Source organism: Magnolia sinica, chromosome 5, assembly GCF_029962835.1.
Source record: "Magnolia sinica isolate HGM2019 chromosome 5, MsV1, whole genome shotgun sequence".
Taxonomy (NCBI): domain Eukaryota; kingdom Viridiplantae; phylum Streptophyta; class Magnoliopsida; order Magnoliales; family Magnoliaceae; genus Magnolia; species Magnolia sinica.
Genome location: NC_080577.1, coordinates 56587894 through 56659982, shown reverse-complemented (window position 1 = coordinate 56659982; position 72089 = coordinate 56587894). Strand labels below are relative to the sequence as shown.

The 72089-nt window shown below is 41.6% G+C and overlaps 1 protein-coding gene across 1 annotated transcript; it reads right to left on the bottom strand.

Moving 5' to 3' along the window:
• Window positions 1-13134: 13134 nt before the first annotated feature.
• Window positions 13135-69728, bottom strand: LOC131246058 (uncharacterized). The gene is made up of 5 exons (XM_058245919.1): window positions 69336-69728; window positions 62216-62301; window positions 61780-62085; window positions 61568-61651; window positions 13135-13839 (listed from the first exon to the last, which is right to left on the bottom strand). Exons 1-5 carry the CDS (start codon window positions 69711-69713, stop codon window positions 13446-13448), a joined length of 1248 nt encoding a protein of 415 aa, XP_058101902.1. The 5' UTR covers window positions 69714-69728; the 3' UTR covers window positions 13135-13445.
• Window positions 69729-72089: the final 2361 nt, after the last annotated feature.

Below are 72089 nucleotides of genomic sequence, written 5' to 3'. Positions count from 1 at the left end.
GAGGATGAAATACATATAGCATGGTGGCCCACATCTAGCCCAACTAGACAGATGGCCGGATATACAAACATACACCAAGGTGGACCCCACCCCCACACGTGCAACACCTGTGGGGTGGGCCGCACTGGCTGCCAAATGGATGTACAGTGAGGATTAAACCCATACATCGTCGTGTGCGCCACACAACAGGGATGAAACACATATATCATGCACACCCTACTCGGCACACCGTCCAGATGGACGGTGTGGATACAAATTACATAGATCAAGGTGGGTCCCACTTGCCCACACGTATCACACATGTGGGGTGGGCCCAACCTCAAAATAGGTGGACGGGGTGTATAAAACACATAGATCAAAGAGGGGCCCACCGTCCTGCCCAATGGACAGTGGGTATGGAATTCGTACATACATGTGGGGTCCACGCGGGTAGCCCACTAAGCTTAGAATCAAGCTGATCTTTGCGTTTTTCCTTCATTCGGGCCTGCCCAAAACGGGTAGCAGGTGGACAGCAAGGTGGCTGCCACTGATGGACGGTGTGGATCTACTCCATTCTCCAAGGTGAGTCACAATAATGATAAAAAATAGAGAGAGAGAGAGATAGAGAGATGGCGTAGTGAAGGGACCCCATCACTATGGGTCCCTCTAGGATCTATAACACATACATCAAAACAGTTCCCATCACAAGTAGGCCTTACATCAAAATCAAGATCTAACGCTATGAACACCCACCGATTTCGCTTCTTCTAGGCTCCTAGGCTTCGATTTTGATGGATGATGATGAAGATTGAAGGGCTAGGATGAAAGATGGGGGGGGGGTGGGGGGGGCCACACTCTTAGCTGTCTCTCTTGGAGCTTGGACGGTCACCTCTCCTTAGGTTGCTTGGAATAATGGTGGAGAAAATGAGAGAGAGAGGAGATGTAAGGAGAGAGGGATGGGTTGTTGTAAGGAAGGTTGACTTTGGGGATGGGAGAGAGAGGGGTGTCCTGCTTTGTTGGTAAGAGAGGCACGGGTGTTGTACTTGATTGATTGATGGGATTTATTTGATAGATTGTAGAGATTCTTTTCTTGGGATTTGCAACGTGCGGCGTTTCTTCGAAATATATGTGGGCCCACATCTCCTGACCTGGGTATCGCATCAGTGCGCAAGTCACGGTGACGACGCGGTTTCAAGGGTAGAGGTCTCGGGCCGAGCCGACTCAAATCGACAGGATACAACTAAGGGTCGCGCGCAAATATTATCTACACATCGCGGGTCGTCGGAGATCCCAACCATTAATACAGTTTTGATACCAAACTATCTAAATATTTATAGAAATCCCTTGGATGTAGTTATCCAATTGTGATACATAAAAAATCCTATTTATTTTCTTTTGTTCAGTGAAAAATGAATCTTTTTTCATTTCCGATCCATGATATTAGATAAATGAGAGATGAATCATCAAAAAATGATATAAAAAAGGGACAATTCTTAGTTCTAGACCTCAACTGAGGACATAACCATCTAGTTCCAACTGTTCCAGAAGAACTTATACTACGTGAAAGCCTGTTGTTAAAAATGACACCATACCGGGATACTAAGGATTATTGAAGTTCAAATATTCATTTGAACGAGTCTTTATTTATCGATTCTAACGTTTCCTAAAATATATTGCATTGAATCTTTCAATCTCGACGATTGAACATCGTAGTCTAGGATACAGGTCTTACACCACATGTCGACACTATGTACAAACAATGGGTGCAATCTCACTCGTGCCCCAAGAATATTTCCCAATCCACTTCCTTTGATAGCACGTAGCCTGCCAAAATCAGAATGGCTCGAAGCCATATGCACGTTCATAGTCGAGAAAAGAGAGACTTTGAGAAGGATACATGACCATCGCACGAGTGGCACATGTGATCGAGAAGCATACATCCAGCTACATAAATCATTGTCGATACCGGAAATCTTGTAATCCAAGATACACATGGCAAGGCCATCTTGCACAACCATGCCGAAAAGGAAGTTTTCCAAAGATGAACGATGTTTTCATGGAGACTGCAGAGGATTAAGTAACATGTTCTTCTGGAATTAAAAGGAAATCAAGACATAATGATGTAAAGAATCTGAATCCACAATGCAAGGGAAAGGGTTTTAATCAAAGGATCTTCTTAGACCATTACTTAACGGTTTTGGATCTTCTTAGACCATCCAAAACTGTTAAGTAATGGTCTAAGGACATGTCTGATTTAATAATTAATTAAAATTTTTTTAAAAAAAATCCTATCATATTAAGAAATAATGTTTCCATTCCCTCAGTTTCTTTTCCTCGGAAATACTCTTTTCCCATAAACGTGGTTTCCTTTCCCATCTTATCCCACGAATCAAAAGCCTTACAGACAGAGTCTTCCATCACATAAGGCTGGGATGCCCGTTACCCTGGTAGGTATAGGTAGAGCTAGGCATCGGACTGAGTCGAATCGGATTGGGTCCAACTCGACTCGGTCCGGATTCTACATGGCCCAACCCGAACTCGGACCGATTCGGGACCAAGCCCAGTCATCTGACTCGGACTGATCCGAACCCCTGCTGGCCTGAACTGATTTGAGTCCGACTCGGTCAGGAAAACCGAGTCGAATCAGATTGGGCAAGGTTCAGATCAGTCTTTTTTTTTAAATGAAAATTTTAAGAAGGTTGCGAATTAGGGTTGAGGGAGGCTGCCGAGCAATGTCGATGATGCGGTTAGGATCAGATTCGGATTTGAGGAGTGCTACGGTGGCACGGGACTTCTATTTCCTGGTGAGGATCGAACTGGGATTTTCTTTCTTCGAGTTGGGATTGTCGGGGGTTGGGATGGGTGTGGCGACTGGCAAGGATCGAACTGGGATTTTCATTCTTCGAGCTGGGATTATCGGGAGTTAGGATGGGTGTGGCGAGAATCGAGCTGGGGTTTTCAGCCGTTGGGATGGATGATGCAAATAAGTGGCGTTCGAAGAGGTATAAAGACCGGAGGCGGGAACGGATGATGGAAGCCATGGATTGTTGGACGTAGGCCAGTGGGGCCCACTGGTGAGCAATCACTAGTGGGTGGGTCCCACATATTTAGGCTTTCTCCGGCCTTTTCCATTCGGTTGAGATTTCAAATTCAACTTTGAATTTGAAATATGATAAGAGATAGGGATTTTACCGGATAATATGGTTTCACCCTATCTCATCCGATCTCTCCCTCCTTTCCTATAAAAAGGGATGCGCTCTCTCTCGCATTCATGATATACGATAAACCAAGAGTATACAGAGAGATACAGTGAGCACTATAGTCTGTCCATTTTAGCTTCTCCTTGAGACGATCTGATCCATAGATCGCAATCCGGGGCCACTATATACCATAGGATCAGAGGTGTGAATCGTTCCATCTGCTCCAGTAGTAGATAGGCGGGCCGTTGAAGCACCGTTCTTCTGCTTTGTGAGGGTTCCAAACTTCGTGTAGACCGTCAGATCTTGAGGGCTCACCTTCCGCGCTTCCCATCAGTGGTATCAGACCAAAAAAAAACTTGGTCAATGTGCAAGTGTACACATGTGTTAACATGTCGTATGATATACACGTGTATATCACATATGTTACCAGTGCCTCTCAAATTCAAATGCCTAGATGCTGTGTGAAGCAGATTGGCTCATGTACATCTCACATGTTGGCTGATAGTATAATGTACATCTGTAAAGCTGCAGTGCACGTGTTGGTTGCACATGTTGGTTGATGTACACGTGATTGGCTGATGTACATGTGCAGCAACTATATTTTTAGTTTTGCTAATTTCACATGTGTAGATCTGTTGAAGGATGATGGACTCATATCAAAAATATAGTTTCCTTTATAATATCTTCTTCATTGTTGATCTATTGCTCATTAGTGAACGAAACGATCATCAACCATGATGATCAATGTTGATGAAAGGATCCATCATCAACAATGATCATTATTGGTAATGATCGGATCCATCACTAATAGTCATGATCACAGGTGAAGATTGTACTCTTTTTATATCTAAGCACTTAATTTTTTCCTTTCTGATGATGATGTTAATATGCATGAAAATATTCGGCTTGATGTGTTTAGATCTAAGCCCCCTTATTTTTCATTGAAAAATATAGAAAAACTTAGTACTTAGATACTCCCTATACACAAATAAAGGTTGTGCATAACCTAAGTGGGAGTTTATTCTCCTCCACCAAATGATGCATGCAACCATTAATGGAAGGTTGCACGTTATATAAATTTATTCTTATAAAAGCATTAAATCTCATCTTAATTAGAGAACTTGATTGTTTTACACCACCCATTCGGGTATGTGGACTTTCAGATCTCATTAAGATGTGTAAACTGCTTTTATACTTTGAAATTTTATATAACACATAGAAATGCCGATGATTAGTGTCAATACCTTAGATCATAGCTAAGTAGTGATACTCATGCAATGTAGAGATGGTCACTAAAGCGTTAATCGCTGAACAACTGAAAGGACAACATTTCGACGGCAACAACTACGAAGACTGGTCCCGCGCGGTGCGATGCCTTCTGGATGAGGACAACATATCTCACACACTCGATGTAGTTCAAGAGGAACCCATCCTAGCTGAAAACGAGAATTTACAAGAACATAGGGTTGCGATGACTCGCTATAATAAGTGGCGAAAATAAAATCGTTCAGCCCGTAATGTCCTTCTTAGCACTATGCACAAAGAACTCATACCTACGTATGAAGTGCATGAAACCGCTAAGGGAATCTGAGAAGCACTAATAGATACCTACGCGCAGAAGTCAGATGAGAGAGTTAGGGCAATGAAATTAGAATTCCAAGAGTACAGGATGCCTGTCGGCTGCCCCATCAAAGATCATATTCGTAAGATGGAGCAAATGATAGGTGCCCTTAGGAATGTTGGGTGCAAATTGACTGAAAATTAGAAAATTATACCCATGCACCGTTCCTTGCCTGAATCTTGGGCCCAAATCAAAAGAATTCTGAACCATACTGATTCTATCACTACGTTCAGAGACTTTTGTGGCCACTTAGTACGTGAGGTTGAAATGAATGCAATTCAGCCAGGTTCGGCCAAGGCCTTTGTAGCAGAGACCCATAAGCGAAAAGCTAACAATAAACGGTTCAAAGCTCGCAAGAAGGCGAAGAAGAATAATCAAGAACAGAAGACCACAACACCTCTTCCAAATCTCAAGAAGAGGAATGGAAAGAAGAAGCAGAAAAAGATAAAAATAATCTACTTTGTCTGTGAAAATTCCGGCCATTATGCTCTGCAGTGTGCCCACAAAAAGACGGTAATTTCTCAGTCACAAGATACTTTGTATGTAGGCGTTTGTTCTGAAATCCTTTCCGTTGATACTATATCTAACGAGTGGATTTTGGATTCAGGCGCAACAAAGCACTGGACACAGAGTCGTTAAGGACTCAAAGAATTCCAACCTGTAGCCAAAGGAAGTTACAAGCTAGCTGTACATGGGCAATAACGCTGTTGAAAACGTACTAAGAATTGGCATTTTCCATCTCCGTACGTGCATAGGGCAAACAATAATCCTTTGTGATACTCTTTTTGCACCGGGGATGTGTCGGAATTTAATTTCTGTTTCTAGGTTATTATTTGATGGTTTTGATAACCGATTTTCCAGTACTAGAGTTTCTTTGAGACAGAATAACCTCATCTTTGCATGGAGAAATTTAATTTCAGATTTATTTATTCTAGACGTAGATTGTGATAATGCCCCTCTTGCTTTATCTGCTATGTCGAATAAAAATATAGTATCTGAATCTCAAAAATGGCACGCGAGGTTAGGTCACATCGGAAAGGATCATATGACAAGACTAATATGTTTTGGTCTGTTAGACTCCTTATCCAAAGTGAATTTGCCATTTTGTGAACATTGTGTGTCCGGGAAGACATCGAAGAAACCATTTCCCAAAGCGGCTAGGTCTAAGGGCACACTAGAGATAATCCATTCAGATATCTGTGGACCCTTTAATGTACATGTCAGAAACGGATGTCAATACTTTGTCACTTTCATTGACAATTACTCGCGCTATGGATATGTGTATCTCATCTCAATCAAATCTGAGGCTTTTGATTGTTTTCTTAAATATAAAGCTGAAGTGGAAAATCAGCTTGAGAAAAAGATTAAAATCCTTCGATCTGATAGAGGTGGCGAGTATACATCTGAAACGTTTAAATCATATTGTGAAAACATTGGAATTGTTCGGCAGTACACAATGGCTTACACTCCACAACAAAATGGTGTTGCAGAGAGAAGGAATAGGACACTATTGGACATGATTAGATTGATGATGGCACAAGCCAATCTCTCTACCATATTCTGGGGAGACGCACTGTTAACAGCCGTCTACGTCCTTAATAGAGTCTCATCCAAATCCATTCCTAAGACTCCATATGAGATGTAGTCTGGGAAGCCTCCTTCTTAGCCAACCTACGCCCTTGGGGATCTTTGGGATATGTTTTGCTACCTACTCAACATAGAGGTAAACTTGATAGTAAAACCATTGAATGCGTATTCATTAGATACCATATGCATTCAAAAGGATACGTTCTAGTTTATGAGGACCATGGACGATAGATTGAGATAGAATCCCGAGACGTGACCTTCGTTGAAGATAGATACCCAAGCCAAATGAAGCAAAAGGTTCCAATAAAACTTTTTGAAATACCCGATGTATCTCAGGAGAGTGAGAGTTCTGCTCCTCAAGATGAAGATGCTCCTATAGTTCACCAGGACAGTGGGGGACATCTCAGCAGGCTCCTGAGTTACGTCGAAGCGAAAGAGGATTGATTCCCCGAAGATACTTCGATATTGAGGGGTAAACATTCTCTTGCGTTGCAGTTGATGATGATGAACCTGATTCATATCAGGATACATTATTATCTTCTAACTCAGCCGATTGGGTAAATGCTATGGATGAAGAGATCGCTTCCATGGAGAAGAATAAAGTCTGGGAACTTGTTGATCTGCCTTCCAATCGCAAAGCGATAGGTAATAAATGAGTACTTAATATCAAAAGAAAGGCAGATGGTACAGTAGAAAAGTATAAAGCACGATTAGTTGTTAAAGGTTTTACACAACAAGAAGGCATTGATTACGAGGAGACCTTTTCACCTGTTGCAAAGTTCTCCTCAATCCGCATGATCTTATCCATTGTCGCAAGTTTAAACTTAGAGTTATATCATATGGATGTAAAGACCGCATTCTTAAATGTTGACTTGGATGAAGAGATATACATGCAACAGCCCATGGGTTATATGGACAAAAAGCATCCAAAGAAAGTCTGCAAGTTATTAAAATCAATCTATGGGCTGAAGTAATCTTCAAGACAGTGGTACATGAGATTCCACTTGGCCATCACCACTTTTGGATTCACCATGAGTGAAGAAGATCATTGTGTATACATGAAACGGTCTGGAAGATCTTTTCTGATACTATCTCTATATGTAGACGATATCCTATTAGCTGGTAATGACATGCAATTGTTGATATTGACTAAAGATTAGCTATTCTCGAACTTTGAGATGAAAGACCTTGGTGAAGCCAACTTTATTCTTGGGGTAAAAATCATCAGGGATCGCCCTAAGAAATTAATAGGCTTGTCTCAAGCAACCTATATACAAAAGATCTTAGAGCGGTTCAGGATGGAAAATTCAAAAGCCGTTGAAACCCCTATGGATAAAGCTACCAAGCTAGACAGGAAATCGTGTCCCCAGACTGAAGCCGAGAAATTGGCTATGTCCTTAGTACCTTATGCAAGCGCAGTAGGGAGCTTAATGTATGCTATGCTTTGCACCAGACCGGATATTAGCTATGCAGTTGGCATAGTCAGTCGTTATCAGAGTAACCCGGGACAGTCTCATTGGCAAGCCGTCAAACGTATATTCCGCTATCTCAAAGAAACAAAAGACCTAATGTTGTGTTATGAAGGAACAAGCCTCGAGCTCAAAGGATATTCTGATGCTGTTTGGGGTAATGACGCCGACGAGGGAAAGTCTACTTCAGGGTATGTATTCTTACTCGGAGGAGGAGCTATCTCATGGTCGAGTAAGAAACAGACATCCACAGCTCTTTCATCTATGGAGGCCGAGTACATTGCATGTTGTGCTGCAGTTCAGGAGTGTGTATGGGTTCGCAGATTTCTATTGAGTCTGGGTGTTGTACCAAGTGTTAGTCAGCCTATATCGCTGAAGATAGACAATACTTCTGTCATTGACTTGGCAAAGGACCCTAAACACCACCAGAAATCTAAGCACATTGAGATCAAGTATCATTACGTCCGTGATCAAGTGAGAGATAAGAAGGTCGCTCTCAGCTACATTCCTACTAAGAAGATGATGGCTGATCCCATGACGAAACATATAACTAGAGATCTATTTCAGGTTCACGTCAGGCAGATGAGATTGAGGAAAGCTTGACTGATGTACTTGTTTTGTAGTACCTTTGATCTTTCATTAATGAATATTCCTTTTTATTCAGTATTGAACACTAATATAACTAGGTATGAAGATCATCAGCATTTACCTTGAAATCATGTAGGATTTCTATTTTTCTATTTTTTTTGTCGGTAGGGCGGCCACCCACTCGCACGGGTTGACCAACCTTGAATATACAAGAGAGGTACATTTGAGGCTATGTTTATACATTGAGGTATGAACTTCTCTTTATTGTGAATAATAAAGGATGAGGATATGAGTGAGTCGTATCCGCCTACAATCTTATAAAGATTGAAGATGAGATTGATAAAGTCGAATAACATAATCGCACCATTCCGTTACATGCGATCAATGTTATGGCCTGAAATTAAAGCCAGGTTATGAGGTTATGAGATGAGTCGTACCTTATGTAGAATGACCTGCGTATTGTAGCCCGACATTCACCTAGTATTGTCTACTTTACGACGTGGATTGTAGCCACGTGCTGGGACCTATTACCTACAAATTGCTTTGATTAGATCTAATCATTGCAACGTGCGAGTAGCCAGTCCCGTAGGTGACTCTTTGTGTCCTTAGCTACCCTCTTCTTGTGTATATGAGGATGAGATTGAGTGTTGCTACTTTAGTGTACTATGACGAAAGGTCCTTGATTGGCCAGACTCAGTTACGTTAGGAAAGCAGCTTGATTAATTCCAAATTACACATCTGCGTGGGGAAGATCCCGTGATAGTTACACAAGTTTCTAGAACTATAAATACGCACTTGAAGACTTATCCACCGGCAGTATCGAGTTGTTTTTATTAGACTTTTACAAACAGTATTTTTCTTGAAAAACATATATATATATATAAGTATTGCTTTGAATTGGTTTTAGTCGAAGTTTGTGAAAAATCAAGTTTTCAGAATAACTCGATAAGTTGGATAAGTGCGTATGTTGGCCGAGTACTCCAGGTCGGGAGTTAACTCCATCCAGTGTGGTCATGCGGACTAGGACAGGCATTGCAAAGCTTGGGTTATTGAGTACTAGTCAGGTGGTCACTTAGTACTTAAGCACCTGTGAGAAGATTATGGTGATCCAGCTGGTCCCACGCCTCTGATTCTTTTGATCGCGATGTATGATTTTTGATTGTTATTAGGCAAGTTAAATGGACAAATTTTTTGTGCCTACCCCACAGTGTGATTGAGTGAGAGATGTTGGACGTAGGCCAGTGGGGCCCACTGGTGAGCAGTCACTAGTGGGTGGGTCTCACATATTTAGGCTTTCTCCGGCCTTTTCCATTCGGTTGAGATTTCAAATTCAACTTTGAATTTGAAATATGATAAGAGATAGGGATTTGACCGGATAATATGGTTTCATCCTATCTCATCCGATCTCTCCCTCCTATCCTATAAAAAGGGATGCGCTCTCTCTCGCATTCATGATAATAAACCTAGAGTATATAGAGAGATACAGTGAGCACTATAGTCTGTCCATTTTAGCTTCTCCTTGAGATAATCTGATCCATAGATCGCAATCCGAGACCATTATATACCATAGGATCAGAGGTGTGAATAGTTCCATCTGCTCCAGTAGTAGATAGGCGGGCCGTTGAAGCATCGTTTTTCTGCTTTGTGAGGGTTCCAAACTTCATGTAGACCGTCAGATCTTGAGGGCTCACCTTCCGCGCTTCCCATCATGGATTCTCAGACGGAGAGAAAGAGGTTTTAGGCTCTGCAGTTCCTCGCCTCCCTATGTTCTTCCTTTCAGGGTTTTAGCTAGCCGACGCACCTATAATAAACTCATAAATGTAAGGACACGTGTCGCCATCTTAGTACTCCCTGTGACAGAATGATAGCTGAGGCAATGCTGGGGCGACCAGCCTTTTCTCCGCCAGTTCCTGCCGCCAATAGCCATCTCCGTCAGTCTTTGTCGGTCTTCTCTCTCTTGCAAGTTGGAATCCCTGACGCCGTCCGTCACAAATCGTCACCTTAGCCTTGGTCTTGTAGTCCACGGGCTACTGAGTGAACTTGTTGTCCGCTCGCTGGGAAATGTATGGATGATGATCGGAGTCGTTCAATATGTACGCCCTTTGCACAGGGAAAGATTTTGGACATGATAGAGCTAGAGAGAGTTCTGCCATTCCTTAGTTGGACAGATTAGATCGTAGGATGATGAACGGTTCAGATTCAAGTCTATTTCATGTCATCGGTACATCCAATGTGGACCGCCAGTCGACTACCCACGGGAAGTGGCTTCAGTGGATCCTCGTATACAAAAAGTTAAGTAGATCTCTGACTGTGGGGCCAACCATGATGTATTTTTCTCATATCCACACTCCATCCGTTTCCCCATCACATTATATGGTACGAAACCAAAACTTCAATAGATCAAAATCTCAGGTGGACCACACCATAGGAAAAAGTGGTGATTGAACACAACGTTAAAAACTTCTTGGGAGCCACCGGAATGTTTATTTGCCATCCAACCAGTTGACAAGGACAAAGAGACCTAGATGAAGGGACTACACAAATGTCAACTTGATCCAAAACTTTCGTGGCCCCTAAAAAGTTTTAATGATCATTCACTACTTTTTCCTGTGTTATGATACCACCTGAGATTTATACATTCTGCATTTTCGTTTTTGCCCTAAAAATGACATGTTGAAACGGATTGACGGTGTGGATATAAGAAAAATACATGAAAGTGGGCCTCACAGTCAGGGATAAGCTGGGGATCCACCGAAGCCGCATCCACTTTGAAGATACCTTTGCAGATAAAACATTGATACTCTGGAAGAACGTGACCATCTGCAAACAGGCACTCAGCGACTGTATCCGAAGCGAACACTTCCAAAAACACAAACCGTTCAAATAGTGGGACTGAAAGTAGATGTCTCATGGATGTATAAAAGACATTGGCCAATCATTATCAACTTGCTATTTGTGGTAAGCAAGTAGTCGGTTTTGATGAAAAGTTATTAAAACGAAAATACAGAAATAAAAGGTCAGGAACATAAGATCCACCAATCAATGAGATTCTGTAAGATGCCAGCTCTACAGTGTCCCAAAATTTGGACTGTTTGGATTGGAGCCATGCATGCCACGTCGACAGTGGAAACATGCACGCGTATGAATGGTCATACTCTGCCACCTTATCATGCCTCTTCACTTTTAGCTTCTGGTTCAGAAATGGTGAAGCTAGTGATGCAGAAAGTTGTGTATTATCAACGAGAGAAAACTAGGGTTTTAGAGAAAGAGAGAGGGGGGGGGGGGGTTTAGCTTCTCGGTGCAGAAATGACGGAATCCTGGAAGCCATGGTATTTCAATGCAACAGAGGTGGGGATGACCTTCATCCAAACCCATTTGTTTAATACATCCAATCTGGTCCAAATCAGATTGGATCCAACCAGATCAAATTTCGGATCGGTCCGGTCCGAATTGACAATGGCCCGAACATAATCTGATTAACGGTCAGATCTGCCTGATCCTGCTTGAACCTGACCGATCCAGGCCGTCGGTTCGGATCAGGTCAGATCCACCGGATCGGGTCCTAGATGCCCAGCTCTAGGTACAGGTGCACGGAGTATGAAGATCAAAAATCAAAAAATGGAATCTCCCCTATACCAACTTACGGGAAGACGTATTGGAGTATTGGGAGTCGGTTCTAATCCTATTCACGAGTGATGGTTACTACAAGTTATTTCAGGATTTGATTAATGGTATCACATATGAAACATGAATATTGTTAGACCATTCGGAAAGTGGATGGCCATGTTCACATCGGGTGTAAGTTTCTTTCTAGGTCGCTTTGGGTGTTGAATTGGAAATCGGATTGCGTACTGAGTTACTCAGTACGCTCTTATCGTACTGAGTAAACTCAGCTGGGCCCACCGTGAATGTATTTGTCTTATCCACTCCGTCCATCCATTTTTTCAGACAATTTTAGTGGTTGAGCCCGAAATTGAGGTATATCTAAAGATCAAGTGGACCATACCACAGGAAACCGTGGGAATAATGATTTCCACTGTTGAAACCTTTCTATGGCCCACAGTGATGTTTATTTGTCATCCAACCTATTCATAATATTACAAATACATGGATGAAGTGAACAAACAAATATCAGATTGATCTAAAACTTCTGTGGTCCCCACGAAAATTTCAATGGTAGATGTTTAATTCACACTGTTTCCATTGGCGTGGTCCATTTGAGCTTGGATATGCTGCAATTTTTTGGATAAATATCTAAACTTATCTGCTAAAGTGTATGGACGGGGTGGATAAAATGCATGAATTCTTGCGGGACACAGAGTTTACTCAGTACGCTAAGCCTACTGAGTTAGTACGCAATCCGCGTTCGTTGAATTGTTGAGGTCACCATCATAACAGCCAACAGATTTGACTGCCTCCCGTCGCACCATCAATGTAGTAGACCTTTTCCATTTTCAAACCACATGGAAGGGGAGCATACCTTCGCCCCAACACAAATTTCATCGTCCCATGAATTTTCTTTAGCTCAACTTATTCAGTAGTGGCTCAGCTTGTCATGCATGTGGCAACAGCGTGCAATATCCAAACCAATTATCACCATGTCGGCCATATTGAAAAATTCACACTATTATATCAACTCAAACCCCCTTGGATCGGAAGATTATTCAGCAAACTGATTGCATAATCAAAATAAAAAATAAATCTATAACCATACATTTCCTTCTTTTCCCAAATGTCGGTAATCCAATCCAAAGCTACATATGGGTCAAACAAATTCCCCCCCTTTCCGGTAAACCGGTTGTTATCATTAATAAACCAAGAAAAGAAAATGTCATGATTTCCAGTGGAGAATCATGAAGAAAGCTATATCTGTAGATAGGTAGGTATGCAAGGATCCATCCAACTAATTGTCTCATGAAAATCTATATTAGGATTGGAAAATGCAGTACACAACAAATAGAAAAGCCTGTGTGCAAAACCACAAACGGCACAATAGGAATGTCAGCCTGACCTTCTGTAAATGGAATAGGCCACAGCAACTGATGCCACTGCACCAACAACAGCGAGGGCTGCAAAAGTGTCGGCCTGCTCCCATGTTTTAAACCATGATGCCACCATGCATGTGCCTTTCTTGCTCAAGCTCTTACCCCCATTTCCCCCAATACCCTTGCTGCTGCTATCTTCATCCACCCTTTTTTCATCCCTGCAACAAGAAAGCCCATTTGCCCCCTGACAACAGCTTGTCCCATCCTTGTTGCTGTTGCTGCTGCCATCTTCTGCTTCTTCCTCCCTTTTTTTGGTGTTGATGCATTCGGAATAAATTTCTTCTCCATCTTTCTCAAGCCTTTGCTCAAGCGCTTTCTTCTGTTCAGCATCAGATAAACCCATTTGGCCCCTGCATAAATATTCAAACGATCTCACTTCAGTGTTTCTCAACTATCACATGGTCCAAGCTGTTTTTTTTTTTTTTTAGTGATTAAATAAATATATTTTAGGATATGCCAATAACATGGCAATGACCATGAATGTAGTGCCATTATTTAATTTCAATCCTATTCTGATTGACAGATTTCCAGGAGAAAAGATGGGAGAATATAGAAATTTATTAACAGAAAAAAAAAAAAAAAAAAAAAAAAAAAAAAAAAGGCCGCCATGGGTTCAAAAGTTAATATTGGATGTATGCATGAGAGAGAGTGAGGAGAAAGGCAAAAGGTAAGGTGGAACTACCATTCGAATATGTTTTTCGGTGTAATCATATAATTTAAAGAACAGTTAGAGGTTAGACATCATATAAGAGATAGATGTTATTGAAAGAAAAAAAGAAGAAGATGCAAAAAAGTATAATACCTAAGTTTTCTTGGATTTGATTAGGAATTGGTGTTTTTCCCCTAAAACCCTAACCTTAGAGGTGTTAAGTCGGGCGAATCATTACAAAGGTGTAGACCATTATTCATACGTCCGTTTATCGACCCTTGAGGGTCTCAATTAATGATTTATTGTTTGCAGATAACTTTGTGTATGCTAACATGTTCCTATTTCGATTTGATCATAATATGTGTTATTACTAGTTTATGGATGCTCACATGTTTGATAAAATGCCTAAATGATTAAACGTGTTGTTCTATTGATGCTCACATGTTTGATGAAATGCCTAGGTGAATGTGTAGTTTTATTGATGCTCACATATCCGATGACATGCTCAAGTGAGTGTGTTGTTTCTATTGATGCTCACGTTTGATGAAAATGCCTAAGTGGTAGTTGTAACATCTCGGAAAAAAAAACCGTACAAAGACCCGAGTTCCACCTCAGGCAGAAATCGCTCAGGACCAAATCCTTTAGAAATTAGACAAAAATTAATCAAGTGTTAAACTAAATTATCAGTGAAATTAGCTTGAACCACTTTAAATACGAACTGCAAGACCCAAAACTAGCAGAATCGTTAACACTACATTACTTAAAAACGTAGGATCAATCTCAAAACCCATTTACTCTCGGAAGCATCACGAAACTCCATATCGAACCTCGATCGCGCGTCGAAAGTCCGATTACCGCAAAACTATACGGTTATGACCGCCTTAATGGGCTCGACAACCATCTCGGAAATCAAGCCCTAATAGTATCAAAAAACGTACAACTTTAGCCCGGAGCGAAGTGTGTGAAAAACGTGAATATCTTTAGAAAATGTACTCAAATTTAAGTAAACTAGGCCGTTCGCTTACGGGCCAATTCTAAGGTTTCAGACTGTCAGAATTTGACCCAAATACACCCTTAGATTAGGAAAAATTTCATACGCAGGTCAGTGTACTTGTGGCCCTGATCGAGTGGCAGTGACCGTTGAACTGAAACTAGTCCTCTGCGGTCGTTCCGTAAATCCAATTGGACCGAAAACTTAACCTGACCTAGATCCAATGTCAGGGAACTTTCCCCAAATCGTATGCAGAAAAGGGGCCTCCAGATGTGCTCCGTTGGACCGAAACAGCCACTCTTTGGCTATAACCTAAGTATACCATGGCCCTGGGGCCATTCCTTTCAGTTCTCTAGGCCTATATAAGGGCCTTTACCCACCCCTCTCATTCCATAAGAATTCTAAACCCTAAGAGAGAAAAGAGAGAGAGTGAAGGAGAAAGTGGAGAAGTGAGAGAGCAAGTGTGAGAAGTTTCTGGGAGTCTATCCCACTACTCCATGTACGTAACTACCGCTTCCGTGTCGCTATACCGGAGATTCTGATTCCATTCTTCGGTAAGAAACCCTAACCCAAACCTGTTTTAGGAATCCAAATACGTAGATCAGTGAAATAGCTAACCCGTTTTATTGATTAGGTATTCAAAGTCTAGTTTACAAGGCGAGAGTGTTCAAACTAAATCCGTTACGAGTTTACCGGCGAAAGGTGCGAACTATAAACATTTAGGTTATGGTTTTCAAGGCTGTCAATGTCGGTTAATGATTTATAATTGACTTGGTTGCCATTTTTCATGCTAGATACAATGTTTCCCTCGCTTTACAGATATATATGAACTATGTTGAATATAGTGTAATTTATGTGTTTGTAAAAATGTTTGAATGGGTACGGAATTTGGATTCATGCTTGCCATGATTATCTGTCGTGGATATATGATTGTTGTATATGTGACAACTCCTTGGTGAAAGGATTTGCCCTAATACATATTATGACCAACATACGTCATGTTTGTTGAAGTGTGTAGTCTAAGTGTTTGTAAAAATGTTTGAATAGGTATGGAATTTGGATTCGTGCTTGCCATGATTATCCGTCGTGGATATATGATTGTTGTATATGTGACAACTCCTTGGTGAAAGGATTTGCCCTAATACATGTTATGACCAACATATGCCATGTATGTTGAAGTGTGTAGTCTAATTGTTTGTAAAAAATGTTTGATTGGGTATGGAATTTGGATTCATGCTTGCCATGATTATCTGTCATGGATATATGATTGTTGTATATGTGACAACTCCTTGGTGAAAGGATTTGCCCTAATACATGTTATGACCAACATACGCCATGTATGTTGAAGTGTGTAGTCTAAGTGTTTGTAAAAATGTTTGAATGAGTATGGAATTATGATTTGTGCTTGCTATGATTATTGATCGCTAATACATGATCGTTGTATACGCGGCTACTCCTTGTGAAAGGACTAGCTATAGTATGTGTTTTTAACGAATTTATTACCTGTATACAATATGTGTGGTCTAAGTGTTTGATAAAATGCCTGAATGAGAAAATGCTTGATGTAATGTACTTACTGAAGGTGTTGAGATAGGATTCTCAATTCCCTTATATATAGTTACAGTTTCCTTTATGCAACCTATCTTACTACTATGTGATTTATAGATGAATGCCTATGTATGATGCCATGTATGGCATGTGTTTGTTGAAATGTTCGAATGGGATTTATGTTTAGATTTGGTTGTCACATGCTGTCTTGGAATATCACATGTGGATGCTATTGGTTGGAGTATGATTGGGGCTACGATGTAGTCCAGGCAATCGGTAATGGTCTACGATCGGTGGTCGTACTGCTTAGCCACAACGGATACGCCTGATGAATCCGAGTCTTACGTTGTTTGTCGACAGTGGTTAGGCTACGCGGAATGCTTATGCACTCCATGTTGATCAAGTCAACGTACGCTCGTACCAATCGAGCTTATCAAGTAACCCGATTGGCCCAATATATGTTCACCATGTATGGACGCTACTGCTTGAATCTAAGGTACCAAACTTACCAGCGAAAGGCCCGTTTAACCTTGGTACCTCGATCCGCTAAGACTCATGAGCCGGGCATGGTGGTATGGGACACCGTGGTCGAGCTGTCGGTCTACGCTAGGGCGACGAGCCTCCCCGTAGTGTCCAATGAGCAACCCAGACTCGTGAGCCGAATACGGTGGTACAAGACACTGTATTCGAGTTATCGACCTACGATCAGGTGACGAGCCCGTAGTGACCTCGAGTATACTCTAAGACTACGTTAAGGCGACGAGCTTTTCCGTAGTGACCTCGAGTATAAATCAGGCCTGCGCTAAGGTAACGAGCCGCTCCGTAGCTACCTGGAACTATTCTTCATATGTGATTAACTAGGATTGACGACCCTAGATGGATCAATGTTTGGTAAATGATATGAAGGGAGGTACATTAGCTTCCCAATCCTGCTGTATAAATAAACTTAATTAAGTATTGGCTAACACGATCATGCACCGCATTGCATGTGCTTTGGCAAGGAAGCCCACGTTTCGGGAGGATGTCATGCGCGAACGTGAGATGAAGTCGCTGAGGGAGTGTAGGCAAGGGCATGCATCATTATCGCATACCATTCTTGCATTAACAAGAGTAATCTAGGAGATGATTGTTGTACTGCTTTATCATTACTGCTTGACTGAATTGATGACATGTTAACCTTTGCTTTATAGTTCCACTGAGTTGATCACTCACTCCCACTCTGGGACGGTGTTTTAAAACACCAACCAAACTCTATCTTAGTTGCAGATGATGGCATAGCCTATGAAGCAGAGCCTGATTTTTATGACGACGAGGAGGAGTTCTCGTATATGCAGTATTCTGGCGGGTTCATGTAGGCCGCATTCTGATCGTCGGGGCTATAGGGATTTCATGATGTAGACGGACCTACACATTTTGATATTTTGTATTTTGAAACGATACATGTAATTGTTTAACCTGGAACATGATTATACTCTGGAGACACACCACCACTTATATGTTTTATACATACCTATCATGGTCTTCCGCTTGCGTAATTTAACTGTCTATAGGGTATGATATGCTGATTTGGTATAATTCCACTCATGTTTAGTGCACTAACACGGACAACATTTAATCATCATTATCCATGTCGTATAGGTGATGCGTTGGAACTCATGAGTTGAACTTCTGCTCAACCCCCAATTTTTAGGGCGTTACAGTAGTGTCATTGAATTTATGCTTCATATGAAATCTTGTTATGATTGTCTGATGAATTGTTAGTCCTTAGCAATTTTTAAGATTACTTATGATGTTGGGTCAGTCGGTAAATCGCATGAACCAAGGGGTGGCCCGTATTAGGCTAGCCACCCTAGGCTTATTCGATTAACCCGAGTTGAACAAGGACGGCCGACAGTAGCTGGATTACACAAAATGTTTGCACCCAATGCCGGTTGTGTTGAAGTTCTCCCAGGTCAATCAAATTAGCCTAACAGCTTATTGATCATGTATGTTCACAATGTATGACACGACCAATTTGAATCTAGGATACCACGTTCCCAATGGATGAGTTCATTCATAACCATTAGTGCAATACGATCCCACAGACTCGTGAGCCAGGCATAATGGTATGAGACACTGAATCCATGTTATCGGCTTATGATGGGGTCATGTGCCTACCACATAGGTAAAACATTAGGTAATGAGCCCACTATGTTGGTAAAACATTGGGTGATGAGCCTCCCTGTAGTGACTAGTGAGCACTGATGACGGTGATAGATTATTGTTCGAACGGCCGCCATCAAATACCAGGCCGATGGTTCCGTGCCAGAGTACCGTTCAAACAACCCAGGTGTGAATGGAATTGGGTGACGAGTCCTCTCCTTTGTGGTGATTTGGTTGTATATGATAAGCACACGCCTTTGAACTAAGTGATCATACTCGGTGTCTAAGTGACGACCCATCCCGGGTTGATCCTCATACCTTTGGAATGATTGATTTGTGAGATATAACGGGTGATACTTAAATTTGAATCAAGGGACACTGGTGAGAAGCAACTACGTGCTTCAACGAGCCACGTGATCCGGATAAGGATTTATGATATAACGTTGGTATCTCATCTTCGCCAACCTGCTGTTTGAACCAGGAATTATAACAACTTGACTAATCATGCATAACATCATGACAATACTGGTGGTTGTGCTTCAGGCCAACCATTGTGCATATCATCATAGAAATTATTGGTGGTTTATGTTGTGGGCCAACCATTGCGCATAACATTGCATCATGCATTAAATAGCCAACTTAAGAATTGCTTGTTTTGTGTTATTTATCATTACCTGCACTGATTGAGTCAATAACATGTGTAACTTAGAACTAATGGAACCATTGAGTTAACTACTCACTCCCACCTAGGACGGTGTTTTAAAACACCAACCAAGCGATATTATCAATGCAGGTACTATCAAAATCTTAGACCCGTAGGCTTAGATCAGCTAATACCACCGCCGTTAGATTTTGGAGGTTTGAGCCAAAACTGAAAAATTTACACTTTAATCATTTTGGGTATATATATTGTAATACAGGGGCATTTCACACCGAACTCGAGTGGGGTAGCCCGTGGGATGCGGGGACACACTCGGGGTGGGCAGCCCATGTGATTTGGGGCCCACGAGCCCACGAGGGGGGTTCGGCCGAGGTCCTAACCCATGAGATGTAGGGCCTGGGCTATGAGATAAAGGGATTAATTCGTCATACTCTAACAATTCGAGCCTTTAGAGCAAGTGGTTAATTGTCCTGCATCAAATTGGTATTAGAGTAGGAGATCTCGTGTCGAGACTCCTCATCAAGCTCAAGTGGGGTAACCCATGGGATGCAGGGACACACTCGGGGTGGGTGACCCATATGATTTGGGGCCCATGGGGGAGGTCTCGTGTTCGAGACTCCTCATCGAGGGTGATTAATGCAGAGGCATTTCACACCGGGCTCAAGTGGGGTAGCCAGTGGGATGTGGGGACACACTCGGGGTGGGCGGCCCATGTGATTTGGGGCCCACGAGCCCACGAGGGGGGTTCGGCCGAGGTCGTAACCCATGAGATGTAGGGTCTGGGCTATGAGATAAAAGGGATTAATTCGCCATACTCACAGTTCGAGCTTTTAAAGCAAGTGGTTAATTGTCCAGCATCATATTGTGCCTTGTATAATTCTCATTTGGGCAAACACCACTCTTGAATTGTACAATTTAAATATTATCCATCTATTTCTAGGCTTAGTTATCTCTGCTAAACTTTTGATGCCGCTGATTTAAAACTACTCTGATTTGTGAGCATTAACCGGACTGCGCAAACAAGTGGGAACTCGCCCATGTGCATTTTTGTTAGGTTCACACCCGGTAACTTGGGATTAGAGTCTCCATGCTCGGGTGCCGATTTCCGGGGTGTGACAGATTGTCAAGTGGTTAAATTTGCAAGGCGGAAAGAAGGGAAGATGGAACAGATTTTGTAGCTTGATTAGATTATTGATAACGATGAAAATGACGATACTACTAAATGAAGAGACAAGAAATTTGAGAACAGAAATTCTCATTCCTATAGACAAAGTAGGATTTCGTATTAGGCTGCTATGGGCCACATGGCGCAATAAGTACCAGGCACTCATCGAGGGGTGAGTTTGATTGAAGGCCCAATAGTAGATGCCGAGGGACCTAGTTGCACTTGTTGGAGGTGGGATGGATCCTATGGACACATTTTTAGTTAGAATGCAGGGTGCAAGACAACTGACAATTTAATCAGCTGTGAATAAGAAGTCACTACAAAGGCATTGATGCATCCAATGCCAATAACCATCACAATTAATGCCATAGCTGCTGCAAGACCAAGAACTAACAGATCCATGACATATGAAAACTCAAAGGCAAACTGGTGAGCGCAACGACCGTGCGTGCTGGGTGGACTGGGTTCACAAAGAAAAAAAAAAAAATCAATTTCGCAGCATATTGACAAACCTTTTAATGCATATGGATATGTCAAAGATGCCAACACGTACATGTTCTCCTCAATCAGGTTGTGGATGAGACTGGAGAGCATCTAGTGATTCAAGTCACTGCAGATCATGTAGCCAGTCATAAAACAGCTGCAGCATGTTAATGGAAAAGAGGCAACACCCCTGGTAAACTCTTTGGAGCAGCACATTAATAGACCTCATTCTAGAGAGCATTGGAAAGATGAATGAGGTCTAAGTAGTTGAGACAGCAACTGAACTTGATGAACAGTTTTTCAGAAAATCACGAGTTGCTTGGACAGGGGATCACCTGATTTCTTACTATCGACATTTATTAGAGGGTACATGCAGACAGATATTGAACCTTAATGCTTTTTTTTAAGGTAGCCTTGGGCAGATGTTCATTTGTGTAGATTGGCTAGACTCAAATTGGCAAAGGCAAGGGGATAGGTAGATTTCTGCTTTAGACAATTTTGTGAAGGAGATTTTACCATATTTGAAACCCTCGTTTTTTTTTTTTTTTAAGGTAACAATTTTATTAATCAAAGTAGGCTAGAACGACCAAAAGAATTACGAAGCATGCCAAGAAGCAAAAGGAACAAGCTCCCAAAACTAAACAGTTTGAAGCTCAATCAATTACAACTGAGTTTTCCAGCCTAAAGACTGCTACCTTTCTTTCCAACCCAGCCCCCATGCCAAGAGAGAAGGAAAACCTCAATCGACTTCGGCATTACCCAAGACATGCCAAAGATACCCAAGAATCTCTCCCAAAACTCTTTAGCGAAGGGTCGACGAATGAAGAGGTGGCCAATTGACAAAACATTGATGATAATCATCTTCCTCTTTCGAAGATTATCAACTATCACCTTCTTTCTTCCCAGCAACCATGCCAGCGCTGCAACCTTAGGATGAGCCCCCAGTACCAAAGGAAACAAGTGTTCACTTTTTCCTTGCTTGATGAAGACCCTCAAACCAAACCATAAAAAGATCAGACTGAGAATTGCCCATATTGTAGTCAAGGCAGGGGGCTGATGCCTAGAAGCTGCTTTGACAAGCTAATAAACTCGTCCTCTTCCTCTTCCAAAAGCTTCCTTCGCCAGGTATGGGTCTGAACCACCCCATTACCCCAAATCGAGCAACGAAGAGGTCCTAAGCCTAAGCCTTCCAATCTACCCAAAACATCCTTCAAACGCCTAAAGAGGGATAAGAAGTACAATGAATGGTTCGATAACGCCACTTTAATTAGCATCAACCTGCCTCACAAAGAGGGATGCCGGCACTTTCATGAGGACAACTTCATTTCCACTGTATCAATCAATCTGTCCGGCAAATGCTTTGCAGGCTTTCCAATCCACAAAGGAAGCCCTAGATACAACAAAGGGAACATCTTGCCCCGCAACCAAACACCTCCGCAAGCTACTCTTACCTCCTTTGAGAGGCCAATGGCTAACATTTCACTTTCAAGAATATTCACCCTTGAGCCTAACAGAACCTTGAAACACCGATTGATCTTCCTCAAGTTGTCCACCTTAGATGAGGATTATCATCACCAAACTGGAGGTGGGAGACTTGAAACTCTCTTTTATCCACCTTAAGCCCACTTGTAAGGCCTGTCGCTAACCCCTCGTCCAACATCTTGCTTAGGGCTTCTGCTACCACTACAAAGAAGAAAGGCAACAACAGATCTCCTTGCCTATAACCTCTCGAGGATTTAAGAACCCTTTGGGCGACACATTGACTAGGACCGAGAAACTAGCCAACCTGATACACACCTAGATCCATTCCCTCCACCTCACTTTGCAGCCAATTCGACCTAGCATGTAATCTAGAAAGTCTAACTCAACATGATTGCATTCCTTGTATGCCTTCTCTATGTCGAGCTTACTAACAATACCTTTTTTGCCTTTCCTCATAATGAGAATCAATATACTCATGGGCAATCAACCCGCTATCCAAAATTTGGCTTCCTTCTATAAATGCACCTTGGACCTTGAAAATGACATGCCCAAGAAATTAATGGAACCTGGTAGCCATGATTTTTCGAGGATTTTATAAGGAGCTCATATAAAGCTTAATGGGCCTGAAATCCCTCGAATATTCTGCTCACTCTTTCTTTGGAACTAGAACGAGGCACCCAACTTGGAAGGAAGCAAGCCACTTTTGAAGAATTTGACAATGAAGCCTATCACATCCGCTTTTAGCAGCTCTCAAAAAACATAGAAAAACACCCAGGGAAAACAATCCAGCCCTCACGCCTTGTCCCTCCCCAAAGTGTCCCACTGCTACCTTAACCTCCTTGGAAACCGTCTTCTCGAGGGCTTTCGCCTCTACTTCAACGATCATCGGAAAAGCTAGATTATTAAATCTCAGTCTATCCCACATCTCCCTAAAAGGAAGTCTTTATAGAATTGAACTATCACATCGCATACTTTTGATTTCTCCTCCAACCTTACCCCTACACCCAAGGTGTTCCATAACAATAATGGTGGCTGTAATGACCACTGCCATTATCATTTAGACACAAGCCATAACAGCTATTACGGCCTCTTTTTTTGTTGAAATGTGTTTGTGCGTGTGTGTGTGTGTGTGTGTGTTTTAGGACCATTACGACGCATTTTTTCTGTAACAGCCATTAAGGCCGTTAAGGCCCCTTGACGTTACCACCATTACCATTACATAACAGCCATAGTGGCTGTTATGTAACCATTTTGGCATAACATGCCTCCACCATCACATTGTGAATCTTGATGTTCCTCACCTCAGCCAATGCAAGGGCATTTTCACACCAGGCTCAAGTGAGGTGGTCTATGTGAAGCGGGGGCACACTCGGGGTGGGCGGCCCGTGTGAGGCGGGTGACTCGTTTGAGGTGGGACCCATGTGAAGTAGGGCCCATGAGCGGGGTTCAGCCGAGGGCTTGAGCTGGGCTATGAGGTAAAGGGATTGATTCGCCACGCTCTATCAGTTCGAGCTTTTACAGCAAGTGATTAGTTGTCCTGCGTCAAAAGTGGTACCAAAGCGAGAGGTCTCATGTTTAAGACTCCTCACCAGGGGTGATTAATGTAGGGCATTTTCACACCGAGCTCGAGTAGGGTGACCCGTGTGAAGCGGGGGCACACTCGCGGTGGGCGGAGAGTGTGGGGCGGGACCCATGTGATAAAGGTAAAGGGAGTTTAGTCGGGGGTCTGACTTAGGCTATGAGATAAAGGGATTGATTCACCGCGCTCTATCAGTTCGAGCTTTTAAAGCAAGTGGTTAGTTGTCATGCATCACTAGTGTTAGTTATCCCGTGAAAGAACATCATATTCTTATCTCTATCCTTGAGCCACGTAGCTCTAGACCACTGAATTCCAGCAAGTGTAGCTTGGGCAGCTCGAAGGAGTGGCACAAGAGGACACCTTCATTGTCCGGTTCTAGTCAATCCCATGCTTCGCCACACCAATGCAGGATAAGAGAAAAGTATCCTAAGCCAAGCAATCTAAGTTCTAACATAGGCTGACCAGGAGTTCGTCAAAAGCTCAGGTCAATCGCTACCTTCGTTACTACTGGTGTTTCTTGCTTTTGATATCTTTCTTCAGACGATTTTTGTAATAAAGAGAAAGAGAACCCCTCTTAACCTTCTCTTCCGCTGACAACTCCATCCCCTCTTCCTTGACATTGAGCAATTGAATCCCACTGAGAATAGCTCCCATTGCTAGCTCCCAGCTCCTATGCATGTCCTTTTTTCATCAGTTGAGCTTGCCTTTGAGCAACTTCAATTTTTGGAAGAATTTAAAAAAAAAAAAACTGGAGTGGCCTTCCACCAAGAACAATGACCACCCCTCGCTGTTACATCAACAAATCCACCCACCTCAAGCCACAACAACTCGAATCTAAACAACTAAGGGCCCTAGTTCTCCTCCACCTCCAACAAAATCAGACAATGGTCAGAGATGGGCCTCAGAAATCCGACCTCACAAGAGGGAACCTTTCTACCCACTCTGGAGAAACCAAGAACTAGTTTAGCTTTGACCTACTAACATCCCTATCTTGCCCATTAGACCAAGTAAACTTAACATCACCCATCAGCAAATCAACGAGTTCGTTCAAGAAGTCCCACATGCCACGAGCAATGTTTTCCATATCGTTATCAACAGATGTATCATGTAATATATCGTTGGTTTTGGGAAATATGGGGCCCCATTTGGAACTCGTCTTCCATCTACAAAGAAAGTTGCGCTGATGTAGGTGGTTGCCTCTGTCTCTAGTACACCCGAGTAGATCTTTTGATGTCCTCATCATTTTCCCTCTTCTTTTTTTTATTTTTTCCCCTCTTGGGGATGTTGGTTTGTAGAATAAGCTTGTTTGACAAGCATTTGTTGCATATAGCCACCGTTTTAGTGTTTTGCATGAAAATGACCCACCTGTAGACCTATTTTGCATGAAAATGGCCCAATAATAGACCTGTTTTGCATAGAAATTTGGAAATGGCCTGTTTTAGTGGTGTTTACAGCCATTATTTTAGGATTGACCTCATGGGCGTTCTCTGCTACCGTAAATAAAATATCGGTAATATATCTGTCTGATGCGGTTAGCAATGATTGATAGTCGGCAATATAATTGATGCAGCAATAATGTCAACATGGTGACAGGAGACGATAATGTTGTTTTAGCGATGGCCAATAATAACAATAGTTTGACGATGATGTCTTTTTTGCCGAAGTAATAATATCAGTTCCATTGATAATAACATCGGCGATGATATTGTTCAGCCTGATTGACGGCAATAATGTCGCTTTGGCGATAGCCAATGATAATAACAGTTTAGCGATGACAATAATGTCTTTTTGCCGAAGTCATAAACGATAATATTAGTAGTAATCCGTAATATTACTTTGTAATAGACAATTTAATGCTTTATAACGATACTTCCGTGATCAATAATGATTAATGACGACGTTGATCAGTGATAATTGATAATAATGGCAATGATCAATGAATGATAACGGCGATCACCGGTGATATTTCCATAATTGACGACATTTCGTAAATAACGCCGATAACCTTTTGGCATTTTTGCAAATTGTCTGTTGACCATTAATGTTTATATCGTCGTCGTCATTATCGGAGATCCTTTCCATCATCGCTTGATCATCAATTGTTGACTGAAAAGGCCTTTATAGATCTTTTAAAGCAATAGTATATCTGTGAATATATTCTTTATTCAGAATAACGACCGGAGAGTACATATGTTTTTATAAAGAGCTTCTTACAGTCGTGAAGCTATACTTGTCTTGCCCCCTTTTTTATTGGGACAAATTTCCCTTGTAATCTTTCACAATCAAAACTTCTGTTTGCTTTATAAAGAATCTTTATCTCACTATATCATCTATTTCTCTTCCTTTCATCATAGGGGGATGCCCCCGGTCCACGAAATTTTTCCCGTATACCTTCGTTTACGCCAATCGGGATTTGAATACCTTTGCCATTTCCTAATCCCGTGGGTTCGTCGCAGTCAAACCTCATATTTCGCATAATTCTTATGTTGGTGACGTTGTATCTTTTCAGATCTTCTGGTGAGATCTTATCATTTGTCATTACTTCTTCATTTATCCCTTCCCATGTTTTTTCTTTTGATGGAGTATAGAACTCAATTGGTTCAGGATTACTTAGATTTGGCTGCACATAGAATCTTTTTGGCATTACAAGGAATGGCTTACTCCTTTCAGCCCGTGGTATTGGCACCGTGAAATTTGAATGCAGCGTCTTTAGCTGCTCTGGCGAAAACAGTGTCAGAGGAGATTGACCGGGTTGCCTTAGATGTTTAGGCACGACATAAAAGTTCTTTTTATCTGTCTTTTCATTCAGTCTCATCTTTAGAACTCCCTTTTCTATCACCGATGGTTTTTCGTCTTTCAACATTATATTACTTTTATCTCTTTCTCCACTTTCTTCTATTGCAAATTCATTATATAGCCTGCGTCTGCGAAGAAAGATTATGCTTTTGTATATGGTTTTGGGTCGGCTTCTATTTTATATTGAAGCTCATTCTAGCAGTATTTGAAACATTGATGTAGAGAAGATGGCACCATACCATACTGATGTATCCACGGTCTTCTCAAAAGGAGATTATATGTTGTTAAAGCATCAATTACGTGGCATACAACATTTGTAGTTAGATCTTTCATCTCTATCATTAGTGCAATTTTTCCCAAAGCATCTTGGCCATATTGATTGAATCCTTGAATCATCATTCGACTAGGGCGAAAATGCGAACGACGATATCCCAGCTTATTGAGCATGTTTAGTGGTAAGATTTAATGCGGAGCCATTGTCTAACATTATTCGCTTTACTTGTTTTTCGCGGATGACCATTAATGGTTTATTGTGTTCTCTATCGTTCATCATGTCGTCTTCGGAGAAGGTGATGACAGACGTGCAGTTATATACTTCCACCATATCAGGTACACCGATCTGTGAAAGATCATTTTCTTTACCTTCTTCTATATTTTCTATTTCAACAAGCAATGCTTTCCTAATGCCATCATCTAACAGGGCTTGAATCAGTGTTTGACGGAAATTCTCTGACAGTCGTAGTGAGTCATATATGCTCAATTGCACAGGGATGCTTTTCAAATGACTTACAACATGATCACCTTCTTTGTTAATGCGGCCTCTTTATTCAACGGTTCATTTGCATTCTGCTTTTCATGATTTCGTGACGTTCCTAGTACTTTACTTTGTTCTGCTATGAATTGTTGACTTTGAAGTGGGCTTGCCACCGTCTTTCCGGAGCGCAATGTGATTACTGCTGCTTTACGCACAATTGTCGATGATGACTGAACTGTTTCATCGGCGGGCTTGATGAGAGTCAATCTACAATTCTCGCTCTTATGTTCACCACGTCGCTGGTTTTCTTGCATGGTTCCCTCCCACTCCTTTTCTTCATATGAAACTTTATGATTTGACGTCATGTTCACGGCCGCTTTTAAAGCAGGGATTTTGGTACTAAGTTAGTGATGAATGCCATGATGCGTCATTTTTTATAGAGATAACAATAATTTATTAAAGGGTCGTGAAAGCGAGGAAAGAATCCAAGAAAACAGAAGCAAAATGCGAAAAAGGACAGCGTAAGGGGTTGAACCGCAGGGAACCCAAGCCATTGGATTTTTCTAAAGGTCGTCAACATTCACGCTTTCATTTCGAAACAACCATTCCTAGTTCCCCAAATAACCCAAAGCATTGCCATTAAAGATAACCACCACCTAACTTTACCGAGTTTCCTGACTCCTCCCCCATGCCAAGCCTACATCGCTTCCTCCATCAACCTCGGCATGACCCAATCTGTGTTGAGCTCTAACAAAACATAATCCCAAACCTTTCTTGCGAAAGCACAATGAAGAAATAAATGGTCAATGGATTTTGAATCTACCATGCACATGACGCAAATATTAGGGAGGATAAGCGACCTCCTCTACAAGTTGTCAATGATAAGCACCCTCTTCCGACCCACCAACCACACAAATGAAGCCACACATGGAGGTGCTTCGTAGAACCACTGTTGATAAGGGTGAGGAAGGTCTGAGGAAGGAGGAGAAGAAAGCAGTCCGTGGAGAGATTGAACTGAAAATTTGCCTAAGGATGAACCGTCCAAAGAATGGAATCTGACTCTAGCATTGAAGGGTAATACTCCTTTAGAAGGTCCAACAACCTTGAAAATTTTGATTTCTGATCATTCGTCATGCTCTAGTAGCAAGGCAGGCTCCAAGCTAGTTGGCTACCATGGTAAGAAAAACAGTTTGCCACCATAATGAAATGATTCAGAGCAAGAAAAGCAATTGGCGGAAAAAGATCCTGCGAGGTGTTGCCCCCACACTAAGGGTCCACCCAAAATCGAATGCGTTTCCCATTTCCAAGCAAAAAAGCTATATACCGGCGAATCAATTCTTTTGTTGTAACGATAGCCTTCCAACTACTTGAAGCTTTATAAAGGGAGGATCTCTTCACGAACTAATCTCCCTCTTGCATACCATATGTGTTGGCTATGATCTCTCTCGAAATTCTTCCAACCTCCATACCGAATCTCTAGATGATGCATCGTTTACCAAGTAATTTTTATATTTGCACTTCTATATTTTTTATGTATTGTAATTTATGAAAGTACTTCGATAATTTTCATTTTTTTCAATTACTTTGTAGCTAATTGGCAGGCACGCTTTGGAGAGAAAACACCACAGCTCAAGAGATTTGTCAATCGAGTTTTAAGTCTCACATGTAGAGCTTTCGACTGTAACCGAAATTGAAGTACTTTTGAGCAAGGTTTTTTTATACTTTGATATATTCTAAATTGACAATTTAGTAATTAGTATATTGGCAAGATTTTAACATGAATCATTATATCATAGGTCCATACGAAGAAGAGGAATAGGTAGGAGCAACAAAAGTTAAATTCTTTGATTCATTTCATGTACAATACGAAGTTAAGGGAGAGGTGCATGAAGAGGAAGCTAAAGTGGACCCTATATTGGCCGGCCATATTGCTTCTAATGATGAGTGGATTACTGAGAAAGAATGCCCCACTCTTCCCAAAGATACATCTTGGCTCAGAGAGGATAGAGACATAGCATTTGATGTTACTGCCATCACCACTATTCCAGAGTTTGATGATACAACTAATAGCAATGCACCATCAAATGATCGTCCAAGTCCTACCCCTTCCTCCAATAAAAGAAAGGCCACAACTCAATTTAAGTGAGTACTTTTAGTTCTTGATTTCAAAAAGAAGTTTTATATGTTCTTTTTTTAGGAAATAAAAAAATTCCAATGGATCTTCTTTTAATGTGTAGATGGTTCAATGGGACGATTTCTTGCTCCTGCAGTGAAAGTGTGAGATGAGGGTATACAAGAGGTGAATGATGCAGATAGAGATGTTGATGATGAAAGGTTGGGTGGAGGAATGGATGAGGATGAAGATATCTTACTACTTGACGAGGAAGATGAACTCTAGAGTCTAGAGTTTAGAATAGAAAGTTTACCATTTATAATGTGGTTTGGTTTCATAAGCATTGTGGAATTTGTACTTAACAAACTTATGACTTGGGACTTGGGAGATTGTATGCCTTTTTTCTTTAATTTTCTGTTATTTTATATTTATTTATATTATTTATCCTAGTTTTCTATTATTTTAATTAAAAAAATAAAGTAGCTTACACTATATGCTATAAAGGGCCGAACACTACGCTATACACTGCACATTATTGAAAACAATGCATTCAACATTGCCTCCATTGCCTTCGTCTCCTCCTCCCTCTCCATTTAACCCGAAGCCACGAGTAAAACCCCTCAAACGTGGGATAACCACCTCCTTCACTTTCCCGGCCCTGCTGGGCTCCCCAACCACCCTTCCGAGAAGCTCAACAAACAGAGTCAGAAACTCCCATAAGACTCGCTTCGCCCCACCCTATCGCTCACTTCTACGTTTTTCCCTTCCTCCAGACCTAGACCATTCCCCTTACTCCCCCTCCTCCCTCACATTGCCACCAAAACTCCCATCTCAAACCTTATTTCGCTCTTCCCAAGTGTTATCCCCTCCCCTCCCCTAGCTTCTGAACCCTTCCCCTTTCCTTTCCCTCCCCTCAACCCTCCTTCCAAAAGCAAACCCCAACCTCCATGATGACCTCACATTCTCTACTCTTGACCCTACACGTCCCCCACCACTCGCCCCTCCTATCCCAGCATGCACCTTTCTCAGTCAATCATCCTCTCTACTCCCCAAACCTTACTCAATTGCTCCTCCTATCTCCTCCTCGCTCACCCCTCTCGCCCTTTGCATTTGACCTACCCCTATTTGCCCTTGTCACTACTCACCTATCACCCCTCAATCTGCATCTTGAGCCACTACATCTACACTCGCCGCTTTCAATCGCATATCGCCCTCTTTCTACAAAGGAGCCTTATCCCTCACCATTCACATCCCGCTCCTCGTGCTTGTTTCGACCAGAAACGAAATTGGATGCAGGGGCACACTCGAGGTGGGTGGCCCATGCGATTTGAGGCCCATGGGGGAGGTCTTGTGTTCGAGACTCCTCACCGGGGGTGATTAATGCGGGGGCATTTTCACACCGGGCTCGAGTGGGGTGGCCTATGAAATGCAGGGGCACACTCGGGGTGGGCGGCCTCTATGAGGCAGGTGGCTCGTGAGATGCGGGCCCCACCCATGTGACTCGGGTGGCTCGTGTGAGGCGGTACCCATGTGATTTGGGGCCCACGAGGGGGGCTCGACCGAGGGCCTAACCCATAAGACGTGGGGCCTGGGCAATGAGATAAAGGGATTAAATCGCCATACTCTAACAGTTCGAGCTTTTAGAGCAAGTGGTTAATTGTCCTACATCAAATTGGTATCAGAGCAGGAGGTCTCGTGTTCGAGACCCCTCGCACGTACTCCAGAATGAGGGCCCCGCCGTCGATCTGGATCGATGACGACGTCCAGGGAGGGCCTCCTAGTTAGAAGACAGTTTTAGTTCAAGAAAGTGGGCCCGATAGCCAAGGAAAGCCCGTCATGGGATCTCATGATCGTGGCCCACTAGTCAGATTGATTTCATATTTTAGGTTTTGCTTATTTATGTTATTTAGAATATCGTGAACGCTTTAGATTTCTTTGATTGGTTTTTATTTTAGTTTACTTCATCGCCAAGTAATAGGTTGAGCACATGGCACGAGTTTTGGGATATAGGGTTTTCCCTATAAATATACACCCCTTATAGTTCTTTTGATTCATTGAAGATTAATAAAAATTCTGCGTTTTGCTACTTCTGAGTTGTGAAGCCTAATTGGGTGTGAAGCCCTCCCTTCATCGAAGGGTTAACTACCGTGGTGCGAAGCCACATCTATCCTGATTCGCTCCCATCCATCGCCATCTCTACTACCAATCTTCTACCATCCCTTCTTCTCATCTCACCCCATCATCTACACTTAGAATCAATCATCTATTGCAGCAATTCTCCTTCCCACATTAGAATTTCAGAATCTGGCCCTACAGGAGGGTTGAAACTTCAACGGAGTACTACGCACACACCGTACATCGGATCAAGCTGAGATTCGGAGGTTTTAGAGTCCATCCCTGGCCGACCAGGGCCAAGGTAGCCTTTTTCTGAATAGTGGGCCCCACACACGTGCGGCCGGGATCACACGCACGTGCGTTTGGGCCATTGTTGTTGTCCGCGCGTGCGGTACTTCTCTGGTTCGTCTATCTCCTCTCTTTCACTCCGCTTTCACCCAAAATCCCTAAACCTAACCCTAAATTACTCAAATCTCCAATTTTATGCCCCTTTTCTTACCCTAGGATTCCCTGAATTGGAATTTCTGAATCTTTTAGATTATGGACTGATTAATATGTATGTGTGGATGATTATTTCTAATCTTTGAGTATCGTTTGGTTCATAATTTTTATTGATCCAGTCCTATCATGTGTAGGCCTAGACCCACATGATTCCCCTTAATTGAATGTTTGGACTTTCATGTAAGATATGGAATTTGTGTAATTGTTTCTAAGCTAACGTGATCATAAGCTTGAAATCTCGCATATCATATTTAATTTTCATGTCCTGCATCACGAAAAGCATTTGATTTGGGGAATATCTCACTTAATATTAACAAAAGATAGAATGAAGAGAATAATCATCAATTTTATTTATTCTAAGTTCATTTACATCCTTTTAGTCCTTTGATTCCAGGATAGAATCTCTTAGAAACACCAAAAATACAAAACTTAAGTAAATTCGAAATCTGAATTTCGACAACATTCCGGCTCATATTGATCATATCTCTAGGGGAGATGAGTTGTGCGGGCTTCCTATGAATTTCGTCCCTTATTGGCATGATAAAGTGCTTGGATCCCTTTGAAACATCTGGAATAACCTGAGGATCTGGAAAATTTCAACATGGTAGCTGCCTCAAAGAGCACCCGCGCAACTCATGGGAGTTGTGCAAGCCGAGGAGTTGTGCGAGCCGAGGAGTTGCGCGAGCCCGCGCAACTCGCTAGGAGTAGCACGGCCCGCACCTTCAACACTCCACACTCCCTCTCCTTCTCTCTGTCTCCAATACCTGTCAGAGGCACTGGTCTTCTGAACATCCGATGCCCCAAATAAGGGGGCTAGGGGGGATTTATAGGCTTTCGCACGTGTAAGCCCTCGAATCCTGTGCCGTGGACCCCACTTCGTATTCCCAATCCGTTCTTCTCTAGTGAGAGTTGCGCGGCCTAACATGACTGGACAAGTTGCGCGGACCTGCGCAACTCAACTCTTACGCGACATGGTTCCTGCGCGACTCTCCTGCCTTTCACTTCTATCCTTCATTTCTTTCACCAATTTTCCTCCTTGAAGCTTCTCCCCTTAACCAAATTTTATACCCCAACAGTGCCTCGCTCTTTCTTTTTTTTAATATTTCGTTTTCTAACAATAAATTTTGAAACCCTTGTTAAAGGGTTCAAAATGTGATGTAAGACGACCTAATACAACCTTAAATGAGCATGGTATATGAAAGGGGCAAATTTATACAATGTAAAAAAAAAAAAAAACAAATAAAATATCAGCCTTATACATCACAAAACAAGAACGAAATAAGGTTAATATAGTATTGATTATGGCCATCCATCACAAACATGAAGTATTGAATCTTAAAATCTGAGTTTAGTTGGAACCGGCGAAAGATAGAACTTTCGTCTTGCAATAGGTCCGTCTAACGATCCAAGTGGATTTTCTAATCCAAAAAAATAGGAATTTCCTAGATTAGCTGGAAAATTCAGAAAAGAATTGGTGGTTCTTCAAATTTAGATTTGGGTGATGGGTTTTATGTGGGGGATGAAAATCTTTTGAGATCTAATGATTTAGATAAAAAGAACAAGATTTGGCTTCTAAATCTAAAGATTCTAAGAGAAAAAAGAAGAGAATGAGGTTAAAGAAAAGATTACCTTGAGGAAAGAGAGAATGAGAAAGAAGTAGGGGATGAGAAATCATTTACCTGGGCCTCACGCCCTCTTCCAATCACTGGAAGTCGAAGACGAAATCGTCAAAAGCAAAAAGCTCTTTTCTTTTTCATAAAACATCACATAACATGCCATGGGTTTAGGGCAACCCTTATAAATTCGTAATTACATGAAATTACCAAAATACCCCTACTAAAAAAAAGTTTCAAAAAAAAGAAATTCGCACAAAATTGTGCACAAACTGTCTCAAAACTTAAATAAGTCAAATGTTCATAAACTAAATGCAAATTGAAAATGCCCGATGGGCCCCGATGATAGCGCCGTGAAGGTGAAGTAATGAAGGTGGGCCGTGACGATCCAACGGTCCGATCACACCATCCTCACGATCCAATGGTCCAAATATCTCGTCTAAGCAACTTACACGTGTCACAAACACATGTGTAAGGTCTTCCACCTCTAGAGACCTGACCTGTATCCGTCCTCTTAACCACATTGACACGAGTAACGCACGCCTCCTGCGTTGATATACTTTGAATGGCTTGGTGTCCGCATCAACTCCCCTCGGCTGAGAAGATCTCGACTCCGGCGAGATAAAACTCTTGTGCTTTCTAACAAATCTGGATCTAGTCGTTGTAACTCTGCTTCTGTCAAACATGTACAGTCGAATAATGGTCTGTTTTTCCACTTCACTAAGTACCTCTGAAATCCACCGTCTCGAGTGGAAACAATTTGCTCATCCCCAATTCCTTCAATTTCTTCTCTTATCTCAGGTATAGTAGGCATAGGTGGTGTAGGTTGGGAAGAAAATTTAGAAATTGGCTAATGGTTTGGAACAAAATTAGGGTCTATGGGATGGCTTGAACAAGGCATTAGATCCTCCACATTGAATGTTGAACTAATCCCCATGCGAGGTGGAAGATTTATCACATACGCATTGGACCCAATCTTTTTCAGAATCTTAAATGGTCCAGCACTGCGTGCTTGTAACTTCTTAACGGTACCTTGTGGGAACCGTTCTGGCCTCATCCTAACCGTTACATAATCACCCTCATTAAATTCTTGAATTCTACGATGTAAGTCAGCTGAAATTTTGTATTGTTCATTACTAGCATTTATCCGCCTCCTAATCTCTGCATGCAACTCATGAATATGATGGGAAAATGCATCGGCTGACTCTGAGGTCCTCTGGGTGACTGACATAGGTAACAAATCTATGGGTAGTCTAGGTTTATAACCACTAACAATCTCGAATGGACTCATACCCATAGACCTATTAACCGACCTGTTATATGCAAACTCGGCGACTGGCAGGACTAAGTCCCAAGTTTTAATGTGTTCACCCACCAAACATCGTAGTAGATTTCCGAGACTTCGATTCACAACCTCAGTTTGGCCATCAATTTGAGGATGGTAGGCAGACGAGAACTGGAGTCTCATACCCATCAGATGCCATAATGTCTTCTAAAAATAACTAGTAAACCGGACATCCCTGTCAGACACTATGGTCTTAGGCAAACCATGTAATTAAACCACCCCCTCAAAGAAAATCTTAACTATGTTGGACGTATCTGAGGTTTTAGAACAAGGGAGAAAGTGGGTCATTTTTGAGAAACGGTCTACGACCACAAAAATGGAATCGTGCTTTTTAATTGTCTTGGGAAGTCCAAGCACGAAATCCATAATGATGTCTTGCCACGGTGCGTGTGGCACTGGCAATGACATGTACAATCCAGTATTCTTCTTCTGTTTTGCTAGTTGACATGTTCAACATTGCCTTAAAATTTTAGTTACGTCTCGCTTGAGACTTGGCCAATAAAATCGATCCTCCACTAGGGCGATGGTCTTATCTCGACCAAAATAGCTAGCAATACCTCCAGCATGAACCTCCCAAACAAGGAAATCTCGGAGGGAAGTACGGGGAATACAAAGTCGGTCTCCCTTGTAAAGGAAACCATCTTTCAGCACGAACTCACCCGAACTATGCTGGGTACCTAAGAGTGACACATATGTTTCCCCAAAATCTGGACACATGGGATACTCGTCTTTCAATTGCTCAAACCCGACAACTTCTACACTCAAGGAGTTAAGCAATGTCACTCTCCTACTAAAGGCATCGGCTGGTTTGTTCTCAATCCCGGCTTTATGTTTCAGGATAAATGAATATTCCTGAAGAAACGCTACCCACTTGGCATGCCTGGGGTTAATCTTCTTTTGGAAATTCAAATACCTCAAAGCCTAGTGATCAGAAAACAAGACAAATTCTTGCGGTAGAAGATAATGACACCAATGACGTGACGATTGCACTACCGAGTAAAATTCTGTCATAGGTGGAATACTTTTGTTTTGCCTCATTCAGTTTCTCACTGAAATAGCCAACTGGATGACCCTCTTTGCTTAGTACTCCTCCTATACCTACGCTTGAAGCATCACATGCATTTCGAAGACTTGAGAAAAATCTGGAAGACGCATGACGGGAGCCTCTATCATCTTACCCTTAATATCTTTGAATGCCTTAGCTGCGGCTTTAGACCATATGAATTCTTCCTTTTTAATGCAATCAGTAATGGGAGCCATAATAGTGCTAAACCCTCGAATGAACCGACGATAAAATGTAGCTAAGCCATGAAAGCTTCTCACTTCATGTATGTTCCGCGGTTCAGGCCAGTCAACTATGGCCTTGACTTTTTCTGGATCTGCTCGCATCCCTACAGACGACACTATGAACCCTAAGAAGACAACCCTATCAGAAAAGAACAAACATTTCTTAAGGTTCGCACATAACCTCTCCGCCCTCAGGACACTACAGACCTATCTCAAGTGATCGAGATGCAGCTCTTTAGTGGTACTATATATGAGTATGTCATCAAAATAAACCACTAAGAAATTTCCCATAAAGGGTCTCAAAACCTAGGTCATCACACGCATAAAAGTACTGGGTGCATTAGTCAAGCCAAAGGGCATGACCAACCACTCGTACAACCCATCCTTCGTCTTGAAGGCTGTCTTCCACTCATCTCCAGGGCGTATGCGTATCTGGTGATACCCGCTCTTGAGGTCTATCTTGGAAAAAATGGTGGATCTGGCCATCATGTCTAACATATCATCAAGCCTTGGTATCGGAAACCGATACTTGATCGTGATCATATTAATGGCCCTACTGTCCACACACATCCGCCATGTACCATCTTTCTTTGGCGTTAATAGCGCTGGTACGGCACACGGACTCATGCTCTCACGAATGAAACTTTTTTGCGGGAGCTCATTTACTTGTCTATGCAACTCTGCATGCTCTGCAAGATTCATCCTATAATGAGGAAGGTTCGGTAAAGAAGACCCCGGGACGAAATCAATGGCATGTTGGATGTCTCGCATAGGTGGAAGCTCATCCGGTAAATCCTCAGGGAATACATCACTGTACTCCTCAAGAACCGAAGTCACCTCAGGGGGTAACTCTACATAAACCTCGGGTGTAACTTCCCTAGCCATTACGGCGTACATCGTTGAATCATCCTCTGTCTCTTTCTCAAACTCTTTTGCATTTATGATATGTAGAGACTTCACAATAGATTTCCTCACATCCTTCCTTGACTCACTCGTTTTCACATCCCTAGCCTTGTCCATGTGGCTCTTGGGTGGCAACGGATTAATCTTGATTTTCTTGCCCTCATGTGTGAATGTATACATGTTCGAGCGACCAAAAATCGTGACATCTCTATCGTATAACCACGGCCTCCCTAGAATGATGTGACCTACATCCATAGGTAAAACATCACACCACAACATGTCTTTATATGAACCGATTTGGATGGGAACTAAACACTGCTGAGACATAGGCATAGAAGACGTGTCAACCCAAGAAACCTTGTAGGGTTGAGGGTGAGGGACGAGCTTCAAACCCAAACAAGTGACTGTGCTAGCTGAGACCACGTTGGTACAACTACCACTATCCACGATGACTTTGCAATTTTTGTCACCGCTCTTGATAAATGTGTAGAAAATTGTGCTTTTGCACCAATCATCACTCTCTTTGGCCTGCGCTAAAGCACATCTAACTATAGCTAGTGGTACAGTCTCTGGTTCTTCTTCTTCATAATCACTAGCACCTATCTCTGGATGATATTCCTCAACTTCATAATCACCGATGTCATCCGCATTTTCATTTGACTCGTCTATGACTAAGGCTTTCCCGCGAGTCTTTGTCGTGCACTGGTATGCGAAATGACCTGTATCTCCGCACTCATAACATCTCAAGTGACTACCACTGTCAGAATTGGCACCCAGGACACCTTTGCCCTTATCATCCTTAGGCTTAGGTGGTGCACTAGCCTGCGCCCTAGGCTGACTTCCAATGTTAGGTTTGGTTCCCTGAAAACTAGATCTAACAGTAGAGTCTCGGGACTCAAAGGGCCTCGTGACAGGAGACGTTAGGTAAAGCTCTAACTCGTGTACAACTTGATAAGCCTGATCCGAGTCACTCACTGCATGGGTCATAAGCTCACACTGCAGATCCATGCGAAGACTCACCTTGAAACGCACCGGCGTCACTAAGAGATCCTCCTGAATATCACACCGCATCATATACTCCTTAAATTTTGCGATGTAATCTGCAACCGACATAGATCCTTGGCGTAATGCTTGCCATTGATCTAGGAGCTTTTGACGGTAAGAGAGAGGAAGATATTTTTCCTTTAATAACTCCATCTCTACACAATGTGCAACTAGGACACCTCCTGATCTCTCAATCATATGCTCCGTATTTGTCCAAAACAATTTAGCTTGACCCACAAGTTTCATTTTCGCAAACCACACCAGTCGGTTCTCAGACATCTAATACCATTCAAAATATGGTCCATGTCCGCTAACCAATCAAGGAATGCTTTTGGGTCAAGACGCCCATCAAAACTAGGAGCATCTACTTTAACACTCTTTAAGACCCTCTCATCGACATCATAACGGTCTTGATACTCGACAAATGAGCTGCGGATTTCGCGCTCCTCTACATCCTACCCCTCGGCCACGTGCTCCACGACCTCTACCACGATTTCCTACCCATTCCTCAACTACTCCCCCTTCGTGAGACTGTTCATCCCCTCAAATGTCGGAGATTTCTCTTAGGGATGCTTCTATCTGATCCATACGAGTATTCATGTTCCTAGATTGTGCCTCAATGGCGGCCAAATGTTGGTTGATCGTGTTCATCATCTCAGTCAATTGTTCCATATTGAAAATCGGGTGTAGACCAAATCCTCTACCAGTCCAAGTGGGCATACACAATAAGACTCAACTTAGGTTTCCTAAAACACAACTCTAAGAGATTGTTTTGACATAAGACTATGGACACCAACGATCCTAACCTTAAGAATGATGCAAATGTGGAAAAATTCAGATCTAGACCTTTTTTTTTATGCAAATCTGAAAATTTCAGATCTAGACTCTATATGCGATGCATGAAACCCTAGAAAAAAAATAAAATAAAAATCTAGACTCTTAATAACTCGATTTAAGACGACCCAATGCAAGAACCTAAGCTTTGATACCAAAATTGATGTAGGACGACCTAATACAACCTTAAATGAGCATGGTATATGAAAGGGGCAGATTTATGCAATGTAAAAGAAAAAAAACAAATAAAATATCAGCCTTATACATCATAAAACAAGAACGAAATAAGGTTAATATAGTATTGATTATGGCCATCCATCACAAACATGAAGTATTGCATCTGAAAATCTGAGTTTAGTTGGATCCGGCGAAAGATAGAACTTTCGTCTTGCAATAGGTCCGTCTAACGATCCAAGTGAATTTTCTAATCCAAAAAAATAAGAATTTCCTGGATTGGGAAATCTGGAAAATTCAGAAAAGAATTGGTGGTTCTTCCGAGTTAGATTTGGGTGACGGGCTTTATGTGGGGGATGAAAATCTTTTAAGATCTAATGATTTAGATAAAAAGAACAAGATTTGGCTTCTAGATCTAAAGATTCTAGGAGAAAAAAGAAGAGAATGAGGTTAAAGAAAAGATTACCTTGAGAAAGGAGAGAGAGAAAGAAGTAGGGGATATGAAATCGTTTACTTGGGCCTCACGCAGGGTATCCCAAATCGGTTACGTATCGGCCGATACGTAACGGTAACGGTGGGACCCGTTACGCGATACGGGGTTGAAACGGCCGTTACGGAATTCTTTGACCGTAACGGCCGTTTCGGGGCCGTTACGGGCCATAACGGCCGTAACGGCCGTTACGGACCCCGTAACGGCTGTGACGGGCCCTAAAAAAAAAAAAAAACAAAAAACAAAAAAAAAAAAACTCACCTTTTTTTCCTTTCTTTTCTTCTTCTTCTTCTCTTTCTTCTTCTTCTTCTTTTTCTTCTTCTTCTCGAGCAGCTGCGGCGGCTGCGGCTGCGCCCTGCTGCGGCTGCGGCTGCGGCTGCGGCTGCTTCTTCCTCTTCTTCTTCTTCTTCTTCCTCTCTCTCTCTCTCACTCTCTCGCTCTCTCTCTCTCAATCTCTTCCTCCCCCTTTCCCTCTTTTTTTCTTTTCTCTTCCTTCCCTCTTTTTTTCTTTTCGTTTCCCTCTCTGCCCTTTTTTTTTTTTTAATACTGATGTAGGTACGTGTCACGCAAAGACGCGCGCTGACACTCCTCGAGCTCCGAGTTGTACGAACGGTTAAAAGGAGATCAAAGTTATATGGGCTCCACAGTGATGTATTTATTACATCTACACCGTTCGTCTATTTTCAGAGATCATTTTAGAGCCCAAAAGATGACTTATATCCAGATATCATCTGGACCACACCAAAAATAGCAACAAAGATAATGATTTTCACGTTAAATAATTCGTACGCGCACGGTAGCGTTTATTTTCCATCCAATGTGATCAGACCCAAGTGGGGCCCACTATGATGTATATTTTCTATCCATATCGTCCATCCATTTTGCCACGTCATTTTATGTTAGGATTCAAAAAATTAGTAATATTCAAATCTTAGGTGGACCACACCATAGGAAAAAATGGTTATAGAATGCTCACTATTAAAATTTTCTTAAAGTCCACTGTAGCGTTTATTTTCAATCTAACTTATTAAGTGGGTCACATTGACGTGGATGAAGGAAAACACACATGTCACGATCTAAAACTTTTCTAGCCCTCATAAATTTTTAACGGTGAACATTTAATTATTGTTGTTTTTATGGTGCAATCTACTGAGCTTTGGATGTGCCTCATTTTTGGGCTCATGCCCTAAAATTATTTGGCAAAATGAATGGACGTTATGGATATAACACATTCATCACGGGTGGGGCCCAAAAAACTTTGACACGTGTTGCACTTTACATCTGAGTCCCTCCTAATTCAAGCCTTAAATAATTGTACACGAGACATATATTAACTTAAAATTTGACAATTAAATTATGGTCAATTGCTAACTCACAATGCAAAATCAAATTACTTAAATAGTTTTAATTATTAATTTGTGAGTTTTTATTTTTAAAATAGGACCTTTTGATTTTATTTTATTTTTATGATTCACTATCAATAAATGTCCACCAATTTATAAGTGGGATAATGACAATAAATAACATGAATTTGAGTGATTTGGAGAATAGATTGGTCCTCCAAGTCACCCCCAAATGGCAACGCCATCTACATAAATTTAATTTCATTTTTTTTTAAAGAACTATAGGGAGAAATAATATCAAGTTGTTAAGTATATAAATTACATATTTAAAAAAAAAAATTAAATATATGAATTTTGTAGTCAAATTCAAGTTACCTGGTTAAAAAATTAATCAGACAGTCCGATACAACTTCTCACCAAATAGTGGACCGTTACACCACCATAAACATGTTCCAATTTATAAATGAATGCATATTTGGAATGCTTAGAATATTTCGGATTTAATCAATATTTTTTCATATTTTTTTGGCAAAAAAAAAAATTTGCGCCGTTACGGGCCGTTACGCCTCCGTATCGCCGTTACGCCCCCGTATCCGTATCGGTTTCGGAGGGTACCGTTACGCCAACCGATACCGATACGGGACACCTTGGCCTCACGCCCTCTTCCAATCACTGAAAGTCAAAGACGAAATCGTCAGAAGCAAAAAGCTTTTTTTTCTTTTTCATAAAACATCACATAACATGTTATGGGTTTAGGGCAACCCTTATAAATTCGTAATTATATGAAATTACCAAAATACCCCTACTAAAAAAAGTTTCAAAAAAAAGAAATTCGCACAAACTGTCTCAAAACTTAAATAAGTCAAATGTTCATAAACTAAATGCAAATTGAAAATGCCCGATGGGCCCCGATGATAGCACCGTGAAGTGTAGTAATGAAGGTGGGCCGTGACAATCCAATGGTCCAATCACACCTTCCTCGCGATCCAATGGTCCAAATATCTCGTCTAAGCAACTTACACATGTCACGAACACATGTGTAAGGTCTTCCACCTCTAAAGACCCAACCCGTATCCATCATCTAACCACATTGACACGGGTAACGCACGCCTCCTGCGTTGATATACTTTGAATGGCCTGGTGTCCACATCAAAATGGTAGGTAGGAATGTGAATCCAAAAAATGGGTTTCTTCTATGATACATTGGATTATACAAAGCTAGCAACACAAGATGCAAACTACAGAAGATATATATATATATATATATATATATATATATATCGGAAGATTACTGACAAGAGGTGGAATGGGTAGCTTCACCAAGATAAGAAGAACTCAGATGATCTAGAAGTGTTGAGAGGCCTTAGAAATGTTATTTGCAAAATAGCGTCGAGCCACAATGGTTAGCACCATCAATCGGGTATATATATCAGGCATGTAAACTACGAATACACTTATACATACATAGATATAGCACTTACATAGCATCGTCTTTACCTGAAATTCTAGAGTTTACATATTCACTAGGAGCCTTTAAACTAAATAAATAAATGGAGAGAGAGAGAGAGAGAGAGAGAGAGAGAGAGAGAGAGAGGCATTGCGTGCCAGATTTGGTACCCGGGAAGATGACACGTCTGGTTGCTGAATTTGGGGCGCAACAGTTGCTTCCATCAGCTAATGCTGCATCGCCGTTCATCAAGATGTGACCCACCTTCATCATCCAAATTCCATTCTGAATACTGCAGAAACGGTGATCAGTTGGTGCCTTGGTCATCTGATCAGTGTGGACCTGCTGAGCATGGTATGCCAAGTTGCTGGCCATTGTAGCTGATGCTTCATCTGTTGCAACATGTTGCTGATCAGAATAATCATGTTACTGCTGTGCCATGTGTGAAGTTTGTTAATCACAGTGCTGCTGTGTTGATTTGTTTCCACCATTGATCACCATGGATTTGTGTTATTAGTTGCTGCTGCTATCATGAACATTTAATCTGGATCGGCTGATCAGCATCCAGGACCACCCGCCGTTCTTTTTTTCCTGCAGGCACATCACTTGTCAGCCTCTGTGAGCCCGGTGGGCCATCCTTCCAACACTAGACCATTGCATTTGCGGCTGAAATCTGTCAGTCCAAATCTCAAGTATTAGATCTTTATTTGTGGGCCACAATCAGTGTGTGCTGATCATTGCAGATCTGCTAATCGTAGTTGCAGATCTGTCCTATGGACATGGTCTGATCGTGGACTGTTTGATTGCAGTTGTGGTCCACTAAATACATTGTTCTTTAATCTCTACTTCCGCCGTTGTGCACCTGTGATTGGTCATCTGCTGTGGAGTAGATATTTGTGCTCCGCTGCATGGATTGCTATAAGGCTGGATAATTGTGGGCCTGAATTGCTAGGGACCTAGTGGTGCTACTTTGGGCCTCATCTGTGCCAACTGCCAATCTATGTTTAACCTTCTGTTCAGGGCAGTTAGTTGTTGCCCATTGTCCATTGTTCTGTTGCTCCCTGTTATATTACCGTTGATTGTTGCTCCACATTGCAACCTATGTATTGTGATTGACATCACTACATAAACTACTTTGAGGAGAACTTTCATGCCAGTTACTCCAATGCTTCTCTAGCCACCTCAAGTAATGCTCTTGCCACCTCTTCTGGATTATCACCTTAGGTAATCGACTCCCGGGCAACAGAGCATATGACAGGGACACCATCTCTCAGTACATCAGTTTATTGCCCCCAGTCATCCAGGCTAATGGATCATTGTCTAAGGTTCTTGGTCAGGGACTCGCCTCACCCAATCCTCAAATTTCCTTACTCGCAGTTTTGTATGTCTCCGACTTCCCTCTTAGCCTACTATATGTAAGTAAAATTAACTTGAACATTATATTGTTCTGTCGCCTTTTATCTTTCCCACTATGTGTTTCAGGATCTCATATCAAAGGAGATAATTGGTAAGCAGTGTGAACTGTGTGGACTATACTAGTTGGAACCTCAAGTCATTCAAGCCACCGTTAGTGGCAACACTACCCCATTGAAATGGCTTGCTCAGTTTGGTCAATCATTAGCTTCCTTGAAATCTCTTGTTCCTTCATTATCATCTGTCTCTTCCATTGAATGTAAAGCATGTCAACTGGCCAAACACACTAGAATTACTTTTTTCCCTCATCCTAATCAGTGGAGTTTTAACTCCAATTGATTTGGTTCATAGTGATTTTTGGGGTCCAATTCGAATACCTAATCTTCACAATTTCAAATATTTCGTTACATTTATCGATGACCATTCAAGAATGACATGAGTCTTTCTAATGAAAGATTGGTCTAAAAGTAATTGAAACGTTTAAAATCTTCTGTTCTGATGTTCATACGCAGTTTAACACATAAATCAAATGCCTTAGATCCGATAATGCACTTTATCTCCCAACCTCCTTTCAAAATGTCTTAAAACCTGTTGGCACTACCCATCAGACCTCTTGGGCCTATACTCAACAAAATGGAGTTGCCGAAAGGAAAAAAATCAACACTTGTTGGATATTGCAAAACCCATTCTTACTCAAAAGTACGTTCCTAAGCGATTCTGGAATTTTGCCATCCTCACTGCATGTCATCTTTTGAATCAAAGCCCTCGTCCACTCTTAATGGCAAAACTCCATTTTCTATGTTATTTCTCACTGCTTCACCCTTCCCTTAACCTGCACGAGTATTTGGTTACACTGTGTTCATCCATGCACTACAACCTGGTCCAGATAAGCCTGATGCACATGCCATCAAATGTGCTTTCTTGGGATACTCTCGCACTCAGAAACAATACAAGTTCTTCAAACCATCACGTAATCAAATGCTAGTTAGTGCAGATGTGGCCCTTTCTAAGAATACATCATTCTTTTCATCGCCCCACAGTCAAGGGGAACTCTATATGCACGGGGAGCTCTCTCTCCCATTACTCGTCCTTTTGTTCCTCCACCCCGAGCCATTCCACGTCCAGTGAACGGGTCAATTTCACCTATCAAGACCACTCCTACTATCCCCAATTCACACCAATTGCCATCTCCTTTAGATGAAACAGTAGAAAAAGATTTAATGAGGATAGTGTGAAGAAGAGATGAGAATATTGAGAGAGAAGGAGGAGGAGAGTTTGGGAGAGATGATGTGTAAGGCTTGCATGCCCTAACACATAATATTTTATTATGAAAAAGCATATAGTACACTACAGGGGAATAGGAAAGTGTGCACATGCACTTACACTAAAAGGACACACAATAAATAAAATACACTAGCATTCTCTATACTCCCCCTCAAGTTGGAGCATAGATGTTGATCATGCCCAACTTGTCACGAACACAATGAAGAGCATCTTGACTCAAGGATTTTGTAAGAACATCAGCAAGTTGATCCCCAGATCGAACAAAAGGAGTGACAATTTCCTTAGAAGCGACTTTCTCCCGAATAAAGTGACAGTCAACCTCAATATGCTTGGTTCGCTCGTGGAAAACTGGGTTACGAGCAATATGGATGGCCGCTTGATTGTCACAGTGAAGAGGAATAGGACCCGAAGGAGGATAGCCAAGTTCTCCAAGAAGATTGCGAAGCCACACAAGTTCACATGTCGCATGAGCCATAGCACGATATTCAGCTTCAGCCGAGGACCGGGCAACAACTGACTGCTTTTTGCTCTTCCAGGTGATAAGATTGCCACCTAGGAAGGTACAGAAGCCGGATGTAGAGCGGCGATCAAAAGTACTACCTGCACAATCAGCATCGGAATAGACAGAAAGATGAAGATGACCATGCAACTGAAAGTAGAGGCCAAGACCCGGGGCTGATTTTAAATACCGAAGTATGCGGTAGACAGCCGTGAGATGAGAAGTACAGGGAGCTTGCATGAATTGGCTAACAACCCCCACTGCAAATGAGAGATCTGGGTGAGTAATAGTCACGTAAATAAGCCGGCCTACAAGTCGTCGATACATCTCGGGATCAGTAAGGAGAGGACCATCATCTGGTCGAAGCTTCTGTGAAGTATCCATGGGAGTGGTAGCAGGCTTGCACCCTAACATGCCGGTCTCCATGAGAAGATCGAGCGCATATTTTCGTTGTGACAAGACCAATTTGGATGATGAGCGAACAACTTCAATTCCGAGGAAGTAGCGAAGAGGACCAAGATCCTTGATTTCAAACTTGGTCTTCAAAAAATCTTTGACCTCCCTCATTCCAACAAAATCACTACCGGACAAAACAATATCATCCACATAGACAATGAGAACCATGATGCCCGTCGATCGACGACATATAAAGAGAGAATGATCAGCATGACTACGAACAAAGCCAAACTCCAAGAGAGCCTGACTAAATTTTTCGAACCATGCACGTGGAGATTGTTTGAGTCCATAAAGAGCCTTCTTCAACCGACATACAAGTGCAGAGTTGTGAGGAGCAACAAAGCCAGGAGGTTGATGCATATAAACTTCCTCTGTAAGATCCCCATGGAGAAATGCATTCTTAACATCAAGCTGAAACAAGGGCCATGATAAATTAACGGCCAAGGAGAGCACAACACGAATTGAATTAAGCTTAGCCACTGGAGAAAATGTCTCGAAGTAATCCACACCATGAGTCTAGGTGTAACCTTTAGCAACAAGACGGGCTTTATAGCGATCAATTGAGCCATCTGGAAGAAACTTGATTGTATAAACCCATTGACAGCCAACAGGCTTATGGCCTACAGGAAGTGGCACAAGATCCCAAGTATGATTCTTCTCAAGAGCAGACATTTCTTCCATCATCGCCTTTGTCCAATCAGGACTCTGAAGAGCATGTGAGAGAGATCTAGGAGTAGTCTGTGATGAAAGGGAAGCTGCAAACGACTGAAAAGACGGTGAAAGATGATCATATGAAACGAAATTACTAATGGGGTGTTGAGTACAAGATCGTGACCCTTTGCGCAAGGCAATGGGAAGATCTAAACTCGAGTTAGGAGAGTCACCTGAACCAACATCCAAAGTAAGCGGAAGGGTAGATGACTGAGCTTGTGAAGATTTATCTCGACGCTGATACACCCGCAGAGGCTTAGGCTCACCCATATCACCAACAGGATGCTGAATAGAGGGGAGAGAAGTTTTCCCACGATCACTAGTGGAAAGAGGATAAGAGTTATACTCCCCCTGACGCGCAAGAGGATCACAGAGGGATCGGCCTGGAGAGGAGAAAAAAGAAAGATCCTTAAAGAAGGTGACATCGGCAGAGACATATTTCTTGCGAGTCAATGGGTCAAAGCATTTATAACCTTTCTGACTCCGATTATACCCTATAAAGACACATTTAATCGCCCTGGGACTAAGTTTATCATTATTCCCATCCAAAATTTGAACAAAGCATGTACAACCAAAAACTTTAGGTGGTAGAGGAAATGGATTATCATGAGGATACAAAATAGTAAATGAAGATTTATAAGACAGAATACGTGAGGGTATACGATTAATAAGAAAAGTAGCAGTTAAAAGAGCATCACCCCAAAAATGTTTGGGTAGATGCATACCAAGTAGAAGGGTGCGAGCAACTTCAAGAAGATGACGATTCTTTCGTTCTGCAATACCATTTTGTTGAGGAGTGCGAGCACATGACGTCCTAGATAAAATAACACGTTCCTGCAAGAAGGACAGAAAGGCAGTAGACATGTATTCTCCCCCATTATCAGAATGGAGGGATTTGATGGAACAATGAAATTGAGTGCACACTTCATGATAAAACACTTTAAACGAATCAAACACTTCACTTTTAGATTTCAAAAGATAAATCCAAGTCATGCGGGAATAATCATCAATAAAGGTAACAAAATATCTAAATCCAAAAGTCGAGGTAACCGGAGCTGGTCCCCAAACATCCGAGTGAACTAGAAGAAAAGGTTGAGATTTCCTCCCAGAAGAGCTAGGAGGAAACGTAGCACGATGATGTTTAGACAATTCACAAATATCACAGCATAATGGTTTAGTGACAGGTAAGAAGGGAAATAAAAGTCTCAATCTAGCAATGCATGGGTGGCCTAAGCGGCAATGCCACCGAGTCATGGACTCTTGATCTAGAAAAAGGGTACTAGAAGCGGCAACAGGTGTATCATCGAGGAGATAAACGCCTCCTCGCTCATGCCCCCCACCAATCACTCTCTTCGTCTGTAGGTCCTGAAACAAACAATAAGAAGGAAAGAAGGTGATGGAACAATTGAGTGATTTAGTAAGAGAGCTAACAGACAATAAGTTTAATGGAAAACGAGGCACATGCAATACGGAGGACAAAGACAAGGAAGAAGAGAGAGGGATGGAACCAATCCCAGAGATGGGAGATTGGGTTCCATCTGCGACTGTGACATACTGAGTGGGAGAAGAAGAAGAATAAGAAGAAAAGAATTGCAACTTACCAGTCATATGGGAGGAAGCTCCAGAGTCAATGACCCAGGAGGTAGGAGAGGATGACGCAAGAAGGGCGGTACCTGACTGGGCCGAAGCTGCGTGAGAAGGCTCAGGAATATCCCGAATGTGAAGCCGCATAAGGGCATCATATGCCGCCCGAGAAATAATAAGAGACTCCCCTGAAGTGCTCAGTTGTCGGGGTGGAAGACTGTCTCAGAAGCAACAGTGGAAGCAATATGTATCTGCCAGCAATAATTAACAGTGTGATTAGTTCCACCGCAATGTGAACAAATGTGGGAACCATCACATCCTCGTCCACGTCCACCACGACCACGAAGACTACGGCCGCCACGACTGCGATCTCCCTCGCAGCCTCTACCACGACCACCAAAACCAGAAATGTGCCCTAAACTCAAGGATGGTACTCGAAGACCAAGAGAGGACTGCTCACCAGCAAGATGTGCCGAATGCTTGGGTGACACAAATGAATGAGAAGGAAGAGTAGAGACAGTAACACGCTGACACATGGCATAGACTGTCGTCAATGGGGGAAGAGGATCCTGCATAACAACCTGATCTCGATCATGAAGATAATCAGAACTCAACCCAGCTAGGAACTACATGATACGAGTATCATCTCGCTGCTTATGAGCATGTTCATGATCCTCTTTTCATTTGGAAGGAAGAGGTTGATACATATCTAACTCATCCCATATACCCCGAAGTGTCGAATAGTAATCTTTTAAGGATCTGGAGTTTTGGTGGAACTGACCAATTTCTTGAATAAGTTGGAATACCCGTGAAAAATTTTGAGATTCCGAGAACGTATCATGAAGTGTATCCCAAATGCCTTTAGTCGAGGATAAAAACATCACTGAGTGGCTAATCGAGGAATCCATACTATTCAACAATCATGCAATAACTTGATAATTCTCCATTGTCCAAGACTTGTAAGTAACATCTGTAGAGCTTGGGGGATCATCCAAAATATACGACAACTTGTCACGGGCTCCTAAAAATACTTTTACAAATTGTGCCCATTGAAGATAGTTGTCACCATGCAACTTAATGGAGGTAATCTGCAAGGGGTTAGATTCAAGAGACCCTATGCCAAGAGATGAGGGCCCTTTGTCAGCCATAATAGAGTCCAAGAGAAATAAACCTATGCCAAGAGACCCCCTATGCCAAGAAAGATTGATTCAAACAACTCTATCTCACTCAATCCTTCAACATAACAAGAGATAAACCTCAAACAAATATCAATCATCCAAAATACCATGAAACGCAGTAAATAAAAGCCCGAGTGAAAAACGGCCCAGCCGCACGCCCTTTTGAGGTTAAAAACCTCTCAAACATTGATCTTAAGTAAAAAATCCACCATGGATAGTCTGGGAAGAAGATTTCGGTCCATCTTGAGCAAAGAAACCGAAGAAAAGCTTACAGATTTGAGGTAGATCGAAGAAAAACGGAATCTGGAACCGATTTTCGAATTTCTCTATTTCGCCCAAAATACCATGAAATGAGGTCCAATAAATTCTGAAAAAATCATGACAAATCTTCTAAAATCAAGATCTATCAAACCCCTAAACTTTTAGCTCAAACAGAGCCCATGTGCCCATACAACACTGACATCAGCAAGGTGACGTGTCGCGGTGACGTGTCGCCTCTCAACCTGTTGGATGCGGAATGCCTGGAACTTGCTCTGATACCAAGTAGAAAAAGATTTGATGAGGATAATGTGAAGAAGAGATGAGAATATTGAGAGAGAAGGAGGAGGAGAGTTTGGGAGAGATGATGAGTTAGGCTTGCATGCCCTAACACATAATATTTTATTATGAAAAAGCATATAGTACACTACAGGGGAATAGGGAAGTGTGCACATGCACTTACACTAAAAGGACACACAATAAATAAAATACACTAGCATTCTCTATAGAAACTCCTACAGCTCCTACTTCACCACCTCCAACTTCTAAACTAGTCATCCTAATTGCTCTTTGTAAAGGTATTCACTCTTGTACCATTCACCCAATCTCTAACTTTGTTTCATACCATCGCCTGCTTCCATCTGCCCGCACATTTTCCATGTTCCTGTCTCAGGTGGTCATTGATACATCTCATCATGAGGCATTAGCTCACAATGGGTCACGAAGAGCAATGGAAGAAGAAATTGCCGTTATTTACCAGACTGGTACTTGGCAACTAGTCACTTTACCTCAAGGCAAACGTCCAATCAGTTGTCAATGGGTTTTCCACATCAAATACCAGCCTGATGGCTAGATTGAATGTCTAAAAGCTTGATTAGTGGTGAAGGGATATACTCAGACACATGGCTTGGACTATGAAGAAACTGCTTTCTATTACAACAAACCGGTCATGTCCTCTTTATCAAGCGGACATCAAGAATGCCTTTCTGAATAATGAACTCACTGAGGAAGTGTATATGGAGCAATCCCCTAGGTTTGTTACTCAGGGGGTGAACAGAAAAGTTCGCAAACTCTAAATGGCCATCTACGGGCTGAAGCAATCTCCAAGGGCATTGTTTGAGAAGTTTAGCTAAGTTTTGGTCAAATTTGGATTTCACGGATGTCATGTGGACCATTTTGTGTTCGTGAAACAAACGACCAAAGGAATGGTAGCATTGGTTGTCTACATAGACAATATAATCATCACAGGAAGTGACAAAGATGTTATAACTAGAGTCAAGTAATACATCAAATAAAAAATCAAATAAAAAAAAAAAAACACAATTCCAAACAAAAGATCTTGGCTCCCTAAGGCATTTCTTAGGGATTGAAGTAGCCCGGTCAGCTGTAGGGATAAACCTATCCTAGAGAAAGTATATGCCAGACCTATTAAGAAACTAGTCTCTTGGGGTGTAAACCATGTGACACTCTAATGGATCCGAACAATAGGCTTTCTGACGACCAAGGAGATCTATTTAAAGAACCAGAGAGATACAAAATATTAGTTGGGAAACTTATCGGCCAGACATCTCACTCGCAGTAAGAGTGGTGAGCAGGTTCATGCATCAGCCCTGAACTAGGAAGCAGTCATATGTATCCTTTGATAGCTTAAAAAATGCACTAGACAAGGACTACTCTACATATCTCATGGGCATCTCAAAGTTGAATACTACACGGATGCAAGCTGAGCAGGCTCCATTTCAGATAGGAAGCCTACCTCTAGATATTGTATCTTCATTAGAGTAAAATTGGTGACCTAGAGGGAAAAAAGAAACAGACAGTTGTTGCCAGATCAAGTGTTGAAGCCGAATATATGGCCATGGGTCATACCATTTGTGAACTATTGTGGATACGATCACTTCTACAGGAACTTCAACTCTTCAATGGAGAACCAATGATTCTATATTGTGATAATCAGGCAGCTTGGCAATAATCCAGTATCCATGAACAAACAAAGCACATAGAAATGGATTGCCACTTCATTACTCATTAGAGAAAAGATGGCTTCCAAAGAAGTTCTCATTCGATATGTTCCACCCAAGGCCCAATTAACCGACATATTCACCAAGCCTCTACCACATTCCCATGGATCATTTATCAGTGTCTAGCTGTGCATGCTCAATATATATGCACCAGCTTGAGGGGGAGTGTCGAAAAACATGATATGTACGTAGTTGAATCAGTAAGTAAACCTAGTTGAATAAGTCTTGTGAAGACAGTTGAATAAGTGCGCGTAGCCCATTTCTAAGGCCCAAAGCCTAGACATGGATTGTACACGTTAATAAGTATTATAAAAGAAAGTTTTAAATTAGGGTTTTCTCAAGCTCTCTCATTCTCACGTTTCCAACTTGCTCTCTTCTTCATCTCTCTCATCTTCTTTCCCATGTTCCTCATCCATAGATCATACATTTCTAGGTTTATAAATAAATAAAAAATAAAAATAAAATAAAATAAATAAAAAAACACGCACATATATATATATATATATATATATATAAAAGAAAAAATTGAAATGCCTATTTGATATTTATTTCCTGTTTTCATGATAGTTTTATGCATTTATCAATCCATGTTATATGATTAATGCAGCTATCTGGCGATCTATGAGTTTCAACTCCTTTTCTTGTATCCAGAGTTTGTAAATCAGAAAACAGCATCAACAAGAACCATAATTTTAGTTTTAAAATTTGCTTGTATCCAGAGTTTGTAAATCAGCTAATGTAAAACCATCTTACTCTTCAAAAAAAAAAAAAAAATGCAAAACCACCTTTTATTTTTTGTGAAAGTGAAACACATGAAATATGATCTTACAACTCTATAAGATGACAAGTGTTAAAGTCTAGACTATAGTTCAATGGATGATTGATACTAGGATCCATGGGCAAGAATAGATAGGTGAGTGATATTGTTGATCTAATAAGCATAACTCCATAGATTTAAGCATCAAACATGGGAAAAAAAAAAATTCAAAATCAAAATATAGCAAAAGAACCGAAAAGAAAAATGCTGAAAACATGAGAAAAAAAAATTCCTAAAAATCCTAATAAGTGCCTACCTTTTCCTTCTTTCTTGACTTTACTTTTTTTTCTTTTTTTTGTTTTTTTTTTTTTTTTGAAAGATGATAATAAATACGCAGATGAAAGAAAAAGGGGGGAAAATACAAATTGGAACAATACAGACTTCAATTTATCCAAATCATTGTTACCTGAGCATATCTCAAACAAAACATGCATGACTTGCTAGCTCATGGGCTATTTTAGTGAAATAACTCTAGTGCCCCATTACATGGTCTTGTTAGTTCCTGGGGGAAGGTTTCGGGAGTCTTCTCTAGTGCTAGTATCAAGGACAGCTCTTCTTGTTGATTAGTTCCTTGTAACGCCTTAGCTATGTAATGGCCATGATGCTTTCTTCTTTTAATAAAGCATTATTTACTGATTAAATAAAAAACGAAAAAGCATCATGTTCTGCCTTGCACTACGATTTTCCCCAAATTGATCTTCAACTTCAATTCAACAAATAGTCTTTTTCATATTTTTCTTGCTCGAATATAATAGGAAATAGACAAATCCCCAAAGTAATCCCCTCCTCAACAAGAAAATTACAAAGAAATAGAAATAGAAAAACAGCATTCGATTTCCATATCAGTGTGCATTGATGTCCTTATTGTGTGTAACAACCATGTGAATTCACACATTGGCAAATTTGGTCCATATTTTTTAATCTTTGATTCACCAACAAATGTCATACCACAACCATCAATGCACGATATATACTGGACGATTAGATACATGTCAGCAATATTTAGAATCATGCCTGTTGCACATGAAGCAAATAATAGGGGAATCTGAGGGCAGTTTTTTTTTTTTTTTCACCATTTGAAAAGGTATTGCATATCAGGCAAGTGGGCAACTTCCAGGGACATTCAACTTTCTGAACCATTATCTTTTCTACCAAGATGACTTTTCATGGAGTCGACAAGGTTGGAATCAGGCGGGATTTCTACGCATACACAAGCACAGTCTGGTCAAGTATTTTGCACAGCTTTGTTCATGCAGAGAGGCTCCCCTATTCGGCTGGCGATTCTGCTTAGGCACGTCTCAGTTCTGAGGGCTAAGTTACGCATGGGGATTTGAAATTGGCATGGATCTATGCTCTTACTCTAACTTCATTTCAGCATCCCACCTCTTTAAGACTGTGATGAACCACAGCCCCTCATCAAAGAACCCACTGGAGATCATCATCATTTAAGAATTTAAAGGGAGAGTACGTTTCTTCGAGGGAGTGAGAACTCCACAGAACCTTTGATTTGCCAGGACTTTTCCAGGGAATTCTTACTCCCCAAAAAGGGGTCTTTTGCCAATAAAATAGGCTACTAGAGTATGTTTCTAGGTAGATTTACCTTCATCGAAGTCTTCATCAGGAATAGCCTACTAGAGTGTGTTTCCAGCTCACAGTTTGAAGCTGATGGTTTGCGGATTAAGCTACTTCATTCACGTTGGGAGGGGCCTCTGCATTACAAGCATCAGCAGTGACTGCTTTGGCATGGTTCAGCTTGGTCGAGGCAGAGAAGGAGAAGCAGCAGTTTGACTGGGTTGAGAGATAACACCTTTCAAGGTTCTCTGTCCATTCATAGGGAGAGCGGGAAATTTTTGGATTTGAAACTCATACGAACTGGTAGAAAAGGCTGACTCAACATCACATGAGGCTGGACAGCAGCTTTCCTGTCATTCTGAGAAGCTGGAAGTATAGGACGTCTATCATTTTGGACAGCTTGATGTGTGGGTCGACTGCATGGCTCAACATCTACTCTCAGCCTCCTGCTGCAGTCTTCATCATGAGGGATCTCAGAAGTTCCTGGATTTACAGTATTGCCCTCGTGCCCAACCCTGCAACTCATTGCCATTGGCAATGGTGAACAAATATCAGTAAGCCTTGAACTTGGGAGGCTTTCGAGGAAATGTTGACTGAAAAGGTCGTCCAAGGATGGGTTGTGTGAGTGTGCGGTTATGCTTCGGATGCTTCGCCATAGAATAGATTGATCCTTGTTCTTTTCCGGTGCACTCACTTTGTATCTCCGACACACAAGGACACGGTGGGAAGGAAGCAGCCCTGGCCTCTGTCTGGCCGATCATTCAGCTGACATCTCGCATTCACGCCCCCGTTTGACTGCCGCTCGAGGATGTAGTTGTAGTCTTGTAGATACGTTAGTCGTAAGTGTGTCGTTGGCTCCACCTGTTATCTCCTTCTATGACATGCTGTTGTCGTCGCCATATTCCATATGTCACTTGGTCATCTTTGCCTCGCTGCGGGTTAGCACCTCCGAAGGAAACGGAGGACTTCATTCAGTGGCTCCGCGATCGCCCTCTAGACGATTAGAATAAGGTAAAGCTTGAAGAAAACTTTTGTGCTCTATTAATTTCTCAGATCGTCCTTTTCCTAATTAAAATTCCATCTTTCAAAGTGGATGAGTTCGTGTTCACGATGTGCTCCTAACTCATTCCTCTTTGCCTAGCAATTCACATTTAGGAATTCAGTTTATTATTTGGTTCTTCCTAACATTTTAATCTTAAAATGCCTTCCCCTCAATTATCGTAGAACGACTAGAGAGAAGTCACGTAGGTTCAGGATAATTTAGAGGGAGTAGGTTTGTGCAGCCTTGCTCCGTTGCGTCGGAGGCTCCATGTGGCACTCGCTCTAAATTGCAGGGGACAGCACTATGGTGGAACTTGGGCACCGTTTTAGATAGTGGCACTTCTAGAATCAACCGCAAAAGGAATAGGAACCTTTTCTACTCCGTTTTCAGCAGTTTTCAAATACTTTTCTTGGTGGATTGCTAGTCTGGTTTGCTTTACAAGTTCCAGTGAGATATCTGCTGGCACATGAGACCCCTTACCGGATTTTAAGAGGTTAGCTATGAATTTGATGACATCTTGCTGAGACGAGGATTCAACGGATTCTAGATCAGGTTCTTCACTAGCTTCGCAGAGGATTTCAAACTCTTCTTGGCTGCATTCATGAGCTCCTTCAGCATTCCTGGCAGGAGGAGATGGGTGTGATTTTGTTTCAGCCCATGGAAAAGACATTCAATGCAAGCAGAGTCACTACTCAGGGTTTTGCAGTAGCGATCAGCCGATCACTGTCTCCTGCCATTTTAATGCCTGGAAGCTTTAACCAGAAAGCAATCTCTTTCCCCCTGTTTCCACATAATCCAAGGAGAGGAAAGGAGAGGGGAGCAAAAGAAAAAAGAGAGGTGAAAGCAAAAGAAAAGAAACGAGATTGAAAAAAGGGAGCACATTCTTTCTGGAAGCACATTCTTAAGATGAAATATCGCATCAAGCCATTCATCACATACCTGATTGGTGATGGTCAAAACTCCTCTTTCTGGTACATCACTTGGTCCCTATGGTAGCATCTATAATAGATTTGAAGATTGTCCAGCTTATGATCTCAGCCTTGGTACCAGTGTTCGAAATATCGATATCGCATCCTTGGGATATCGATACATATCAGTTATCACACAGGATATATCGTTTATATCAGGTAATTTATTGCACTTTTTGGGAAACATAGGAAAACATTGGGAAAACAGTTGAATTTTTCAATGAAACTTATGGGATTGTTAAAAAAAGACCTTAATACACACTTTTAAATCATGACATCTCAAAAAAGAAGTGCACATAAATAGGTTTCCTTTGTATAAGGTCCTAAGTTATGCATTGTCTGACTTAAGTAATGCAACTATATTCAAATTGAATGCATAACATTTAGAGTGTATGTGATGAACATTTCATCAAACACTCCTAAATATTTCACAGTTAGTCTCAATTGACAGGTGGTTGAAGGGAAATTTCGAAAAAAATAATAACAATATTTTATTAATTTTTAATTAAAAATTATTTTTATTTTCCGAAAATTGACAAGAACTTAACAAATCAGTAAATCAGCCCTCATACATGCTTGATTTCATGTTTGGAGTGCAAAATTGCAAGCAATTTGGGAGAAATTGGAGAAATTTTAAATTTTCCCCAATTTTTCCCAAATTGGACCACTTGTGCTCAAATTTCAAAATTAAAATGTATATGATGATCATTTCATCAAATACTCCTAAATACTTCGAAATTAGTCTCTATTGACAGTTGGTTGAAGGAAATTTTCGAGAAAAAAAATGGAGAACATGAAAATTGGATTTCAAAATCAAAGCTCCAACTCCATGATTTTTCATGTAAAACATGAAGAGCCAGTGGATTTATAACCATTTGATGCTGATTTAACATAATTTCAACACAAAAGAAAAAAAATAAGGATCAAAAATTGAAAAGGGTCACCAGATCAAACATGTGGGATATATCTGCACTACCTGTGCGTTTCGTATCACACAGGTGGGATACAAGATATCATGGGATATTTCGGCCGATATCATTGATATTTAAAACATTGCTTGGTACAAACGTCACAATTGCTGATTTCATTGATGCAAATAGTCGGAACCTTCCTACTACCACATCAAATGATCTTATGAGTGCTTGGAAGAAATTATAAGAATTCCTCTTTCTCCTGTTCAGACTGATGGTTGGATTAATTGGCAAAACAGTATCTCTGGATCTTTCTCAACCATCTGCACTTATGTGGATCTCCTCCTAATGGGTCAGTCAAAAGCCTGGACAAAGCATGTACGGTTCCAAATCAGGATCCCAAAGAATGCTTTCATCGCCTGGCTATCAGTTCAATATAAATTAAAATCCAAGTAACCATCTATTTTTCAACTGTGAATATTCTAAGTGGATCTGGACTAGAGTGCTGCAACCATCTACAACCTATCGACTGAGCAGAACTACAGGATTTTCAGCCGTAAATCCTGTTCGAAGAACTCTCTACTCACTCTCATTCTTAATTCAATTCAGCAAAAACTCCTATTTGCTAGAAATTTCTCAGGCTCCTCTTCGGGTGTCTCTTTTAATGTGGATTAGAGTCTTCACAATTATAATATGAGAAATGGGAAAAATGGCTCAGGAGATCACAATGTTCAAGAGATGTGTTATGTTTGGTCAATGGAGAGATGGTCACATTCCGAATTATTGTGCTAAGGTTGCCATAGTCCAGCAATCTGATGGGCGGGGGCTGTTTAATCATTTGTAGTGAAAGAAGTTATCCCTGTTATGCTACAGTACGCACCTTGCATCTGCTGAAAATATTTCAATTCATGGCTTTCTTCTAACCCTTCCAAAAAAAAAAAGGAAAGGTCTGTATTTCTTTTTTCCTGAAAAGGATCTAACCCTTCAAATTTGCTGCTTTCGGGTTGAGAATGCTTCGATCTAAATCAGATCAAACATGGATAAAGCATTCAATGCCATAAAGAACCGGCTGCTGTGCTATGGAAAGCTCGCATTACAGCCATACACTTTGTTTCTCAACCATATCTCTAGTCGCCAACTCGCTGTCAAATATGAGGCCCATAACTCTGCTAAATCATGATAATCATCCAAACCATGCCACCCTTACCCCCAGGGAGCAAAGAGACTTTGATATCACTTGACCTTGTGGTCTGTTGGGTTTGTTGGGCCTTCTACATTTTCACCTTGGGCTGGTTGATGCTTTGTTTTTCTGCCTTTCAGTGTTGTTCTTCCTTTGGCTCCAGCCTTGCACAGTGTAATTGGCCTAGGCCCCTCTTGGTTTATAATAACATTTCTTGCTTACCTTAAAATAAAATAAAAAACTAGGGGACTTCCACTGTTGAAGTGCCCTCAAGCCCCAAATCGAAGCACAAGGAGGTATCCCTGCTTCCTTAGTGAAGATCTCAAAGAAAGAATTCAATGAGAAAGCTCCACTAGGTCTAATGTCTGCTTCCGCACTTTTCGAGTGTCCTCCACTCTTACCAAGTATAAATCTTGCCCTACAAAACCCAAAAGATCTGCAAAATCCATAGCTTCCTGCTTCTTTAGGTTTCTTCTAAAGACGAGGTTCAGAACAATATTCCAACAATTCATAACAGACCTTAAGGACCCAAAATTTTAACCAACCAAGAAAACATAGGATATTTCTTTGCCAATGAATCTTAGCCAATCCACATGTTCTTCTAGAACCATATCTATACCCTATTCCACATCCCCTATTTAAGCTCCTGCTGCAAATAACCTTTCTTCATAGGGCTCCTAGCTGCTCTTAAAATCTCTATCACCACATGTTTAGAGGCTCGAATTCTATCCTCAACTAATACTGGGGCATTTTCACACCGGGCTCAAGTGGGGTAGCCTGTGGGATGCGGGGACACACTCGGGGTGGGTGACCCATGTGATTTGGGGCCCACAAGGGAGATGTCGTGTTCGAGACTCCTCGTCAAGGGTGATTAATGCGCATTTCACACCATGCTCGAGTGGGGTAGCCCATGGAATGCGGGGACACACTCGGGGTGGGCGGCCCATGTGATTTGGGGCCCACAAAGGAGGTTCGGCCGAGGTCCTAACCCATGCGATGTGGGGCCTAGGCTATGAGATAAAGGGATTAATTTGTCATACTCTAACAGTTCGAGCTTTTAGAGCAAGTGGTTAATTGTCCTGCCTCAAATTAGTATCAGAGCGGGAGGTCTCGTGTTCGAGACTCCTCACCGGGGGTGATTAATGCAGGGGCATTTTCACACCGGGGCTCCAGTTGTAACTTTCTTCACTCTATCAAGTTGTGCTCATGCAACTCACCACACCTTCTCCATAAGATGCCTCTTCAAAGCTTCTGTAAATCTTAGCCAGGGTGTCAACATCTTGCAGGGAGAAGGATAAAATACTGGAAGGTTAGAGAAGAGAAGGTTCCAAGAGTAATTCGTTCTCCAGGCAAGATAATTTTCATTCCGAGGCACTATCATTTTAAAAATATTTCAACAATAGGATCCCACAAGGAGATGTAACTCCCAACAATAGGATCCCACAAAAAAAAAATAATAATAATAATAAATAAATAAATTTAAAATTAAAATAAAAAAATTCAACCTTCCAATACTCCAACGCAGTTCTGACCATGATACTTCTACTGAAATATGCCCAAAAACCCAACACTGCCTTCAAGAATCTTAACATGTTTTTTCCTCTTCTTTTTTTATCGGTAAAGATAAGATTTTAATGTGAAGGACTGGAAGGCCAAAAAAGGAAGTGCAAAAAGAAGTTGCCGATCAAGGAAGGGAGAGATCCCCAAATACAGGAGGGGATAAACCCTCAAACAGAGTTTGACTCTAGTAATAACATCAGAACGACAAAAAACAGATGCAACTGGACCCTCAACAGTGCAGCTGTTCCATTCCTTCCAAGAGTCAAGCAACTCCTGCAGGTTAAAGGGCATGAATATGATAATTCGAACTGCCTTAAAACCTAGACACACAGTTACACACTGAACATGAATAATTACAATGAACAGGAAGATGGTTTACAGATTCAGCATCCCTTAGACATAAGCAGCACCCATTAATTGTAATCTTGTTGTGTCTTAACATGTATCAGAGAGAATTTTTCTTTCAATTTACAAAGCGCAAGTTTGTCATCTGCAAATTGGGTGAGCAGCTTCTCCATATGCTCCCGGTTCTCTTTCTGTTCAGCTTTAATAATTATCAATTACCATACTGAAAGGGGGGAAAAAAAGATCTGACATGAAAACCTCTGATGAACCTACATCAAAAACATTCAACGAGGCATGAACTGCTGCCCTCTCAAATAGCCTACCGAGACATTGAGCCTTTGCATATTAATGTCCCAAGTTATGCTGTGTTCCACAACTCACAATAAATTCTATTTATGTACAAAGAAGAAATTGATGCAGCTGTGTCTATGGCTATTTTAAGTTATCATTTAAAAATAATAATAATAAAGAATCTTGTAAGGTACAAGTGGTGTCAACAGCCATGTTATCTTTGTGAAAACTCTGGCATTTTCTAGAAGCTCCATCACATACTGCCATTGGTTCCCTTATTTTCAGGATCTATCTACAATCAACATAAAACTTTCTTCTTCTTCTTATTCTTTGAGAAATAGTGCCACATAAAACTCTAGCACATCTCTCTTTCTATTTTTATTTGCTCTATGAGCATTCTTTGTATTTATAGACTAAATTTTGTAAAGGGAATCTTTCAAAAAAAAAAAAAAAATGGAAAAGGGAAAAGAAAATGGAAACCTTTAACCAGAGTAAGAAAACCTGAGGAAGAAGTGCAAAGGAACCAAACCTCCAAAGCCGATGTACGATCTTTCCTTTACTGATGTGCTGGTCAAGCAAAATAGGTATGTCATCAGGAGTTACATAGCCATACCTGAAAAAACACAATGCAGAAACATGATAATGACCAACATAACAAGTCACAAATTAATTATGCTTCCCAAGCACAAAAGAAACGAGTCCGAAGAAAAAACTGAAATCAAACATAGGCCCTTATCTTACCAATGACCTGTAACTTCTCCATGAACATTCAAACTGAAAATTATCAGATTCCCAGCATATTTGTGCCCTCCAATGTGAGAGCAAGGGCTGACAAACACCTGATCCTTCAACCCTTGCAACTCAATATCTTCTTCCAACTTCTTAATAAGGGCTGGGCCGCAAACACCACATCTACGATCTCTACTACCATGAGAGCACACGAATACATGTGAACCCGTCAATGCTTCGGCCTTCCCAGAGTTCCACTCCTTGCCTTTCACAAGCACATCCTCGACAAAATTATCCGCATCAAAATGTGTCAAACCCCTGCACCAACTTAAAAATCAGCTCCTCACAATCTTCTGCCACAATTGGGATAAGAAAAACAAGAAGAAGAAATTTAAAAAAAATAAATAAATAATAAAAAGAAAAGGAGACTGAAAAACTTGTAATTGACCTATATCTGATCATATCCGGGAAGATTAACACATCGCCATTTGAACTCTCTGTCCCATCCCGTCCTTGACATATGGTCAAACGAGTCTGTCCAAAGAGGTCAAAACAACAAGGCCATCAAAACACCAAGAAATCATCTATAGAGTTAGAAATGCTTCTTTTCTACTTTCTATCAATGACTCTAATCCTACACAAATGGCACAGAAATGCCTGATCGAGAAATCATCTATAGAGTTAGAAACGCTTCTTTTCTACTTGCTATCAATGACTCTAATCCTACACAAATCGCACACAAGTGCCTGATCCAGACTTTTTATCTACTTTTTTTTTTCTTCGGTAGGTAAGCTGGGACCAAAAATCCAAACCTTCCATCATGTTAGCCTCTAATGTTGTTTGTGGTATCCAAAAATCAGTTCAATCAAAAACTCAAGTGGGCTACACCAAAGAGAATAGTTGGGATGAGGATGCCCACCATTAAAAACTTCCAGATTGTATGTGGGGCCCACCATGTTTGGTATGTTATCTAATTCATTCAGAAGATGCATCCAACAGGAATGAAACCCCAAAGAATAAGGCCACTCAATAACTCAGGTGGGCCACACCTCATGATTTCAGAGGTTTTAGTAATGATTTTACATGGTGTGGCCCACCAAAGTTTTGTGATGTAGGATATGAAAATTAACTATGATATGCAAGATCTCAGGCTTTAGATCAAACTAATTCAGAAACATTCACATAAAATTTCCACATCCCACACAAAAGTTCAAACATTCAAGCAAGGGGAATCCGTGCAGGTCCCGGCCTACACATGTTAGGGCTGGATCAATAGAAATTATAAGTCAAACGATACTCAAAGGGAAGTAAAACTCATCCACACATGCACAGTAATCAATCCCTAATCCAAGAGATTCACCAGTTTCAATTCAAAGAACCCTAGGATTAGAAAAGGGGCAAACAAATTGAAAATAATGCAATCTAGGGTTAGGGTTATGGAAAATAGGCATGAGAGAGATAAAATAGACAAAAATTTGAACATAGAGATAGTCCCTGCGCGCAGACAGCGGGCCAGGACTATCGCACGTGCGCAAGAGTCTGGCCACACGTGCGAGGGGGCGCCGAACGCGGAAAGCGCCTCCTTTGCTCTGGTCGGCCAAAGGAGGGCTTCAAAACTCCTAAGTTTCGTGTCGATCGGATACGCAGTCTGTGCATGGTGCTCCGCTAAAGTTTCAGCCCTCCTGCAGGGCCAGAATCTGGAATTCTGCTAAAGAGGAAAACTGTTGCAATAAAGGACAGATTTGAAGTGCGGATGGTGGTAGGAGATGAGATATAGATATGGTAGAGGATGGGGGCGAATTGGAATCAATGTGGCTTCGCACCACGGTAGTTAGCCCTTCAATGAAGGGAGGGCTTCGCACCCAATTGGATTTTCACAACTTGAGAACTCAGAGGAGTAGGAAAACACAGAATTTTTATTAAGCTTCAATGAGAAAAAAAAAAAAAACCTACAATATATGAAAACCCTGTACCCCAAAACTCACGCCATGTGCGCAACCTATTATTTGGCGATGAAGTAAACAAAAATAAAAACTAATTAAGGAAATCTAAATCGTCCATGATATTCTAAATAACATTAATAAGCAAAACCTAAAATATGAAATTAATCCGACTAGTGGGCCACGATCATGAGATCCCATGATGGGCTTTACTTGACTATCGGGCCCACTCTAACAAACCAAAACTCCGTCTTCTAACTAGGAGGCCCTCCCTGGACGTGTCATCAATCCAGATCAATGGTGGGGCCCTCCTTCTCCTTGCGTACGTGCGTGGTGGAGAGGGGGCGTGCATGTGAGCGAGATTTCCCCATCATTTCTCCCCAGCTGTGAAGGTTTCGCCACTGGCAAAACAAAACTCCTGAACCGCTCCGAGATGTAAGGATCAAATCTTTGAAGCTCATCCTCAGCGAACCACGTACTGTCTGAAGCCGGACGTGACTTCCACTTAACCAAAAACTTCTGAAACACGCCGTCCGACGTGGATATTATCTGACGGTTCAAAATATCATTTATTTCCTCTCTGGGTATGAGAAGGGTAGGTATGGGAGGTAGAGGCTAGGAAAATGGGTCGGAAAGGGTAGGTATGGAACGTAGAGACTGTGAAGATGGGTCGAGAGAGGTAGGTATGGGACGTAGAAGCTGAGAAGATGGGTTGGGAGGGGGCCATGGATCAAGGGAAACGTCTGGAGAATCAGGATGGTTAGGTGATAGGCTGGACAATGCATCAGTGGTCCCCTGAAATGCAACTAGATCTTCCACATTGAATGTAGAACTAATTCTCATGAAAGGTGGAAGATCTACCACATACACATTGAGACCGTTTCATTTTATAGTTTTGAATGGTCCAGCGCTACGCGTGTGTAATTTACGATCGACTCCCTGAGGGTACCGCTCTGGCCTGATGCAGACCATCACAGTCCCTTACGTTGAATTCCTTGACACATTTATGTTCGTCTGCAGAAAGTGTGTAATGTTCATTACTAGTCATGATCTTCTACCTGATTTCTTGATGCCATGAATGAATGTGATGCTCAAAAGACTCTGCAGACTCTAACGGCTTATGGGACAGTGACATAACGACAAGATTAATAAGTTTCCTAGGTTTATAACTAGTAACGACTTCACAAAGACCTAAACCTGTGGACCTATCGACAGAACTATTAAACACAAACTTGGCTATAGGTTGTTTATAGGTAGTATGGTGTCCCATGTTCTGGTGTGCCCTATATCCCTCATAGGGAAAAACTCATCCGGTAGATCATCAGGAAAGACATCACGAAACTCATCCACTACCGGAATAACCTCAGTGGGTAACTCTACATTAACTTCTGGTGCACTCTCTCTAGTCACAAGACCGTACATGTTGTACCACTCAAAATAGTGGTCTTGATGTCCCTCATGGGGTGGGTGCACGGGTGCACACCCATAACTGATTCCTTGGCTAGCTCCATTCATTGGTCTATACTCCTGGCCACCTGCTTGAAATTGAGCATCTCCCCCAATGGTGGGGTTTGTCCTAGTAGAGGTCTCTAGTTTGGTAATGCGCACATCAAGATGTTCAAAGCATTGGTCCATATGTTGTTCCCAGCGCTTACCCAAAGACTCAAACTGCTGGGTCAGCTTGTTTATTGACTCTTGCAATTGCTCTATATTTAGTGTAGGGTGCAAACCAAAACCACGACTCGTACGTGTGGACATACAACTGCTAACTCCACCTAAGGACCTTCTACTACGACTATATGCAAGTAAATGGGACTAAATGATCCTATGAGACTCTATATGAAGGAAACTACACAATGCTACCAAAATCCAACAATATAGTTGTCAAAATATAAGAAAGTTTCTAAAAAAGCAACCTAGTTTCTAAAAACGAAAAAGGAAAGTTTCTAAAAAAACAAATTAGGAAAGTTTCTAAAAAAGCAACCTAGTTTCTAAAAAAAGAAAAAGGAAAGTTTCTAAAAATAGAAAGTAAGTTAGTTTCTAAAAAAAGAAAAAGGAAAGTAAACTGGTTTCTAAAAAAGAAAAATGAAAGGAAATTAGTTTCTAAAAATAAATTAAGAAAGTTTCTAAAAAATTAATTTCTAAAAACAGAAAAAGAAAGTTTCTAAACCTAAAAATAGAAAGCTAAGTTAATTTCTAAAATAATTCAAATAAGGGGATTATAGAAAATTTCAGCAGCTTATGTCAAGGTTTATGGACCTCTAAACAGCCATATATGATGAGAATTGATGCGTAATGGACATAAACAACTAAACCCTAAACATGTAATGCATTCCCCTATAAGCACCCTAAGCTCTGATACCAAATTTGATGCAGGACATGAAAATTAACTATGATATGGCAAGGGGAATCCGTGCGGGTCTAGGCCTACACATGTTAGGGCTGGATCAATAGAAATTATAAGTCAAACGATACTCAAAGGGAAGTAAAACTCATCCACACATGCACAGTAATCAGTCCCTAATCCAAGAGATTCACCAGTTTCAATTCAGAGAACCCTAGGATTAGAAAAGGGGCAAACAAATTAAAAATAATGCAATCTACGGTTAAGGTTATGGAAAATAGGTATGAGAGAGATAAAATAGACAGAAATTTGAACATAGAGATAGTCCTTGTGCACGTACAGCAGGGCAGGACCGTCGCATGTGTGTAGGGGTCTGGCCGCACGTGCGAGGGGGCGCCGAACGCAGAAAGCGCCTCCTTGGCTCTAGTCGACCAGGGGAGGGCTTCAAAACCCCCAAGTTTCATGTCAATCGGATGCGCGGTCTGTGCGTGGTGCTCCATCGAAGTTTCAGCCCTCCTGCAGGGCCAAAATCTGGAATTCTATTGTAAAGAGGAAAACTGTTGTAATAAAGGACAGATTTGAAGCGCGGATGGTGGTAGGAGATGAGAAATAGAAATGGTAGAGGATGAGGACGAATCGGGATCGATGTGGCTTCGCACCACGGTAGTTAGCCCTTCGATGAAGGGAGGGCTTCACACCCAATTGGATTTCCACAACTCGAGAACTCAGAGTAGGAAAACGCATAATTTTTATTAAGCTTCAATGAGAAAAAAAACCTACTATATAGGAAAACCATAGACCTCAAAACTTGCGCCATGTGCGCAACCTATTACTTGGCGATGAAATAAACAAAAAAAAAAACTAATCAAGGAAATCTAAATCGTCCAATGTATTCTAAATAACATTAATAAGAAAAACCTAAAATATGAAATTAATCAAACTAGTGGGCCACGATCATGAGATCCCATGATGGGCTTTACTCGACTATCGGGCCCACTCCAACGAACCAAAACTCCGTCTTCTAACTAAGAGGCCCTCCCTGGACGTCATCATCGATCCAAATCGTGGTGGGACACTCCTCCTTGCGTACGTGCGTTTGGGGGAGGGGGGTGCATGTGCACGAGATGTCCCCATTATTTTGTGTCATCCGGATTTTTGGATCTGGGGGGAATATTAGGAGGTGCACATGATGGATAGATTGGATGTCATTAAAACATCACGGTCGGCCCAAACTTTGGTTTGTACCTTAAGCTTATCCTAAATATGATTGTATCGGATCCAGCCTCCTTGGACAATGGATGATGATGAACCATTTGTCCAAAAAGTAAGGGGTGTGGATTAGGTGAGGCAGGGGTAACAGCTTAGTGGGTGAGGCCCTGAAGGTGGGGGCACCTCAATGTATGTGTTGTATATCCATGTCGTCCATCCGTTTTGCCAGATCATTTTCAGGCATGGCCCCAAAAATCAGATCCCAATCTCAGGTGGGCCACATAGTAGGGATTGAATTCTCACCATTAAAAACTTCTTGGGGGCCACAAGTTTTGGATCAAGCTGCTATTTGTGTTTTCCCTTCATCCAGGTCTGTGTGACCTTATCAACAGGTTGGAAATAAACATAACAGTAGGCCCTAGGAAGGTTTTAATGGTGGGCATTCAATCACCACTGTTTCCCTGTGGTGTGGTCCACATGAGATTTGGATCTCCCTCATTTTTGGAATCATGCCCTGAAATGAGCCGGCAAAAGGGATGGACGGCGTGGATATACAACACATACATCTAGGTGGGCCCCACAGTCAGGGCCTCACTCACTAAGCTGTTGCCCCTGCCTCACCTAATCTGCACCCAAAAATAAGACAAATAATCATAGATGAGCCATTATCCAAATCTCACACTCACCAAACAAGCTGTGTGGTCGGAGGACATTTCAGGATTGACAGTTCACATTAAACTACCAAAGACATCCAGTAACATTCAACTGCCAAAGACATCCAGTAGGAGGTCCAAGATTGTCCGATTGGTTTAGTTCTGGAAAGCTATTTCCTATCCAAAATGAAGCCCTTGTATGAAGGGTCAGAATCTTGGAGGTGTGCATTTTCCTTCCAAACCAAAGTTGAGGTATGATTCTGCACAGCAAAATGAATATAGTGCCTCCCGAACCAAGTCCACGTGAGCAGCATCATTGGTTCGGTGATCCAAGCTGCCCATCCGATGGATCCCACTGTGAATCTGGGAAATCCTAACGTATTGGTCAGTGGCCGAGAAATAGATGGTTGAAGAGGGAGAGTGAGTAAAGCAACAATCAACATTCAATGGGAAGAAGGCCAAAGATTGGGGGATGGGTAGGTAATTCCAATCCATCGAATTCTGGGGATTTTCCATTCACAGAGAGGCCAATTGATGCAATCGTCCCGCATCCCACACGTGCACGCTCCGCACATGTGTACAAGAAAAGGACCACCTTCCTTTTTTAACCATCCTCACTTTCCATTTTTTCAAATTTCTATATTAGGAAATCTGCTCTTTCTTTCAAATCTTTATTTTTAGGCAGGGAATAATCTTGAATATTTTCTTATCTAAGCATCTTCTTATTTTAGAAAGCTTTGTTACTTAGGTGCTTTCCTATTTCATAGATTCTTATTTTAGATATGTTCTTAAATATAGAAAGCTTTGTTACTTAGGAGCTTTCCTATTTCATAGATTTTTAGATTTCATATCTTTTATTACAGATTGTAAGGTTGATTATAAATAAGACTTGTCCTATGGAATAAGACAACTTGATCAATATTCTCTTTATGAAATTTTCTTCTTTTCTCTATGGTGGCTGTTGAAAGGAGGGAAAGTGATCTCTAGTTCTAGACTAGAGGACTGTTGAGCTTGCTCACAGTCTTGCATTGTGATCTCTAGCATCCGGCTAGAGGATTGTTGGATCTTTTCTACAATCTCTTTATTTTCTTATTGATTTATTTGCTTTCCTTTTCAGGTTTGCATTAATTGGCATCAGAGCAAGTTCTGCTCTTGGGAAAATTAGAAGCTATTTTTTCCCCTATCTCAATCTGACCTTTCATCCTGCCCCTTCATCCATCAGATGAATGGTCTGGATCACCTAACATGGCTCCAATTGCACAGAACGGGTCCCAGAGGAGAGGATAAATGTACAGTCACTACAACCCATATATAATTGTCCCAGAATTCTAACCTCTTTTGACGAGCTTAAAGAAGATGAATCAGCAAAGGAAATTAGAGAAAAGAAAAAAATATGGAATGAAATTCGACGAGAGAACTGACATTTCTCTGTATTTCGTTCTTGCGAGATTTTAAGGCAGCAGCGAGTAGTCTTGGAAGGCGATCGGATTCAGAGCCTTCGATGCGGGGGGGCCAGCTCTCGGGATTCTTGTAACAGAGGAAAAGGTGGCAGTCGTAAGCATCTACGGTGCCCGCCAGAGGACTCTGATTCATTTCCGACCGTTGGAAACCGTACTTGTCAGTGTCGTCCGAGTTGGGGAAGGAATCTGGTCCGTCCATCTGAGAGATAGGGGTGGGGTTAGGGAGATCTTCTCGAGCTGCGTCCATGGCGATAATTAGGGTTTGGAGGGGAAGAGAGGGTAGAAATAAAAAATGTAGCGGTCGTCTGACTCTGAGAAATGAGAAAGACGCAAGTTTCATGTGCGGTTGGCGGTAGGAACTTGAAGGTCAACGTGGAGCGCTTTGTTTTTGGAAGCGGATTGCGCCCTGCCCCCGTACAGGCTCTGTGGGGTCCACCGTGATGTTTGGTTTTATCCACGCCGTCCATCAATTTTTACGGATCATTTTATGGTATGAACATATAAATAATATAGATACAGAGCTGAAGTGGACCACACCACAGGAAGCAGGGGTGGTAGTGACACCCACCGTTAAAAGCTTCCAAAGGCCCACCATAATTTTGATTTGCCATCCAACCTGTCAACAAGGTCATAAAGACCTGAATGAAGGGAAAACACAGATGTCAGCTTCATCCAAAACTTCTGCAGGGTGAGAGTTAAATGTCACTGTGTGGCACACCCGAGCCTTGACTTCACCGCATTTTTGTTTCATATCCTAAAATAATATTGAAAAAAATGGATGGACGGTGTTGATAAGACCTTTATAGGTAGAAAGAAGAGGTCAGCTCGGACATCTCCGCGGGTCACAAAGTCGGCCAGCGCCGGTCATGACTAATGAGGTCCTCAATGACCAAAGAAGAGAAGTCGGTCACCTACTACATATGAAGGCAGGTCTGCCATCTAACCAATGATAAAGGGAGGCTCGACGCTCATCCAAGTATCCAAGTCGGCCAAAACCACGTCGGACTCTTGAGGCAGGTCGGTAGGTCGGTCATCTACCCAATGATAAGGGAAGACTCGAAGTTCATCCGAGTATCTAGGTCGGCAAAGATTACCTCGGACTCTTGAGCTCAACCCCCCACAATATATGTCATCTGAATTCTACTAAGGAAAGGAGCTCGGCCTCACTGCCCTAACACGAAGTATGAGGGCAGGTTGGCAGGTAGGTAATCTACACGACACTGAGAGAAGGGTCAAGGTTCGCCAGAGAATCCAGGTCGGTATACTATCCCGAAGTCAGGTTGGCCAAGACCACCTCGGCCTCCTACTACACATTTCTGCTGATTCCGAATAATCAGATCTTATCTAAGAGAGATTCGCTCAATATCTTCTCCAAAGAGCGTGAAGGATATCCGTGACACGCTCAAGATTCCGAGATCTTCACTAAGGATCTCCAGATATTCCCCCACGCGTTCGGGATCTGAATCCCTTTACAGTATGTTCCTATTAAATAGGAAGATCTCCTCTATATCACCAGCTATAGGAGCATCTTTAATGGTGAAAGGTATTCAGAATCTCTCACGCGAAACCCCTCGATACTATCAGACTTAGATTCCTAGCCTAACTTTGGCATCGGAGGATCCCCTGCTCTAGCTGGGGTCTCCTTTGTCTTCTTCCTGTGTAGGTACTCGAAGGTCTAAAAAGGATGGACCAGATTTTTGCATCAACAAGACTTATGCATCACATTGATGCCTTGCGCCCTGCAGAGCTAGCACTGTACACAAACTAAGCTAGCTCGAAAGCTTGGCTGAGATTAGTTTGAAAAAGCTCGGCTTGGATTGGTTCGAATAGAAGTTCAAACTAAACCAAGCCTTAAGAGTCTATGTTAAAAAATAAATAAATAAATAAATAAATAAAAACCAAAATCAAACAAGGGCAATATCAACTCGGTTTGGCTCAAAGCTCGATTTGATTCAGCTCATAAGTTGTATACACATTATTTCCTATAGTGTGATCCACTTTAGCTTTGGATATGATTCAATTTTGAAATCATGTCTTAAAATGATATGTAAAAATGGATGGACGATGTGGATAATACATATACATGACGACGTGGATAATACATAATACATATACATGAATGCACACCATTTCATGTGGTTTGGTCCACTTGAGCTTTGGATATGATTCATTTTTAGATCATGTCCTAAATGACATGTAAAAATGGATGAACGGCATGGATAGTACATATACATGACGTTGGGCCACAAAGTTTACTCATAAAGTAGAGTCATGAGCAAGCATCGTAGCTTACTTATACCAAAAACAATTGAGGCCCTCATATGTTGTACAGATTTGTTGCATATGGTTTGGGAAGCTAGTAGTTATGATTTTGAGGAGGATGAGGACGAGCACAAGAACGAGGGTCAAGGCGAGATTGCGTTTGCATAAAGTCCCCTTTTTACCTGCATTGAGATGTTCCTTCCATATAATTATATTACTTTGGTCATGGGCTTTTGTGATTGGGAACTTTGAGACTCATATATGCTTATGTTTTAAATCTTAATTTTTTTAATCATTATTATTGTTCGCCACTTTTTTTACGATCCTTTCTCCAGCACGAGTGACGTGTGCACGGGCGTGCCAGAATTGGGATTACGGTTCTAATTCAAACCGAACAACAATGATCCTGAACACCAAAGTAGGCAGACACTGAGTATGACCGAGATCTGAGGAG

Bases quoted from the DNA above. Each gene is read 5' to 3' on its own strand.
- LOC131246058 (XM_058245919.1), bottom strand. From the start codon at position 69,713: ATGAAACTTGCGTCTTTCTCATTTCTCAGAGTCAGACGACCGCTACAT. The intron at 62,086-62,215 runs GTCAATTACAAG...AAGTTGGTGCAG, and splicing joins CCGGATATGATCAGATATAG to GGGTTTGACACATTTTGATG. The intron at 61,652-61,779 runs GTAAGATAAGGG...GTGTTTTTTCAG, and splicing joins GGAGAAGTTACAGGTCATTG to GTATGGCTATGTAACTCCTG.